The sequence below is a fragment of the Peromyscus maniculatus genome, chromosome 17 (assembly GCF_049852395.1).
Source record: "Peromyscus maniculatus bairdii isolate BWxNUB_F1_BW_parent chromosome 17, HU_Pman_BW_mat_3.1, whole genome shotgun sequence".
Lineage (NCBI taxonomy): Eukaryota > Metazoa > Chordata > Mammalia > Rodentia > Cricetidae > Peromyscus > Peromyscus maniculatus.
The window spans coordinates 52,549,133-52,621,221 of NC_134868.1; the positions used below are offsets into that span (position 1 = coordinate 52,549,133).

General features: G+C 43.1%; 1 long non-coding RNA gene across 2 annotated transcripts; it reads left to right on the forward strand.

Moving 5' to 3' along the window:
• The first annotated feature begins 10,306 nt into the window (after window positions 1–10,306).
• LOC121823460 (uncharacterized) lies at window positions 10,307–25,959 on the forward strand. 2 transcript variants are annotated; one of them, XR_013045414.1, is made up of 6 exons: window positions 10,307–11,374; window positions 17,306–17,434; window positions 19,986–20,101; window positions 21,534–21,806; window positions 25,012–25,180; window positions 25,726–25,959. It is a non-coding gene; the product is annotated as an uncharacterized LOC121823460 (long non-coding RNA). The 2 variants fall into 2 exon arrangements; XR_006064945.2 differs by lacking the exons at window positions 10,307–11,374; window positions 25,726–25,959 and having other exon boundaries at window positions 17,331–17,434; window positions 25,012–25,648.
• Window positions 25,960–72,089: the final 46,130 nt, after the last annotated feature.

Sequence of the window (72,089 nt, forward strand, 5' to 3'; positions counted from 1 at the left end):
CCCATATGACCTCTATACAAGTATCATTTTGGAGCTGCAGCTCTCTCTCCTGTCCACTTGGATTCAAGTCCATGTGACATATTAGAAGTTCAGAGTCTGATACCAAAGACTCCATTCCATGACAACAGCAGAGCTGTTAAGCTATGTAACTGTAATCAGACACCGGTAAAGGATGCCTGGGGCTCATTGGACAGCTAGTCCTTTCTGCTTGGAAAGGTCCAGACTAATGAGAGGGTGTGTCTCAAAGAAGGTTAGTGGAACCCAAGGAATAACAACTGAGATTGTCCTCTGACCTCCATACGGCACATATCCATACACACAAGATGGCAATGAGGGTATAGAGGGATTAGACTTTAAAGAAGAGGGGTATATTACACCTACACATAACCTGCTGACAGCTGTAACATTGTACACCATCATTTCATACACATGGTCTTACAGAGATAGTGACAAACTATAGAGGCCAAGCACAGGACTCGTGAGCTAGAATGCAGGGATTTGAACCTGGACTTTGCTACTTACCCACTGTCTGACTCATCATTTAATCTTTTGTAACTCAGTTTCCTGAAGTCTAGGTGGAAATGACAGTGTGACTTGATGTGTTGAGGCCTGGAGTATTATTCCCCTCAGATAGCCCTTTTCCTGTGTCCACAGCTAGACCAATTTTATAACTTCCCTTTAGTGAGGTATGGCCACATGTTGACTAGTAGTTAATAAATAGATAATAGTCAAAAAAGTAGATATATAATTAAGACTAATAAATAGAAAGTATTTATTCCCTTCTCTCAATCTCTCATGACAATTTGCTTCCAACTCTTATAATGCAAAAAAGTTCAGTGATTTGAAAATCACATTTTGGTAATAGCAGAACCACAATATGGAAAGAACCTGGGTGTCTGAGTCTCCTGAATGAGAACTACCCAACAACGGTTTTGTTTTACCCAGGTTCTTCTGTGCTTGAGCCATTCTATCTTTGGAGGCTTGTTTGTTGCAGCTTTAGTTTAAGCAGTAAATGAGTCAGTGTATGTAGTGTTCAGAGAAGAGCCTAGCAAATAGTATTTGATCACCTAAGGAATGTTTGGAATTATAATTTAGAGGTGTAAAGTTTCTTAGTCAGAAGCAATAATTGACTAGAATAAATATTAAACATGGCATCAATGCACCTATTTGTATGCTATAGATATTACTTCAAGTTTCCCAACAGGGTTTGTAACTTCTTTTAATCAATGAATAATTACAGCAAAAGAAGTTAAAAATATTAACTAATAAGTTATGCCAACCTCTTCTACCCTCTGGACAATAAGATAGTCAGTGTAACCGTAGACACACACTCTGAAGGCAGGTGACCTTGCCTCCAATTGTTACACCTCCTACAAGTGGCATACGCTGTAAATCACTATGAAGTTGCCATCTCTTTCCCCTCCTGTTGTCTCCACAGGGGATGATGATGGCAGCTGCCTCATCAGCCAAATGAGAATAAATTGAACCAGTACTGCAGCAATGATTGGTGCACAGTGAGCGCTACTGCAGTCATTCCCACATACCCCTGTGACTCCTCACCCATGTGACTCCTTGCTCACATTCAAGCTGTCCTTACCTCTGCATGTGCTTCCTCATTCTCCTTCATCCCCACTTTTCATGTTAGTCTTCCTTTTCCTGCCTCTGCCAGCTTCGTCTCTGGAACTTCTGTGAGTCAGATGCGACAGGGCCCCCTCTCTTCTCAGCACATCTTGCTGTGGAAATAGATTTGAGACAGTTAAGGACTTCAGTCCACTTGTTCAATCTTAAAAATCGATGCTCAAGTCTTGACATGTAGTGAAGGCTTATCGTGGTTTTTCACAGCACCACAGGTGTGAAAGTTTAAACAGCGCCACATGAAACATTAACCAAGATCACTGTGATTCTACAGCTGCTTGTCCCTATACACCAGCTCTGCTTCCAAGAGATTCATCGGCACAATTCCCATTTCATTTGGTTTTCTGGAGTGCAATGTGGCCCTGACCTTGGAGACATTCCCCATTGCTGTTTTATTTAGTGGTGAGGCTCTTTGAATATGAGTAGGCATGCATCCTTAGAATCCTGGGAAAGAAAGATTGCTCTCATGTAAAGCTTTGTCTGGTGGCGTGATTACTTTCTTGAACCAGGAGATAGACAGGGTAAAGTGGCAATTGACTAACTCACACCCTATGGGCTGGAAAGTGTCTTTCAATTGTCTCAGATACCAGCTAGTTTCAAAAGTCTTTCCAAAAAATATTTCCCAGTCCTGGCAATGCATTGCACATTTCTTATTTGTTTGCATTTTACTTTAGTGTCACCATTAAATGCATAACAAATGAAAGGTTTATTGTATCTATGAACTGCAATGATTGGAAATGTGTGCTGATGTCTTGAAACTGAAATGCCAATGTGAAGAGATTAAGACATTGGCTTTCAGAGGCATCTAGCTCCTGAGGACTCCACCTCAAGCATGGAGCTTGGCCCTTATAGAGATAGGGTCTTTCACCTCGGTAGTGGTGGCACATGTCTTTAATCCCAGCACTCAGGAGGCAGAGGCAGGTGGATCTCTGTGAGTTCAAGGTCAGCCTGGTCTACAGAGCAAGTTCCAGGACAGCTAAGGCTACACAGAGAAACCCTGTCTTAAAAAACAAACAAACAAACAAACAAACAAACAAACAAACAAACAAACAAACAGAAAAGAGAAAAAAAGGGAGTCTGTCAGCATTTACCCTCTTCTGTCTCCTCTTCTACCCCTTGGTGACTCTGCATTCTTTCCCTCGAGAATGCAGCAAGGAGGCTCCATCTTAGACGTGAGAAAGACACTGACCCTGGTGGTGCCTTGATGGTGAATTGTGGCATCCAGGACCGTGGAAGATGCAGTTCTGTCCTTGACCCAGTTCTAGTAGTTTTGAAACAGCAGCACACAAGCTGAGGCATACATATTGTGCTTTCAGGAAACGAGAGGGAAGTTCTTCAGCTCCTCACGGTTGGCTTTGTAATCTTCAAGTATCCATCGCATGTCACCCACATGCCTCCAGTGCCCCACACCAGTCCCCTCATTTTTGTGAGGTTGTATTGCAGGGACAAGTGGCTTTTTTCACTCTTCCCCGTGGTTCACCACAGTGCCAGGAGAGGACAGGTGCATGGTACCTATCAATGAGGGACAGGATAGACGTGCTTGTCTTCCAACTGAGGCTCAGAAAACTTGGGTTCACAAAATTCTTGAGAGTGGTGGCAATGAAGTATTAGCAAAAGAGGAAATGGTTGATGACAGGAACTCACAAACTAAAATGGATAGTATGACTTTAAAAGGCCAAGTTGTGGTCAGAAGTTATTTTTTATTCTTTTGTATTTCTTGATGTTTCTTATGTTTTTTGACCTTGTGAGAGCTAAGAAGAACAAAGGAGGACTTGAAAATTTTACAAGATTGCTTTTATGTTATGCTAGTAAATTATCAAAGCCTAAAAATACTGAATTATTTTATTTAAATAATTGGCAACTATATCACATAAACCCATACAGCATAAGCAGAATGAATGATTTTGTAATTATTGTTTGATTGAGACATTCTTTAATTATTAAGTCAAGAGAATTCATTCTGTGAGCTTAGTCATTTACTCTTTTTGATTACTGAAGTGGAAAAATAATTATTTTGTTTCCCTGCTCTGATTTGTTTAGTTTTTAAAAGGTGAAAGTAGTGAGTTATGAATGAGAATAAATATTTTAAATGTTTTATTTAAAATATATTTTAGATGGCTTAAAACTGAGAAAAAATCTGACTCAACTTCTGATATCTGCATGTCAGAGTCAGAATCCCTCTTGTGTGATGAAATCAGAATCTGGACGACCCAGATCCGTCTCTGGGTAGCAGTGCCTCATTTGGTGAATGTACTTCCGCATTTCACTGCCACCGTGCATCCCCCATGTTTGGGAGACATGTCACCTCAATTGCCGCATGAAACTCCACTTAAAGATACTTTTTACATTTATTCTTTGAGGGTTTCATATATGCATAAAAGGTATTTTGATCATATCAGCCCCCCATTTCCCACTAACTCTTACCAGACCCTCCACATTTCCCTCTCAACTTCAGGTTCTTTTTTCATTAACCCACTGAGTCTGGTTAGTGCCGCCACTATGTACATGGGTCTAGGGTCGTCTATTGGAACATGAGCAACCTACCAGGAACTCTATCTCTGATGAAAACTGACCTTCCCATACCAAACAGTCACTAGTTGTCAAAGGCTTCTCAGCTATACTTGGCACTTATAAACCACACTCCCCATCCCAACACTGGAATTTTGACCAGCTAGATCTTGTGCAGACTTTGGGCACACAATCATAGTTGCTGTGGAAAACTCTAGGTATTGACCCAAAATTTGCCCAAGAACTCACTGAGGCAAAGGGGCAGGGATAGAAGTTGACACAGCCCTGTCAGATTCTAAAGCTGTTTCCATAACTTTGATGGGAAGTACACAGTGAAGAGTCTGCCCTTCCAGAAGCTTCCTCCATCTGTCTGCCCTTGAGAGTGATTTCTCTTTTATTAATATCTTTCTCTGTCCTTATCATGACTAACTATCAAACTAGACTAGCCTGTTTCCTAACTTCCCCCTAATTTAAATCATTTTCCTACTCTTAAGAAATGTCTCAACATTGTGAATCTTCTTGATGATTCTTCTGTAGGCTGGCTCAGATCCCCTGGCAACTGCTTTTCCTCCCAGGCATGCACAGAGCTACACTACTTGCCCTGGGCCCCTTCTTGGAGTTGTGTTCGATATCCAGATGTCACTTAGAGAGCATGATCAAGCATACAAACTTGGATGCTATGAGCATCACAGTATGCCCCACTTATTCATTCCTCTTTATTGGTAGGTGGAGACTCTGGGACCCACAGGAAGTAACATCTGTGAGCAGGAAGGGGGCATAGCTCTCAGGAACTATGTGGTGATTGAGGTGTATGGAACAGTTGTACACCTCTGCTGGTCTTCATGTGGCAAGAAAAAGATCTGTATTGTGTTACCTTTGAACTCTTCTTTCTAGTCATTTATTTTTCCAAGGCAGTGGATGATTTCATGTTTTTCCCCTATTTTTCATATAATTTTTGTATATATGTTAATTAACACATATGCTTTTTCTCAATCTTTTATATAAATGGTACAGTTAATAAACATTTGCTGTTTATTCCATATGTAGCATACTTCGGCAGATGTTCTAGGGAAGGCGCTTTGGTCTGCTTTGTACAAATGGATTCCAGTTTCACTGTAGTTCATGCAAACATGTGTGGACTTAGCTAGTAATTCTTTACTGATGATGATATTTCAAGAGCCTTTATTTTGAATTAATAACAGGTTATAAAAAGAAAATTCTTAGCCATATGTAAGGAGACATGGTTGACCCACTATTTCTGCACTTAAATTCTTAGAAATCAAAGTTTTGCTTCAATAGATATATCTATTTAATATTGATGTATAAGTAGCCATCACACAACTTGATGGTCTGAAATAAATGCATTTATCTTTCAGAATCTACATTGAAATCTCCAGGTCAGCTATACATTTCTAAAGACTTAAAGGAAAGTTCATTGAAACCAGCTGGGCTTGGTTTTATCTTCAGCTGCTGGCTGGTCTGGCTAGACCAAGATAGTCTCATTCATGTATCTGCTGGTTGGACAACTTTAATCTGGAAAACCTTAAGTAACCAGGTAGTATCCTGTCATCTGCCAGTGTGCTAGTCTGGGCTTGTTCATGGAGAGGATTCACATCTTCACCCTGGGGTGCCATTGGGCATTGTACTGGCAGAGATAGTGTGAGGGTTAATGTCACTTTGGTAGACTCTAGACTCACTCAGGGGGACACATATGGACTTGTTGATGAGGGAGTTTCTAGGTTGGGTGAATTGGGATGGGAGCGCTCAAACTAATTGTAGGTGACTCCATTCCATGGGATGACGTCTTAGACTTGATGAAAAGGAAAGCAAACTTAACAGAAGCGTCCATCTCTCTCTGCTACCTGACGACTGTGGATGCAGTACAACAGACTGCTTCACGCCCTTCTTGCCATGCCTCCTCCACCACAATGGACTGTGCCCACAAACTGTGACCCAGAATTAACTCTTAATCCCCTAAGTTGCTCTTGTCAGGTGTTTTTTTTTTTTTTTTTTTCATAGCAATGAGACAAGTAGCTGCAATAGAAAGTCACATGACCCGTCTAGACTCAAGGGGAAGTGAGGTAGTGTCCACCTTTAATTAGCAGCCCCTATTATCATTGTGTTGTGTATATGCAGTGCCCCTCTTCAGCTCACAGTGACAGGGAATTCTGGGGCATCCTGGGCCATCTTTGCAAGGCACCGTGGAGTCTCGGTCACCCTGAATTATGCCGCTGTCAGTGTTTCCTGGGATTCCTCCTTCACGGCACTTTCAGTATGCTAGAGCATGCTAGCAATTTTTTGCTGAATGGTTAAGGGAAGAAACAAACTTGGTTTAATTTTTAATATTCATTCCCATTATTTTGAGTGGCATTGCTATTGTTTCCTTTTCTGGGAATGATCTGTTCAAACACTTTTATCTCAGAGGGTCCAAGCAGCATGGAGTACAGAGTGAAAGAGGACCATGAAAGGATGGGAACAGGAGGTAAGGCCTCTGAGCACACAGGTAGGATAATGGGGACTTATGCCTGCCAGTGAAGAGGATTTGGGTTTCAGAAAGCAAAGAAGAAACATGGAGTCTTGAAGCTGGAAGAATGGTACAATTTGAGCTGTGCTGTGTTCTAAAAAATATGTGCTGGGGTAAGAAGGGGTGGGCAGTGGCGATGGCCACAGTGGCTTGGGCGTGGGGTCCTTGGGTTTGCAGTGAGCATTGTGAGGTTTGTACCAGGTGAGGGTAAGAATGGAGCAGCCATTATTTCTGAGGTTGAGTGTAGTAAGCGGCTCACTGGGGAAGAGTGAGTGGCTTTTGCATATCCCGGTGTATTTTGTGTGCTTCTGAGCCTCTGCAGGGACACGTCTAGCAGCCTGCTTAATGTTTGAGTGTGCCTCTCAGGATCAAGGTCAGGCCTGGAAATAAAACTTTGAGGGTCGTCTATATAAAGGTGATAAAGTCATCGCAAGTATTCCGTGAATCAAGGGCCCAAGACAGAGACTCAGGAAAGATGTATTTTAAGGGATGGATATATAGCAAGGAGACAATAAAACGGCTGGGAAATAGCAGTCATGACTGCCAAGGTGCTTGGCAGCTGTAAAATCCAGCGATTCTCTAGACACATGAATCCATCAGTCTGTTCCACAGGCGGCTTTCCCATAGACTGCTCTCCTCTGAAGCCAGCCGTCTCTTGTCCCCCAATTCTCTCTCACTGGTCTAGCTAGAGTCCTTCATTCCAGCAGTCAGCTCCAGGGGCGTAGGTTTTGTGTCAGCCATTTATCCCACTTGTATTCAGTGTGGTGGGGAAGCAGCCCCAGGCATCAAATTGCAGCAAAGTGCAGCCCCGTGGCTGCCAGGCTGATTGTCCTCCAGCCCCATGTTGGGGCTGAATTGTCTTTCTATCTGCTATTAAGTTTGGCTCCTGGGGAACTCCGGCAAAATGGTCTGTAAACTGAATACAACATAAGCAACTAGTCCAAGTTCTACAACTCGGGATACATAGATAGTTAGTTTGTCTGATTTCCAGTGCCGAGTGAGCCAAGCCATTCTTGCTGCTTGCCCAGAAGATATGGTTCTCTGCTAGTAAGTTTTTTGATTAATTAATTTTTTTTTCAATCAGCAGCAATAGAGGCCAGATCAATACAGAAACTATCTGCCATACAATACAAACTGCTATCTGCCATAAAAGAATTTAGATTCACAAGTATGCTTTGATTTGGGGACTGGCTCCAAGGTACAATGTATTGATTCACGATGGGACCTGCTTGGTTACTTTCAAAATATTTACAGATAACCACTGGATTAAATCAAACCTTCATTTATAATCCATTAAGAGCTAAATGCTGATTAATAAGTTGGGAAAGAGGATAAAGAGTTAAAAGCATCTCTCTTTTTCTGAAAAAAAATCTTTGTTTTAAAAACAGATAAAATTATGTGTATTTTTCATGTATAATGATGTGATGTTTTGAAATGTGTAATATATTGTGGAATGTTTAAATCTAGCTAATTAACATACACAGTACCTCTAAAGTTGTTCTGTAGTGAGGCTGTGTAAACTTAGCTTTCTCAGCAGTTTTCTGGAGTGTAATGTACTGATAGCTGCAGCTACGATGGCTACCACAAACCTGTTGAATATATTCTTCCCACTTAACTGAGAATTGAAAAGGTGTGTGTGTTTGTGTATGTGTGTGTAGCAGGAATCTTAAATGTTCTTATAATAAAATCAAACCTGAGCCAGGTATTGAGGTGAACTGGAAGATCAAAGAACCAGAACAAGCCACAGCTAGCTCACCTCGCTGGATCCTCAGCTGGTCTTGTTTCCTCAGACTGGAGGCCTCTGAGTCCTCATCCAGAATGGGTCTCAGCTGAACTGTGCTGCTATAAGCCTGAAAGCTTAACCAGCCAAATGCTTAACCAAGCCAAATGCTTCTAGTTTCTGGTCCTCATGCCTTATATACCTTTCTGCTTTCTACCACCACTCCCTGGGAATAAAGGTGTGTGTCACCATGCCTGGCCATTTCCAATGTGGCCTTGAACTCACAGAGATCCAGAGTGATTTCTACCTCTGGAGTGCTGGGATTAAAGGTGTGAGTGCCACCATTTTCTAGCCTTTGTATCTAGTGGTTGTTCTGTCTCTGACCCCAGATAAGTTTATTAGGGTGCACAATATTTTGGGGAACACAATACCACCACATGTGTGTGTATGTGTGTGTATGTGTGTGTGTGTGTGTGTGTGTGTGTGTGTGTGTGTATACGTGCACTCACGTAAGCATGCATACGTGCACTCATGTAAGCATGCATGTGTAGAAGCCAGAGTTCATTCTTAGCATTGATCCTTAGCTTCTACTTTTTGAGACAGGGTCCCTTTTTTGCTACTTGGCGCTGTGTAAGTCAGGGTCCAGGAATCCTATAAGCATCCAGGAATTCTGTTTCTGTCTCCTGTCACACAATAGGAATGCTGGGACTGTAGACATGGAATACTGTACCCAGCTTTATGTAGGTTCTGGGGATTTGAACTCAGATCCTCACACCTGTATAGCAAGTACTTTATCCATGGGACCATCCCTTCAGCCCTTATTTAAAATTCTATACTCTTTAGCCAAAGTCCCCTTTGTGCTGGTTAGTTATAAATGTTAACTGGCCACAACCTTGAGTCATCTGGGAAGAGAGTCTCAGTGGAGGAATTGTTTGGATCAAGATGACCTGTGGGCATATCTGTGGGTGATTGTCTTAATGGTTAATTGGCTCACTCCCCCTGTGGGCAGTACTATTCCCTAGGCTGGACCCTAAATGTATAATAATGAAGAAAGCTAACTGAGTGAGTGAGCATACAACAAGGATGCATTCATTCATCTCTGCTCTTAACTGTGAAAATTGTGAGCCGGTTTTCAAGTTCCTGCATCAGCTTCCTCTCAGTGATAGGCTGCAACCTGAAACTGTAAGTCAATATACCTTTCCTCGTCTTTCTTAACTTTTGTCAGGGTATTTTATCACAGCAATGAAAATGAGACTAGAAAATCCTGTGAGTATTTCCTACTTAAAAACTGAAGTGTATCTTAAATTTTCTCATATGAGCCAAGAAACTGTAAATATAAGATTGAATACGTTGGGGAAAAACTGTGAGTTCTCACATCCAAGGGTTCTGAGTCCTCCACCTCCTCTAGGAAATGGATAAGAGGAAATGTGAATTGAAGAGCATGCATATTGCTCAAGGCTACATCTCAGTTTCCAAATTCTATCCAGTTGGATTCAAGTGAGGATTTTGGAAGAGGTGCAGGTGGGTTGCCTTTGTACTGAGCAGCAGCATAAGCTCTCCAGCTTCAGCCCAGTTCTCACTGCATCAGAACCCTTAGTAGAGAGACCCTGTAAGCCGAATTTCAACCAGGATCAGACAGTTCTGATGCAAACAGGATTTGTACCTCACTGTTGATTGGGATCCTGCTGCCTTCTCCTCTGGCAATGGTCAGACATTGTATTCTTCAGGCTTTAGGCATTATCACATTGTTATAGATTACACATGTGTTCTGAGATGACATCCATATTAACTGAACAATCAGTTCCAATGAAAGTATCTCTTTATACAGTCGTTCAGGTTTTCCTTCCTAGCAGAATGATGGGTCATACCCATTGGCCTGTGACTTGCTTATGTATAAAACACATGCGAGCATTTGTTCTTACTGAGTGAGGCTGGAATGGTGTGGTCAGCCCCAAATTCTTGGCTTCTGCTGAAGTGCTGTGGATATCGTTCTGTATAAATAAAACACTGATTGGCCAGTGGCCAGGCAGGAAGCATAGGTGGGACAAGGAGAGAAGAGAATTCTGGGAAGTGGAAGGCTGAGTCAGAGAGACACTTCCAGCCGCCACCATGACAAGCAGCATGTGAAGATACCGGTAAGCCACAAGTCACGTGGCAAGGTATAGATTTATAGAAATGGATTAATTTAAGATGTAAGAACTAGATAGCTAGAAGCCTGAGCCATTAGGCCAAACAGTTTAAACAATATAAGTCTCTGTGTTTACTTGGTTGGGTCTGAGTGGCTGTGGGACTGGCGGGTGACAGAGATTTGTCCTGACTGTGGGCCAGGCAGGAAAATTAGCTACAGCTGAAGTCCATTTTTGGGTTTCTATAGAAGAGAACATCTTGGTGTCTCACCTTCCTGAAGCCCTAACAGGTGTCCACTTATGCATTTATGATCCATATTTCAGGAGCACATCTGTTAAGTGTCTCCATAAATATATTGAGGAAAATAAATTTTGACAGTGTAACTTTTTATGCATGCTTATTATATATTTACCTGCTAATCATAGAATATATAGTTGGGGTACTTAAAAATCTTCCTGTTTAGCCTAAAAATTACCTAAGCTAGCATTATAATTCCCATGTTTTAGGGTTAGAAAATTTAACATGTAAGTCGCTGTTCTTAATCTAGAAACCATAGTTCCATGGACCAATTACTTATAACTTGTCTCTAAGCTGGCCTCAGATTTGGTGATTTTGGGAATTCACTCATTATATGTGTGTTCTCTAAGCCTGTGTTGGAGACTTGTCTCTTTGTTAAAGGGTCATCAAGATTCACTGAGTGGATCTCCTTTGGTCAGTCTCTAAAGGGATCAAGCTCTGAGACATGGATGGATACATGGAACAACTAGTATAATTCATAGGAAGAGCAATGAGTGAATTCCATCTGGTGGCCCAGGCTTCTCTTCCCACAGTGACCCAGAATCAACTCTGGTCTGAATACAGTAAGTGGAACTCAGTGTACTCAGTGTAAATAAATGTCTCCTGTGTTTTAAGTCACTTTCATTGTAGTATTTGGTTATGATTGGTCATAGTTATTAGTTATCTCTGTTCATCTTTTCCTAGGCCCAGTTGTTCAAACTTTACAGAATGACTTTGTCAGAGATGGGAGTTGAGAACTACAAATCAATTGATTCAATGCCTTTTCCTTGAAATCTAGGGAAATGAGAAAAGATCTTGCCTGGAATTGCCTACTTTTTGCTAATTAATGCCAGATTCCACATTAGACTCTAATGGCTTTAGGGCCTCTAGGTACAATCTTTCTTGCTTGTCCTGGACATTAATTTTAGAAAGCACATGTTCTAGCTTCCTTGAGTGTGGAACATCTCCAGGTATCTGTGTTGGCTTTTGCAGTGATCCAGTTTTGGTGCACACTTAACCCAACACCCCTCAGACTACAGGCAATAGCGCCTTCACTGGTGGGTTTACTTCTTGATTTCTACTTAGCCTTACATGTAGCCATTTGTAAGGTCTAGATTAGATGCTGAACCAAAAGATACTGCTGGGTGCAGTGCATGCCCACAGTAGATGCAGGAAGATGTCAACAGCTGCCAGGGGAAGAAGTCAGGCTACACAGACGATAATAATTGCTCTCATCCTGGTTGTTGCCCTGCAGCTGGGTGGCTGAATGCACTTTCCCCAGTCCAGACAGAAGCAGAGAGAAGGCCGTTAACCTCCTGCATGGAAAAACCTCAGGCTCTTTTAGGAAGTACAGGTTGGAACCCGTTTCAGATAATTTCATCTTAACAGATGTGAAGCATTCACTGTATGCCTAGGGCTGCTCAAAGCCCTGTGGGGAAGAGAAATGAAAATGGTTACATGTCCTGTCTCAGTATCTCAGTAAGGGACTAAACAGGAAGCATGCTGTAATGCAAAGGAAAAATAAGGTCATTTTATTTAGAAACGTTTTTTAAAGTGGCAAAACTTTATAGTGCTATTAATTTCAGAATCAAAATCAATTCAATTTTTGAATTTTCCAATTGCTGTTCATAAGAACTTGAATAATTCCTTCAACATTTCATCTCTTTCTGGCTTTTGAAAACTACCATGATTTAGGTGCATGGTCCCATGAGCTGATTCACTCATAATCCCAACACTCACAGAACTAAGGCAGGAATACTGCAAGTTCGGAGAGTATGGGCTATGCAGCAAAATCCTATCTCATAAAACAAGAAGCCAACAAAACCTACCATAAGGTGATTGTATAAGAGAAAATAACATTGCATATGTAAAAATCCTGTTACAATGCTTAAATTATAGACATGGAAACTGGGATACATGAACACTGGGGGAGATTGGTGTGAGTCACAAAGATACTTGAGTCTTTTCTCCTCAAAAGATGAATGGGGAATGACAAAAATGTATCATCAAAGGAACCACATGACTTCATAAAGCATCTAAAGTATGGTGTGGCTGTGGAGTGTATGTGGTGGGTTAGGATACCCTTGAAGAGCCTTGAAGACTCTCAATGTTACAGAGACAGAGATATGCGGTCTCAGACAGAGTGAGGTAATAGAGAAGAGATGAAAAGATGAAATAATTAATTCATGTGGAGAAAGGGATGGGAGGGCATAAGTTACAGACTTCATTCCTCGATGCTGTGGACCTCAAGAGGAAGGTTCTGATAGAGGAGTCTGCTTATGTCCAGATCACACTTTAAGTGCCTGCTAGTTGGTGTAGAGAAGACAGTGAAGTGCTGGCCCATTGGACTTGTCATTCTCCTATTCAGTGTGCCACTCTGCCAGGATCAGAGATAGTTATATAGCAAGTCATATTCAAGATGGTGAATGAACCAGTTCGTCAGCTGTTTATTCATGAACAGAGGAGCTGCCACAATAAGACTGCCACTCCCCTCAACAGTGTGTTAATGCTGGTTGCTCTGCCTGTCTCTCATCAGCCAGGAGTCATGGTGTACTAGGGGATGTCACATTGATGATGGAAGGAAAGTGGAGTGTGACCGGAGCTCATACCGTACAGTTTCCGATATAAAATGTACATGACTGTTTACTCCTGCCCAGAAGCACAGAGAAGACATGATGGGGTGCTGGTAGGCTGGGAGCCCAAGTTCAGCTCTCCTGACTTCCTTTCCAAGCTTCTTATTACCATAGACCCTCTGGTATCCACTTTATATCACCCAGTTAATTGCTGCATCCTCTAGGAATACCCCACCGACTTTTCTATATAGGGGGAATCACTTGGTCCTTTGTTCTCATAAGACTTTGGATACATCTTGATCATAAAATGCTCTCTGCATGATTTTCTTCCCAACTGGTCTAATTTGTTATTTTCCTAGGCTAGCTTGGAATAAATGCTTATTAAGCAGATGTTCATTAAATAAGTATGCATGCATGAATAAATGAACAAATGGATGAGTGACAGTCACATCATCATGAAAGTCTTAGTGTGGAATCACATTTTAATCCTATCAGTGTCCACAGAATGGTTTTTCCATGTAGCACGTGAAAGGTATTAGTCCAAGATCCATAACACAGGATTGAGTTTTACACTTGAACAGCCTGTAATATTTATGGTGCTGAGGAAATTGTGACATTTTTATTGTTCAGAGGTAATGTTCTATGTAGATGGAAGACTTTTTGACTTTGTAATATGTAATTCTAGGAAGTAACCCTACCTGAACAGAGTTGACTTTGAATAGGAGCTGGGAATTAGTAAGATTTTTTTTTTTTTTTTTTTTTTTTTTTTTTTTTTTTTTTTTTTTAGGAAATAACTTTTCCGCAGAATGACTTTTTATTTACTATGAAATAACGTCACCCTTACCCTAAGGGCCATAAAACATGAGCTGGAGTAAGGGCTATGCAAATTTATCTTGGGACATAGAATAGTAAAGACAGTGATTTCAGGAGACCACGTGAATGTAACAGCAGAGAGGAAGCTTGCTTGAACTAATTACCATGTTCATGCTTTTAAGATCAGGGTTTTTTTTTTCTTTTCTCTTCTTTTTCTTTCTTTCTCACACATTTTAAAGTTTCCTTGATTGAAAGGCACTTTACAAGCAAAATCAAGAGGAAAGCAGCACTCCCAGGCAGAACAGTAAATTTTGATGTCATTGCCACTGAGTAAGCCTGTGGGAATTTACCCGAGTGTAAAAGGGCCTGTTCCTGGGACTTCCACCTCAACTGGTAACACCACAATGACATTGAATTTTAACTTGTTAGGATTCCAGGTTGTCACTTTGAATGACTCAAAAATACATACTTTGATATAGCATTGAATGGAAGTATGGTATGCTTAGAAGAACAACAACAAAATACAGACATTTGGTGCATAACAAGCAAACACTTGGTAGAAAACTGATTCCTTTCATAGCTTATTAGGCAGTGACAAGCAGACCATGTGTGGCTTCTTCTCCCCAAAAGTGTGGCATCCACAACTTTACACAGCATTTTTCATCTTGGACATATGTGATAACGTTTGTCTGTCACTCATCAGACTATGCAATTTAAGGCATTTGAAAATGCCACCTTTTTTCAGACTAGATAATAGGATGCTACAGTCAGTGGAGGCTGGTGTGTCTACTGCAAGGATAATGGAGACTTATCAAGTATCTGTGTGTCAGATATTCCTGCTGACTTTGCAGAGAAACCATGCAATATCTAAGGGTTTGAAGATGAGTAGATGTGATTGACTGAAACGTGATCCCAGTGACATGCAAGTGCTCATTCCTGAGACCTGTGTGTTACCTTTATGGTTATATGGGGAAAGGACCTTTGTAGATGGATTGTTAAGATCTTAAAATGGGGTGCTATTTTGAAATGACCAGACATCCCCAAAATTGACCACATGTGTTACTCTAGAGGGAAATGTGGAGCTTCTAGAACATAAGAAGACATGCTACAGTAGTGCTGACTAAAGTTTCTTGGTCCCACCCAGTCCTGCCCAGGCAGTAGTCTTTTTTTTTTTTTTTAATAAAATAATCACTCAGAGGCTTAATATTAGTTACAAACTGTTTGGTCTATGGCTTGGGCTTATTGCTAGCTAGCTATTACATCTTAAATGAACCCATTTCTATTAATCTGTATTTTGCCATGTGGCCATGGAGTTACCAGTCTGCTGGCATCTTGCTCCTTGGGTGCTGGATGGTGTCTCTGACTCCGCCCTTCTTTTCCCTGTCTCTCTGTTTGGATTTCCCACCTGGCTCTTATCATGTCTTACCATACACCAAAGCAGCTTTACTTATTAACCAATGGGAGCAACATATATTCAGCAGTCCCCCAGCAAGCAGAGGTTGAGGTAAAGGGGCCAGGAGCTAAGGGACAAAATCCTGCAGGTCTGGAGGTTGGTGAAGGTGAGAAACAGATCTCTGATGGAGCCTGTCAAGGGAGCACAGTTCTGCTGACACCGTGATTGGGTTCAGTGGACTCAGCTTTGGACTTTTTAGTTCTAGAACAGAAAGAGAATAAATTTGCGTCACCTTAAGCCGTCTGGGTCACATCATGTGTAACAGCAACAATAGGAAATCCCCCAGTAGTGAAACAGAAAGAAGCACAAATACCTCTACTCCCAGTGCTGGCATGCTGACGTGTAAACCTGATGAAACATAATGAATATCTTCCAATATGTATTAGTTATTATTATTATTATTATTATTATTATTATTATTATTATTACTGCTGTGATAAACACCATGACCAAAAGCAACTTGAGTAAGGAGGAGTTTTTATTTTTCTCTTATTTTCCAGAAAGGTAATTGTGGGGATGGAATGGTAGTCAGAACAGGAAGGTGAGAGATCACATCTCAGCTGTTCACAGGAAGCAGTGAGAGCAAGAGTTGGAAGTGGGCCAAGGCTCTACACTCTCAAAGCCCACCCTCAGTGATGTACTGACTCCAGAAAGGCTGCACCTCCACAGGGTCCATAACTTCCCCCAAACAGCACCACCAACTGGGGACCAAGTATTCAAATCTTGAACCTGTGGGGACGTTTCTCATTTAAACCACCACTCATTGGTATGAGGTGCAAGATGCTTCTTCCGGTGGTATGAGACAGTAAGCATCTTCCCAGAGTATGAGACAGTAAATGTCTTCCAGGGATATGAGGTGTAATGTGCACCTTCCAGGAGTATGAGATGGTGAACGTTTCCTGGGGGTACTCTGGATCTCACTCAATGTGTCCTTTGGCTATGGAGTCAGCTGCTGGAGTTCATGGTCTCCATAGAGGCAGACAGCTAAGGAAATACATGTGGGGGAAGCAGGCACCTAGGTTAGGTGCAGCTTGTCGGGAGTACAGCTCCATCTAGATGGGGTATGGTGTTAAGGACTGGATGCTAGAGCTGGGTTTTGAAAGGCAAAGAGTTTTCCTTCAGAAAATTGGAACAGTGTTGTAGAATATTATTTTAAAGTGTGTTACATTTGTTTATGCTGTGGAGCATTTGTTTAATGATGCAAAGATGTGTTGCATTCTGTTATGCTCCATTTGTTTAACTCTGGGAAGCTGTGTTACTTTGCCTAAACACCTGATTGTCTAATAAAGAGCTGAATGGCCAATAGTGGGGCAGGAGAAAGGATAGGCAGGGCTGACAGACAGAAAGAATAAATAGAAAGAGAGAGATCAAAGATAGAGAAAAGAAGGGGCCAGCCACCCAGCCACATAACTGCACAGCCAGCCACAGAGTAAGAGTGAAAGTAAGATATACAGAAGTAAGAAAAGGAAAAAGCCCAGAGGCAAAAGGTAATAATTTAATGTTAAGAAAACCTGGCGAGAAATAAGCCAAGCTAAGGCCAGGCATTTATAAGTAAAAATAAACCCCCGTGTGTGACTTATATGAGAGCTGTTTGGAGGGCCCCCCAAAAGAACAAAAGACCAAGGAATAAAAACAACAAAAACAGAGCAGTTCTTGACACATACTCTCTCTTTCAGCCTTGGTTCCCCCTGACCTTTGCAGGACCACGTCTTCCTCATCCTGCAGGTGGTAATGGACATCTCTTTGCAGTTCCCAGCCTGCTTACCTCCTCACTACAGCATCCTCAGTTTCCCTCTGAGCCATGGGTAAGATGAGTTAGCATGTAGGCCTGGCCCTTCCACCAGGCAGCGAGCATCCTGGGAGGAAATCTACTAGAACCCAGGAGCACTCCTGGCTGGAAATAGGTGTTTCTACCTACCTGCTGAAGTACCAGAGGTTGCAACTTTAAGGTGTGAATAATGAAAATTCGGTACTTTTATTTTTCCATTCCCTGTAACTATACAGATAACATCAGATACTTATATGCCACATGACCACTGATGACAACAGTTCCTTAGCAGATGCACTAATGCACCTCCATGACTTTCCAGAAGGTGTTGGCAGGTGAAAGTTGCAGGCCTTCCCCTTCCTCTTGAATAGTTAAGTGCTTGAGAAGTGTCCCTTCATGCCAAGGCCAGCAAAAGCCTTCAACAGTTATTTTCTACCTCGCTTGATGAAAATTTTCTCTGCAGGTGTTTAAGCTGCTCTCTACCCTAAGCCCTCCCTTGATGTGAACTTACTTTTCCCATTTTTGCTATGCAACTTACATGTTGGACAGGTTCTGCTGGGCTCTCACCTGCCAGTGCCACGCCTGCCCCTCCTTCATGGATACCCCGCCCCCTTTTATAAGAGACTATGCTTGCTCTTTGACTTAACGAATTTTTGGTAGCATTCTCAGCTCAGCTATTATATCCCAGTCTCCCCAGCTGCAGGGCTTCGGGGGCCCCTGGAAGGCTCTGTGTGTCTCAGGTCTTCAAAAGTGCACCTGTACTGGGCTCACTTGCCCCGCCTGGTTGGTTCTAGTTTTCCTGCCTGCAAGCACAGCTAAAGCATCTGTCAGAGATGAAAGAGGGCAAGAAGCGCCAAACCACCAGCATGGCAGCAGGGCCAGCTCCTCTTACTGTCTGTTCTCTGGGGCTGAGCACAGCATGGTGCTGAATAAATGGGGTTTGATCATCTGGTTTCAAGTGGGGAGACTCTTGTGGAGTTTGTGGAGTAAAAGCCAGAGAGAGTGTCACCATTCACTTTAAGGGGAAAAGTTTTATTTTCCCTCTTTTATATCCAGCCCAGGATATGGAGGGTCACTTTGTCCTTCTCTAGGAGAGAAGAGTTTTAGAAAAGGCACAGATGAGTGATTATAAATAAGGCAAGGACTGACAGAATTCTATCTTAAGTAAGCATGGAAACTCTAGAGGCTCTTAGGGGATGATCAACTAGCCAGTTAACTAACTGTATTCACCCTGTGCGAATCAGGTCCCCACTGGGGACATTGGAGGAAAGGCCTGGACACTGGAGTCTAAGCAGGTGACACTTGTGAGGCTGTTGCATTACTTTACCATCTGAACTGCTCAGGCTTCTGAGTTTCCTTTGTCAGGTTGCATGTCACAGACACAGACACAAACAGACACACAGACACATACTCACAGATACACAGACACACACACACACAGACACACACACACACACACACACACACACACACACACACACACGCACACACGCACGCACGCACACTTACACCAGGCAGATTTTTACTGTGATCACCTTGCTAGCGCAGGGATACATTATGGCCACCAGATGTCACTGCATGAACCAGGGTGGAAACTGGAGCCTCAGTACCTGCCGGTAGCTGTCACTGTACCATTTTCAGATGACCTTTAATGAAAACAGAACTGCCAAAGTAGCCTGACAGCAAATTTTATTAGTAACAGAAAATCCATCATGAGACTCACTATAGAATTGCACCGATTAGTTTTTCTTATCTGAGACGGTCACAGAAAAAGAGCCAAGAAAAGGACTCAAAAGCTTCCCACTTTGTCGGACTCCTGTGGATTGATGGGAAAGGGTCATCTGAAACAGTCGGTCTCGGATCTTGCTATGCAGAAACACCTTGGTAAGGGTGGCTTTTTTCACTCTTTGAGATATTTCTTCTACCGAAAGTAGAAGCAGAGTCTAGCTCTGCAGGCCAAATGCTCTGCCTCAGAGCATAAGGTTCCCTGGGTCAGGGTCAGGCTCACCTAAGAAGTTTTGTGCACAGCTGGGATGATGGTGTCACCTCCCACAGCTGGCATATTTGATGAGCCTTGCAGGTACATCCTTGTGTCAAGGGGAAATTCAACAGGGCGAATCTGCAGCAAAATGACGTGTAGTGTGGTGTGGTGTACACCTGCGGACTCCAGGTCTAGACATCCCATGTGTGGTGGAGCCTGGGCACTTCAGCAGCCTACATTTCAATGAAGTGGCTTCACAATGAATATTTGTGCCTCTCTGGTCAGATACGCTATGCACATGTCTACCGCTTCTTGGAGTTATTAACCCTTCTAGTGTAAGAGTGGATCACTCTTGGAGCTTCATGCTGGACACTACTGAGCCAGGCTTCGGCTTACTGTAGAGAGTTATCAAGATGATCCCGGGAAGACTGAAGACAGAGGCTCTAGGGGTGAGCTGATGTCCCAGGCAGGAGATATGGGGTCTGCAGGTACCAGAGCTCATAGAAACATCATGGCGTGCCTTGTTGCCACCTTCAAGGCTGCTGCCCTCAGCATCACCTTGGCCAGTCCTCTGTTGTCCTGTTAATTCAGCTATCCATTCCTTTAGAATCAGAGTCCTGTGGGAGAGCATCCCATTGCTTGAGGGAGCGCTAGGCTGCTGTTATCTAGCCAGAAGAAGCCTTGATTGGGTTTCCACACAGAGGGCCAGAAGCTTCCAGAAGGGTAAGTCACCAAAGCTGGGAGAGGTGCATGAGGGATGGTCATCTCAAAGCCTCAGGCATCCACACAGACTGAGGTGATGAGAGGTTCACCAAGGACCACTAAGAGGCAGGTTCAGAGAGGGTGAACTTGAGGTGTATGTAGCATGCCAGTGGGTTCTGGCTAAGATGTCTGGGATGGCTGTGCATTTCCTCAGAGCTACAGTGTTAGAGATTGTTTCAAGTATCAGGCCCTGATCCCCGTGCTTATAAATATGCTCTACAGTGCTCACAGACACCTTGGCATTAAATAGACAGGAAGCTATGGGGGGCATATCTGAGTGGAGTAGACGGCCTCCCCCAGTGTGTATATTCTTGTTGGTGTGCTCTTTCCTGCTGGGCTGTGTGCCTGGGCCAACTCCTAGCACATCTGTCCTTCTTCCAGGCTCAGATGCTTGACACCACGCCCAGCATCTTTCACAGGATTCCTGGCACGGTCACCTTTGACAGCTCCAAGGTGCTACCTGCCAGTGAGCTCTTCCATAGCTTGGGCACTCTCCCACCTAATAAATCAGACTCTGGGCCCAGCTTAAACTCCGGAACTTTTACAGAGTCCTGGAGTATTTGCTGAGCTGAGAACTCTGGTGGAGACACCTCAGTGGTGACTGGTGACACGAAGTGATCCAATGCATCCCAGAGCTCTCTTGCCATGCTGAACACAATTCCCACCCGTGATCCTTGGGCAGTGCTGTTTCCTGCATGAGTGCCAGCCTCGCAGGTCTCACCCATCCTCAGCTCTCTGTGCAAATGTAGCCTCTCTTCTGAATCCAAACTCAGTTAGCTCGGCCTGTGTTGGTCCCTTTGGAGACTTTCTGTCATACTTAACTTAATTTTACTGCTAAATCCCATCCATCCTCTTCACTCCACTCACCCTTCACTCTGCATGCGCCAAAGGTGGATGAGACACACACATCTTTGTCCCAAGATGCCCAGAGAAGCCCTTGTCTGTCAGAAGCCTGGAGCATTTATTTATGCTTCATTTCTCAGCAATTGAACTGTAGGATTTTTGAGGCTGGAAACAGTGGTTTATAATCCATGGTGGACTATTTTTTTTATACCCTAGTGCTTAGCTCAATATATACTTAATGATTTTTAAATCATTTATGGTTATGGTCTGCATTGAAGCTCAATGTACTTTTCAACAGAAGCATACCTTTCATAAGACACTTAAAGGAACATGACACTTTTTTGTGGTGCTTGTCAATAAAGGCACAGGTGTTGAATAAAAAAAATAAAATGACAGTATATAGACAGGTGTGTTCAGAGGAAATACAAGGAGTGTTTTATTGCTGTCTGTAAAAATCATAGTGACAATTTTATGATTTCCTTCATGAATTTGGAGAGGTGTGTTATGTACAATGCCCATGTGATCCTCACCAAAGTTTCCCCAACTGTAGATAAAGACAAGAGATAAGCAATGTCAATCAATCATGGAGAAGAATTATTGGCAGAGTTAATTGCCACGTTGCCCTCACCTCTTCGTGTTTCCTGTGTGTATATATGAAGTTTGAATGAATTTCTCTGGATAGAAGTAGTTGAGAACCAAGATTCCAATGTGAGGAGCTGTGTGAAGACAAGGCTACGGGAAGACGGACATGGCAGGGATGAAACCTCTCAAAGCATCTGCAGAAACCAGCCTCTCTTCTGCAGAGGTAGCTGTTTCTGGCAAGGTGAGCGATTGTTCTAAAGCAGGTCCCTGCCTTTGGCTCTTGACTGTTAGCTGTTGCCCTCCATTCCCTCTGCAAGTGAGGTAGACGGGACAGGCACCTGCTCTCTGTGGATGTGTGTGAACGGTTTCCAGTGTCATGCTTATCCACAGGAGAGGGCAGATTGATTCTTACCCAGACCTCTGTGAGGCTGCATCTCCAGGTATCTGTGGGGAAGCTGTCTGGAAACACACATTTTCAAACTCCAGAGAGGGAAGTGAGTGATGGGCACCAAGAGCCTCGCCACTGGCTTGTCTCATCTTTTTTGTCTCATCTCTCAGGGATGCTGTTGGAACAGAAGGGGATAATGGCTCATTTCTGTGCTCCAGTCCAGATAATAACTCCCACTTCTTAATGACTTCCTTCTGGCCACTGAGGGCTCAAATGCAATATGATTTTGCTAGCGAGTGGATGGTGTTTCAGTTAGATGTGAAATGGTTTCATCAAATCAGAGCATAGCCAGCAGCCAAACACAGAGGTGGGCGGGAAATATTCAAAAATAGTATGTAGCATCAGAACATAGGCCTATGCTGGCCATAGGCACCAGAGAACCTTATTTTCCTGTTTCTGTAATTGATTAACATGCCTTGATGCTGGGATGCAGACTTTGTCTCAGAGGCTTATGGGCAGGAACAATGTCATCTTGACTCTAAAGGCTGGTGGAGGGCATGGCTTTGGCCTTAGAGGCTGGTGGAGGGCATGGCTTTGGCCTTAGAGGCTGGTGGAGGGCATGGCCTTGGCCTTAGAGGCTGGTGGAGGGCATGGCCTTGGCCTTAGAGGCTGGTGGTGGGCATGACCTTGTCCTTGTCTCTAGGAATCTGAATTCAGGTCTAGGCCTCTTGTTATCTGGCTGCATAACCTTAAATCCAAGTCTCTTAACTTCTCAGAAAATCAGCTGTTTCTTTGTCAAATCACTTACACAACATCCAAGTGTTTTGCTCTCTAAATCCTAGGCTTTTTCCTTTGCCAGTGACAAATCTAATAGTTGAATAAGCATAAGCTTGGGAAGAAAACCACAAGTCCGAAAGACAGAGCCCAGGTGGCAGAGTTCAGAGGGGCATGATCATGGTAGATAAACTGTTCTGTGGGTGAATTTTAGCTTCAGCTGTTTCCTAACTGAGCCTAGAAATGAGTCCTTGGAGGGAAAATGTTCTTCATTCTGACAGACAGCAGCAGAGTGAGAGCTGGAGTCAGCCATTGGGTCATCCCTAAGAATGTAAAGTCTTTGTCACTGAGTGTAGACTTCTGTTTGTTCCACCCTTCTCAGTCTCTCTTCAGAATATCCCAAAGACAATAGAAAAAACAAACCTCAGTTGTTATCAAACTGTACATATAGAGTTGCTTGAAATAAGGGAAAATGGGAATCAGTTAGGTTTGTCTTTGTACTTGTGATAGGTAATGAATGCACCCATCACGTCCACTCAGGCAGACATTAAACTATTCTGAAAACAGAGAGCAGTTCAACCAAGTTCACATAATAATTACCCACAGTTCTGTGCCTGGAGTTATGAGAACTCAGTTAAATGTGCTCTCGAGTCTGTCTGTATTTTTAATGATCATTTCATTTCCCTCATTAAGCTTTTGGGTTGCTCATTTGAAACCTCTGAATTGATAAAGTTCGTCTCATCTTTGTGTGGGTTTTCACGTCCTCATGAAAAGGTCTCACCGTCACAGCAATGGTTCCAGAACGTTCTAGTCAGCAGGCTACCTGAGTACCCTGGGTCACCTTCCGAATACAGGTGTGACCCTTGCATACTTTAAAGATGTGCCTGTTTGCTTGCACTGACCTCTGAGCTCCCTCCTGAGGAAATTAGAGAAGGAGAATAAAGCCACCAAGTCCCACCTTGCTGACGTGGAAGGGAGGGATGATGTGTGATGGTGGACAGTCTTTCCAAGCTCACGTGTGAAACTTAGGTTGTGACTGTATTGGGCCTTTAAATGAGGGCTAGGGAAATGTCTCAGCCACTAATGTACTTGGCACACAAGCATTAGGACCTGAGACCGAGCCTCTGTCACTGTCACGAAGAGCCATGCATGGTGGCATATGTTTGTAATCCCAGGGCCGGGGAGGTGGAGACAGCAGAACCCAGGGGCTCACTGGCTAGCCAGCCCAGCCTAGTTGGCGATCTCCAGGTCCCAATGAGACACTACTTCAAAAAATGAATTGTGTAGCCCCAGAGGAGCAGCATCTGTGGTTGACCTTTGGCCTCCACATGTATGCAACATGTGCACCCAAATACATACAAGGACACACACACACACACACACACACACACGCACACGCACACGCACACGCACACGCACACGCACATGCAAATGCACGCGCACACACACACGGGGGTAGGGTCAAATGAGATCATATAGGTGGAGCCTGAGACAAGTCTATTTGTTGTCCTTATTAGAAGAGAAGGCCATCCATGGGAAGGAGGATAGGCCATCTGTAACCTAAGGAGAGAGCCCAGGAGAAGGAAGCCTGGCTAGTGGTGTCCATTGACTTCACAGTCTCCTGCTGTGAGAAGCAGTTCAACGTAACCTGCCCAGTCTTCAGCATTTCATCATGAAATAGTGACAGTCCAATCCCAATGGCAGGATATGGCAGAGAACCAACAGAAGGAGTCTTGAAGAGGCTCTGAGAGCCATTTCTCCCTTCAGTAGAGGGTACTTTTATAGACGGATTATAGACTAGTCATTGGATAGAGAATGACTGCATCTTCCCTTCCCTGTAGATCTTACACGCTTGCATGCTAGTTGGGAGCAGGAATGTATAAACCACCCAGATGACCCTATGTATCCCTGACTAGACATCAAGTATCAAGCCACTGGGACCTTCTGAGTAGCTTCTGTGTTCCCTTGACTGTCTGGGAAGCCTGCTCCTCAGCCAAGATGAGGCTGAAGGGAAGCCTTTCCAGGCTCACACATCACCAGTAGATAACAGTCTGCAGCCTCCTTCAGTTTCTGAAAGGCTCGATTTTCTGTTGTGGAACTGTGCAGCCTGGGGGATCAAAGGGAAGTGTTGACCAAGAAAATGTCATCTTTTTATTCTGCAACCTAGACTTGAGGCTAGCTTTGTTTGGTACATGGCAAAAGTGGCTGTATTTGTGCCTTTTGACCTTATTTATGTGGTAAAGTCACAGGCCTGGAAATGCATATCATCTTTCATTCTGCACAGAGCCTCGTGGTCAGCTGATAATGGATGCCCAGACATCTACATCATTGGCAGAGACAGAGTAAGGCCTGCCGAGGGCTTCCCCACTGAGAGAGCAATCCAAGAGTCTCTGGGGATTGAAGGGGAAACAAGAGAAAACAGATGAGGAACGTTGAGAACCGACCATCAGCAAGTAAAGACATCTTACAAGGAGGGAACTCCAACCATTCTGGTACCCAGAGCAAGGATGATGTCTTCATCTCTTATACAGAGGCTGAGATGGGGGTGGGTGGGTGAAGGCAGTGATGAGTGAAGCCCTGTGCTTGACATGTGTGTGGCCTTGTTCCAGAGCCCTCGCTTTGAGACCTTACAATGCTCAATGGATGCTTCAGCCTCATAGCCACCTGGCCTCCTGATCTAACAGGACAAGCCTGGGGTGGGTGGCACAGGTGACGGGATCCAGGCACCTCTGAGTAAGCACTGCACCCCGACTCTGGGCTAGTCATCAACCCTCTGTGCGTTCCTGGTCCCCATTGGAGAGGTTTGGTGCTGTTCTACCATTTCCTAGCTTTGTGGCTTTGGAGGACAGTTCCTCACATCAATCAACACATTAAAGAAACCTTAGAGAAGGCACCAAAATGTGTTGGTGCCATATTAAGGCAAGAAAAAGAGTTACTCCATTTTGTATTACTTTGACCAAGAGGAGCCAACATTTGAGTTCCCTACTTCTCTTTCCAGGTCTTCTGTAGTGTGTGGTTACTAGTCTGTCTGCTGACTGTCTGTGGTGTTCATCCGACATGTCTGTACTCACTGCCCGTGGATTGCCTGTATATATGCACAGCTCTGCATCTGTGCCTGAGGAATCGGTCCCTAACAGAAGACTTTTCTCCGTGTTTTACTGAGTATCACAGAAAACATGGTCTGGGAAAGAAAGGAGGAATTTTTTTTAACAGAAATTGTTAATGGAGTTTTACAAGAGAAGTTATTTTTTGACCACAACTGACCCAGAACAGCATGCAGAACCTCACACAGATGTTATCTATCTGTATCCACCTGTTGTCTCCAGCATTTATGGGACATTTGTTGCTTAAGGTTGCTTTGAGCCTGTTGACTGCTTTCAGTAATAATTACCACCACAGACACACAGACACACACATATTCTGGGTATGGGTTGGAGGCATAGAAGAATACATAATTTAAGATTAAAGCTATGCATTTAGTTTGGGTTTTAAAGCAGACTCAATAGGAAATCCAAGGCACAGTAACCTTGGTTCCATTGTCCCACTAAAGACAGGTTAGAGGCAAACAGGCTGAGCACACAGTAGGACAGCAGGCCGAGTACATAATTTTAAGCAGTCTCAAGGCATATTATTACCTTGGTTGCAAGGTCCAGCCAACCTTCCATCTCTGGTGTTAAGAAATATTTTCAGAAAAATGTATCCCCATTGATACCACTTGCAATCCAGTTGATATGCAAAGATGGGGTGGAACCCTCCACCATCCAGGTTGGTTGTGATGTTAGAAGCTGTGTCATGAGTGACTCAGCTGGTGGCTGTTCCCCTACAGGGGATGCATGCTAGTTTTCCACATATCCGGAGCACAGTGCAGATGCATCCTTGTCCATGTCCTGTGTGTTCCGGCAGCATTCTTCAGGGTCTGTACTACAGTAACGATGATGGAGGGAAGGCATCTGGAGCTTTCTGCATGCTGGCTGTTCCCGAGGGTGCCAGGTGCACTCCACGTGCCACCTGGCTTTCTCTCCTGACTGCCTTTATCCTATGTTAAAGAAACAGAGGGCAAAAGATTGAGTAGCCTGACCAGTGCTGTGGTGTCAGGGACTTGTGGCCTGGCATTTAGAATCATTGCCTGACTCCATAGCTCAACCTCCTGCAACCTACCGTAGTTCCCTGCTCTATAACAGGAAATGGAGATTCTAATTAATTCCTTTCCCCCTCCTCCCAAAGCTGATAATTTAGATAATTGCTTCCAGGTTAATTGTTATCATGATGGCATTTTTTTTTGTTCTAAATTCTTTTCTCCTTCCTTCCCCCTCCCCATTCTTCTTTTCTTGGGACAGGGTCTCACTCTGTAGCTCTGGCTGTCCTGGAGCTTGCTATGTAGATCAGGCTGGCCTCAAACTCAACAGAGATCTACCTACCTCTGCCTCCTGAGTGCTGGGATTAAAGGTGTGACTATTATGTCCAGCCCAAAATTTGTCTCAGTAAGAGTAGACTAGAAGTCTTCATAACCACAGATACGAGGTTTGAAAACTCCAAATGATATGTATTTATATGTGGACCACTTATCTACCAACCATCTATCTACATATCTATATAGGCCATCTATCTATATACCTTCCTATTATATATACATATATATTATCTCTATCATTTATTTACCTAATATCTATCTATATGTTTATGTATCCCTCTAATCTATCTATTTTTTATTATCTTCCTATTTTTCTTCTTACTATCACCTGTCTATCTGCCTTCTATCTATCTACCCAACAACATCTGTCTTACTTTAGGGAGAAGCTTTCTCACTTCTTTCTCTTCCCAACCTGAGGCATGCTGTCCTGCCTCAAGTATGCAGATTGATACGGAGATGGAGGGAGAGATGACGTAAGTTCTAAGGTGGTCCCTCAGTGTGTGAACTGGTTTGGCCATTCTGTGGGGACAACAGGAGATCAGCAAGGAGAGGGCAGAGCCAGTGCTCCACCCTTTTGTTTTCTGATCTTCTTTGAAGCGTAGCTCTGGGACTCAGGAGAGGGATCGTACTAGTACTGGCATGACATGTTGGGACCAATCACCATGATGTTCTCTAGGTACTCACACAGTGAGGAACAAGGACAATTATGTCCTGATATCACAGCAAAGCCTAGGCAAAGAGGACACCATGAGGTATGCACACAAGACTCAGACTTGACATTTTTAGACACCCAGGCTCATGACAGGGCAGCAGCCAGTCATGCCTAAAATTGGGATGAAACCCAGGAGGAAATGCTGTGCACCTGGTACCTGGCAATTCATATTGAGCAGAAGTAAATAAAGTTCTTTTCTTTTTTTCATTCCATTTACATCCCAAAAGTCCTTAAAACCAACCAAAATGCGACCAAATTCTTCTACACAACCTCACGTGGGCAAACACTCACATAATATTACAGAACAAATCATCACAGGTGAGTGAGAAAAGAACCGTGTTTTTCTTCATACTTTTAACATTTAACACAATAATAAAAATTGTTTTAATTTTTTGAATAAAAACTAAAGTATAGGAGTAAATAAAGCTTAAACAAAAAATAAATGAAAGCAGTTTTAATTCCCTGCCAGTGGCAGCTTCTTAACTAGCATTTAAATCTAATTAGCAACCATGAAGGGAAAGAAAAATCTAAACATGGGAACTTGTTCAGAAGAAAACCTATCTGTTGGAAGAAGCGGGTGGCTCCTGGCCCAGTTACACTCCAGGGGCTACACAAGACTGTCACCACAAAGCAGTGGCCGCACTTGGAAGTGAATTCTGATGGGTGCAGAAAACATCTAACTTACAGAGAAGCAGTGTACGGCAGTGCTGCATTTTTAATGCACTGTCCCAGGACGTTCCCAGCCTAGGGGGGCACAAGTTCTTAATGTCCTCATCGCACAGAGTGGGAACCTGTGGGTTCCCACAGTGGGTTGAGATGAGTGGAGGAAGGCACCCTTACTGCTGCTATGATGACCTCCTTTGCTCTGAAATCCATGGAGATGGATGCAAGATAAGGCTGCCAGAGCTTGGAAGTTGAAACTTATTCAGCAGAACTCTGAAGGACAGGTATGTTCAACTAAATGGGTCTTTCTCCAGGAACCCACTCCTAACTCCCCTCTCTTTCTCTCTCATCACACAGGCACACACACACACACACACACACACACACACACACACACACACACACACCACATTTGCACCTCCCCCGCACTCCATTATGTTAACTCACAATTAAAAAGAGCTGTGGATGGTAGCTGTTTAATAAAGCTCACTGCCATGATCCACTGGTTTATGGTAGGAAGTGATTTTGTTTTACTGATGTGTATAGACTCCATAACAATACAACTGGGACATTAACTCAGGTTTGAAAAATAATTGAATAGGAGTGCATAGCTTGATGAAGAGGAGAGATAAGCAACTCACAGAAGTTGAAGTGCAGAAAATGAGAGGCAAAGGCTGGAAAGAAAGGTTGCCATAGCAACTCTGGAAGCCACCTTTTCCCCCTTGGTGACAGTCAAGGTCAGAATGGGCCCCGGTCTCAGTTGGCACTTGTGGAATTGAAGTCAGGGGTTGTGTGCCAGTTCTCTCCCAGAGTGCTGCTGGGGTCTTGTTCTCTTCAGGATGTAGTTCCGTCCTTAGCCTTCTCTTCCTCTCTCAACTCCTCTGTCTCCTCCATCCCTGTGCTGCTTGCTATTCTGCCCCATCTTCTGAGGCAATTTTATTCTTCTGCTCTTCAATGGGACTGAGTTTTTTCACTCTATGACTTAGGAGTCTGTGAACAACGCATGCCTTTTAAAATGACAGCCATCAAACTGAAACCCAAAGGGCTGTAGGGCCATTCAGAAAGTTCCCTGGGGACAAGTTCAGAAGCGGGAAAACCACAATCCCCTGTCTACTCCGAAGTATCTTCCTGCTAGAAAGCAATGAGAATCTAATCATTTCACCAGGGCTCTTGAATCACAAGAGTTTGTGTGTGTGTGTGTGTGTGTGTGTGTGTGTGTGTGTGTGTGTGATATCTCACTTCACACCCAGATCATGAAGAGCTATTTGTCATCAGCAACAGCTTGACTTGGGGCAGCACCTTCTGTAGTTGGGATTGATGAGACTTAGGGCATTAAGACTATTTAGCTCTGTTGGTGGAAAAGGGGCATGGATAGAAAGTGTTTATAGGAAAATAAAGAGCCTCGATTTCTTCATCTGGCCATGTCTTTCATTCCCCTGCCATGATGCTGGAGACATTATAGGCAGGCAGCCGCACACTGGACCTTGCTCACACAGGAGGATGCCGAAATCCCAACCTTTCATCACTTTTCCTGACAAACTTCAAAAGTCCTCATTTCTTGTAAGTGCCAATTCATGTGGGAAACTGACAAGCTAAGTTCCCATCTGTCTGTGCACTTGAAGTCATCTTGCTTGTAAGCCTGCAGCCCACCTTGCCAGTGGGCACAGGCTCCTTGGCAGCCTAGATGAAGAAAGAAACAGGAATATTGTAACCAGGGTACAAGCAGCAACAGAAACAGACCAAGAGGACCTAATGGCAAGTACCCAGGAAAGACAAGTGACTGTTTTCTTTTTATCATTTTTCTGTATGGAAGAGTTCATTCTTCATCTCAGGAATGAGGATTCCTGAAGGACTTCCCATGAATCATTTTAAACTGCTTTATCTCTGGTTCCCATAGCAGTATGTTCTAGAACGGCAACAAGAGACTCCTGCTTATCTTTAATCAGTGTGGAGGTTCTCAAAAAACCGAAGCACATTTTTGCTTGAAAATATATATCTAACACATACCTGTTTTAAAAAATAAAAATAATTCTGAGAACTAAAGCAGGGGCTGGTGGGATAATTCAGTGGAGAAGGCGCTTGCCATGCAACCCGTGGGAAGGTAGGTCTATAGAATTGATGCCATAAGTTGTCCTAACACACACACACACACACACACACAATTAAAATAGAACTACTGACCATATGACCCAGCCTTTACCACTCCTGGATATTTACCTCAAAGACTCCAAACCAACATAACACAAATATGCATACACAGAAGTGTTTATTGCAACACTATTTGCATTTATTACATGGCCTGGAGACAACTTAGCTGTTCATAAATAGAGGAATAAAGAAAATATGGTTTGTATGCACAATGTCATTTTTTTTAAGCCACAAAGAAGATTGGAGTCATGACACCTGTAGAAAAATGGATGCAATTGGAGACTGTAATACTAAATGGATTAAGGCAGTCTCAGAAGGACCATTATCATGTCTTTTCTCTCATACATAGTTCCTATTTTTTTTATAGCTACAAAAAATACATAAGAATCCCTGTGTACACTGATGCAGGAAATCTATTAATTTTTTCTCAAAAATGTAGATTGTGTTAATAATGACTTCTCCATCTTTGTTCTTCCAAACAGACAAAGCCTGATGTCTCACCCTGAGCCCATAGGTCACTGGGTCATGGAGTCCTAACTATTCTTCAAGGGCATAGTTTAGGTATGGTGAGGATTGTCAATATATCATTACATCATTTACGCAGAGGATCACTTTGAGGGCTTTTATTTTATTATTTCATTAAAGAGCATAGTTTATTGGGTGCCTCAGCATAAAGGACTGAGAAAAACTTGTTTTATTCCAGTATTTTCTATTTGGTTTTATTCCCTGTTTGACTTCATATGTTCTCAAGTGTTTTCAGTATGCAAATCTCATCACATTGATAATATTTATTACTCTCAAGGCTGATCTGATTTTCAAATCACATGAAAAGTCTTTTCTGGCTGGCCCCTTGTGCTCCCCGACATGAGAACTTTAAATGACTACGTATCTTCCATCTTTCATCATGAAGGGAAGGTTCCTGAAATACCCTCTGCCCAGGGTGACTTCTCAGCCCAGCTGGCCTTTAACACAGGAGGAGTAACCTTTTCAAGGCTCACAGAATTGTGGTCTATAGTCATGGGGAAATTGAGGCTAAAGGGTTTTGCTGAAGATTGGGAGCTGACACTGTGCTTATAAATCTGATGCAATCCTGAGAGGAAGCAGTCCAGCTCCCCATGTTCATGAGGGCTGAGATGGTTCTGGACCCCCGCCACAGGTTACCATCAAGATGAGCCACAGCTTTTGTTCCAAGTTCATGACTTAATCACGGTGATACATTTAACTGATTTACTACTGAAGACAGCTCTCTGAAGGCGATTCCAGTGTGATCACATCTTCTCTCAGCTGTTGGGAATCTTCTGCGTCTTGCTGGTGGGGTCAGCACTTGAACATTATTCTAATTAGGTGCTTGCTTTTTACCAAGGATTGTTATACATCATTGGTAATAATAAAATGATCTCTGTTCAGTAGACAATCAGACATGCACAATGGCATCCAAGGTAGCCTGCATCTTAATACATTCACACGAGAGGTGGGTGAGGGTGTAGCTGCAGGAAAATCAGGGAGTCAACTTGATAGGATTATAATAACCATGGAAACAAATATCTGGATGTGTCTATGAGAAATTGTATAGATTAGGCTAATTGAGGCAGGGAGATCCACTCTACACATGGGCAGCGTATTTCCAAAACTGGGTTCCTGTACTGAATGAGGAATGATAAATGTGAACACCAGAATTTATAGGTCTCTTCTTCACTGTTACCTTTTTCAGTTATTTTGTGGTATCTGTGGCATAAATCACTGACACATCTTCTGTCCCTGAACTCTCTCTAACTTAGCTTCATTCAAAGACATGCCTTTGGATATATAATTGAGTTTGATTATCTTTTAAATGTTTTATGCAACAGTTATTCTGAACTTGACCCAGAAGGGATGCGTGTGACAGGTTCACATTTCCTATAATTATTTTTGAAATGTCCATTTGATTGGCATTAGAAGGGAAGTAGGAGAGATATTGAAAGGTTTAGCATATGCACACAGTCCAGCAGCTGAAGGCAGATTCCTCTGTTGTTTGTAGTGGCAAACACAGGTAACTTGTCACAGTTGTGTGTAAATTCATACATATGATGTGACTTATTATTATTATTATTGTTTTTTTTTTTTTTTTTTTTTTTTTTGGTTTTTCGAGACAGGGTTTCTCTGTGTAGCTTTGCGCCTGTCCTGGAACTCGCTTTGGAGACCAGGCTGGCCTCGAACTCACAGAGATCTGCCTGACTCTGCCTCCCGAGTGCTGGGATTAAAGGCATGCGCCGCCACCACCGCCCGGCTGTGACTTATTTTTTATCTGTATATAAAATCCCATGATATAATTCTCCATCTTTTTCACATCCTTGCATTAGTTTTGTTTTAATTAAAGAGTAAGTTTGGCCCAGACAAGCTCCAAACTTACTCATTAATGCTGGATGGCATTATTTTGAGGTAATCCTCCTGTCTCATCTTCTTGAGTGCTGATTGTAGGTGTGAACTACCATGCATGGCTTACTTTGATTTACTTTGTTTTTGTTTTGTTTCCTTTATTTCTTTTTTAAAACTATTTTTCTTCTTTATTTTGCTCTTGTTTACTTCAATTTCATCTGTATTTGCTACTTTCTTACTTATAACTTTTCAGATTCAAGTAAGCATGAATTCATTAAAAATAAGCACTAACCCAAATCTAGTGCACCTGAGTTAATAGATAAGACTGGTTTCCCTTACACTTTCATTTATCCCTACCTCTTAAATGTAGCTGGAGTTTTCTCTCTGGGTCCCACCAAACCCCGGCAATCCCTTAGTCCACTTATAAAATAAACATACAGACGCGCCGGGCGGTGGTGGCCCACGCCTTTAATCCCAGCACTTGGGAGGCAGAGCCAGGCGGATCTCTGTGAGTTCGAGGCCAGCCTGGGCTACCAAGTGAGCTCCAGGAAAGGCGCAAAGCTACGCAGAGAAACCCTGTCTCAAAAAACCAAAAAAAAAAAAAAACATACAGACGCTTATATTATTTAAACTGCTTGGCCACTAGTTCAGGCCTATCATTGTCTAGCTCTTACTCTTATATTTAGCCCATTTTTATTAATCTATACTTTGCCATGTGGCTCATGACTTACTGGTACCTTACATTTTCCTTGTCCTGCCAGTGGCTCCAGCAGTCTCCCCCCTCTGCCTTCCTGTTCCCTCAATTCTCCTCTCTGTTAGTCCCTCCTACACTTCCTGTCTGGCTACTGGCCAACCAGTGTTTATTTATACAGAGTGATATCCACAGCACTTAAATGTCAGCCATAAAGTCACACCCCAAAATAAATGAATTTAAAACCACAATTGATGCATGATGACCTTTGTACATGGATGCCATAAAGTAAAACATTTCTCCATTTGATGACTGTGCCTTAGTTGTGTAGATGATCACAAAGGTAATTTCTCGTTTTCCTGCTGTAGATTATAGTAAGTAAGCAGCCAGAGCTTGCTTTAATTAACTGAAATCCATACACGGCATTAGCTGGGATAACACTGCAACAGTAATAGTAATTACAATTAAGCATTTGCTCTTCTGTGTGAGACAACAGTTTAGGTATAGGTATGTTTGTTTATTTTTCTTCCTTTTTTTTTTTTTTCTTGAGACAAGGTTTCTCTGTGTAGCCCTGGCTGTCCTGGAACTCACTCTGTAGACTAGACTGGCCTCAAACTCAGAGAACTGTCTGCTTTTGCCTCCCAAGTGCTGTGATTAAAGGCATGTGCCACTATGCCTAGACTAGGTATGTTTATTAATTTAACCCTTTATAAAGAACCTGGAAGGACAGTCACTAAGACATTATGCAAATGCTACTAGCTGATGAGGCTAACAAGGCTGCAGGGTGTTGTCATGGAGATGGCCACAGGTAGAGGTGACCAGCCCTCAGGTGTAACCATCCCACCAACTTTGACTTGCCTCCTCTGAGTAAACAGTCTAGAAACAGAACATCCTTGTGAACTGACAGGTAGGTGGTTGTAGGAGATTGTGTGTGTGTGTGTGTGTGTGTGTGTGTGTGTGTGTGTGTGTGTGTGTCTTGGGGAGGTGGCCAATGTTGCTGGAGGGCTTTTCTCCAGGTTCCCCAAGCCCCGCAGTCCCACAATCCACTTCTAAAATAATCACTCAGATGCTTATATCACTTATAAACTGTATGGCCGTGGCAGGCTTCTTGCTATCTGTTCTTTTATCTTAAATTAACCCATTTTTATAAATCTATACCTTGCCACGTGGCTGGTGGCTTACCAGAGTCTTTACATGCTGCTTGTCCTGGCGGTGGCTGCCGTGTCTCCCCCTCAGCCTTCCGCTTCCCAGAATTCTCCTCTCTCCTTGATCCACCTACTTCCTGCCTGGCAACCTACTTCCTGCCTGGTCACTGGCCATCGGTGTTTTATTTATATAGAGTAATATCCACAGCAGGCCAATATGTAGGAAACAAGTAACTAACGCAGATTAGGAAAGCCTTGCTCCAAAGAAAGCTACAATAGACAAGTGTCCCAGTGAGCAGGTGGACCCGGGCAGTGGTTCACAGAAGAAGCAGTGCTCAGGGCACATCTGTGTGGTTTTAATACTGGATTCAATAATTGTGGGTCTCGCTTCTGCTTTGGTGGGATTGTGTTCTGTCCCGTCTCTGCCTGTCATTGAAGAAATATGTGACATTGCACTAGCCTTGGTCAATGAAGTTGAACTTGCATTAAGAGAAAGAGAATGTATGTAAACACCCCCACCTCTCCATCATTATCTTTCAATTTAGAACCTGATGAAGTTTCAAAGGGCATTTTCTCCTTCAGCCTGTGTCTAAGAATGAGGACGAGGGGTGGGAAACACCCCCAGCACAAGTTCTTGCCTACAATGGATGAATGAGGAGTAGGAGCCAAGAAAACTTTTTCTATATATACTCACAGGGTTTGGAATTATTTTTCTCTGATCACAGCTTATCTCATCCTGACTGGCACACAGCCCACTGTCCTCTGAAAGGGAAACATCAGACCTGGGGTACAAGGAAGGGCGACTGGAGGTTCTTATGTATGATGCTGAAGCCCATGTTCCTATGTGAAGGCAAAGTTGAAATCAAAGGTTCTTGATCCTGATGCAGCCCATTCAGATTCCATCAGTGGTTCAACTCTCTGGAACCCACAGAAGCCAACAGTAAGAATGATGTGTTACATAGAGTTACCCAACAAGGAACCGGGACCTGTCATGTGAGATGGCTCAAGAACACTTTGCTTAGCAGGGTTTTGTCTACATTCTCAACCTTTGGGGTGAGAGATTTGCTGGATTTTCCTATCCCTGAAGGAAGACAGATGTTGCCTTATGATGCACTGAGGAGTGGGCTGAATCCTGTTCATCAGGCTGAGTCCTGTGCCACTCATAGGGCCACAGCGGGCTCTGTCAGTCTCCTGTGGGGTAGGTATTGCGTGGGATCCACTTGGAAAGTCCTGGCAGGCCAGGTCTTCAGACAACCTAACTACAAATGTGTTTCTGGGTTTCTGATGCTTAGGTCTGGCTCCTCCTGTCAACCCAGGTTAACTTCCAATGTTCCCATTGGCTACAGTGTAGGGTCTGCCTGAGGCTCTTCAAGATGGACACAAACGATTTATTTGGAGGAACATTAAATTTTTTTGTGTCACCTCCCAACCAGGTTACAGTTACCTGGAGTTGTGTGTGAGTGGCAGCCGGTAGTTACCTGAGACAAAATTACACTCAAGACTGTATGCTCACCCCCTTGTTCCATTTTACAGTCATTAATCTGACACAGAGGCCATGGAGAGAGACAGAAAGCAGGAATCCAGGGATGGTTGAAAGATGGCGAAAACAGAGGTGTCTTACCTGGAAGGTACATGGCTTTTGCCTGTTGGTGGCCATAAGAGGAAAGGAGAAGGCCAGTATCTTGACCTGCCAGGGGCAGGTCTCTTATTTGAGTGACCAACGGGGTGGACAGGTCACTGATAGAAGCAGATGGGTTAGAGGGAAGAAACTTTGCATGTCAGCTCTGGAGACCAAAGCAGCTCATTGTATTCATTCTAACAATGAGCTTCCTCCTTCCCGACCAGCAAAGGTTGACCCTCGATGTTGGTTAAGTGTTTTTCTGCAAATGCATGAGCGGATACTTGAACAAGCGATGTTGTGTGGTTCCGTGCTGCTGACTCAGAAAGAGGAATCTTAGCTTTAGTTGGAGGTCCTGGTTGGAAAGAACATTGGGGTTCCCAGGGAGACAAATGGCAGGAGCTGATGAGAGCGTAGCGGCTGGCAGCAGGGTGTGCACAGACATTCATTCAGGCTCTGCAAAGGGGAAGCCAGCCTTTCAGTCGAGTGCGCCGGCTGCTCTTTGCTACAGCTGATGGAAGTACTCGATCGCTTGATTTTAAAACATCACTTAGTTTTTGATTCGTTGCCTGATCACCCTCCGAGGCAGAAACTTGAAATTGTAAATACAGATTCAACCCTTGATTTTTACCTAGTTTTCAGGCAAGAAGAATAATGACCACTTAAGGGGTGTAACTATGATTGCCTGAAATTGAAGTGGCTGTTTATTTTCCAGACTCCCATCATTTCATCAGGCAGTTTTTACTTCCTTCTAATGCCTGTTTTTCTCCTGTAGAGAGTCTGAGGGAATAATACATCTCACTGGGGTACAATGCTGCTACATTTCTCTCCCATTGAAAGCTTTTGCTGTGCATATTTGAAAATCAGCTCAGACGGACACTGTAATTTGCTAGGATCAATATAATTAGAGAAAAAAATTGATGTACCAAGAAGACAATGTAAAGACTATTGGGCATGACCAAAATGTCAGTGGGAGAGGCATCCTCCATCAGGTGGGTCAGGCATCCATCGTCAGAGACTGGGATGGAGCCAGAGTGAGGCCTAGGCTCTGGCAAAAGAAATTCTACTGTACAGTCATCTCTTTAAAGTGAGATAGTAGCTACCAGAGGCTATAGGAATTGGTGTGTGTGTGTGTGTGTGTGTGTGTGTGTCTGTCTGTCTGTCTCTCTCTCTCTCTCTCTCTCTCTCTCTCTCTCTCTGTGTGTGTGTGTGTGTGTGTGTGTGTGTGTGTGTGTGTGTGTGTGTGTGTGTGTGCAGTCAGTAGAGAAGGATAAGTTCTGGTGGGCCATATACATTGTGGTAATTAGAGATAATGATATCATACCTTGTCACATAAAAAGAGGCTAAAAGAAAGGATTTTATTTTCCCCACGAAGACATGGTAAATATTTGAAAGGTGGGTGTGTCTTTCTTGATTTAAACCATGTACACAGCAAAGAGGAATAGAAATACCCAACAATTTTACACAACAGTCCACCAGCAACTCTGCTCTTCCAACATTCTCCTACAGACTGATGCTCCAGGAACTCTGGGTTGGGAGCCATGTCCCCTCTGCTACATGGTCTACACTGAGCACATGGACACACAATTTCTTCCTATGATTAATGTCCACCTCAGTGGTTAATGCCAAATGTAAAGCTCTTCAGCCTGTAGAGGACCTGTCTGTCCTCTCAGTGGCTGGATTTTTCTAAAATATCTTTGATTCTTCATTGTAGTATTGGCTGCTTCCTGTCTTAGGCTGGAGCTTGGACTGCGGCCCTGGGTATGTGGTTTATTGGAAACTTGGGTTTCTTCACCTGGAAACAAATTGTACATTCAAGATTAGAGTGTTATTTACCATATGGTATCTAGCTGTAGACACCTGTGCCTGGCTGGCAGTCAGGATTTAGGCTTTAGGTGTCAACAGAAGCCTCTTGTTCATGGTGCCCACCATCAACAGCAAGGAGCAGAAATTTACAAGCAATGGGCTCCACAGCCATGTAGAGGTGACGTTATCTATGGCTCCTCAGGACTCCACAGAATAAAGAGGTCACACATGGTTGAGCCAGAACATCCAAAGAAAGAAACCCTCTCAAGGAGAAACAACAGCTACAGAGATGGAGAGAGTCTGGAGACTGGGGTTTTGCTTTTTCCATTTATTTATCTTATTGGTCTGTGTGCATTGTATGTATTGTTAAGTTAAATGTAGACAATTTCAAGTATGTGGTGGACCTTGTGTTCACTCTCCTCATTCCCCTCTTTATTCCCCCTTTCCTTTCTCTCCTGGTATTCTTCCTCCTTCTCCTCATCTCCCTCTGCTTCCATGTTTTCTAGATACACATTAACGGTTGTGTGTATCTATAGAAAACTGCAGATCTCCTAAATGAGAGAAAACCTGCATTATTTACCTTTTTGTACCTGACTTACTTTACTCAGTATAATTATCTCTGGTTGCATCCATTTTCCAGCAAATGACATAATTTCAGTCTTCTTTAAAGCTGAAAATTTCCTTTACATAGTGGCTCACCTGTTGATGGACAGTGAGGCTGATCCCGTAAATTGGCAGCTGTGAATACTTTCTGCAGGGTGCATGGGCTTGCGGGTAGCTGTGGTGCACTGCTTCAGATTGCCTTAGGCTTGTACTCAGATGTGAAACACATGAGGGAGGAAATGCCATTTCCTTTAGTTTGGGGATTCTCAGCTTTAGCACTTGTGGCTGTTTGGTTCAGATCAGTCTGTGATGAGGACAGTCCTGTGTGGAAGGTTCATTGCAGCATCCCTAGCCTCTAATTTCTGGGTACCAATGTGTGCTGGCTAGTGTTATGTCAACTTCACACAAGCTAAAGTCATCTGAGAAGAGGGAAACTCAATTAAGAAAATACCTCCATAAGATCTGGATGTAGGAAAGCCTCTAGGGCATTTTTTAAATTAAATAATTGATGAGAGAGGCCCTAAATCCCATTGTGGGTGTTGCCATCTCTGGGCTGGTGATCCTGGGTTCTATAAGAAGTCAGAATGAGCAAACTATGAGGAACAAGCCAGCAAGCAGCACTCCTCTATGGCCTCTGCCCTGTTTGAGTTCCTTCAGTGATGAACAGTAATGTGGAAGTGTAAGCCAAATAAACTCTTTCCTCCCCAACTAGCTTTTGGTCACGGTGTTTCATCACAGCAGTAGTAATCCTAACTAAGACATCCACCTTGTGATGTGTGATAGTCAAGACTGTACTGAGACTCCGCACATGTCCTCCAGGGAGCAGCCTTGCATCTGTGAGAACCACTGGTGGATGTGCAAGGCTGGCAGTTGGGAGGATTGTGGGTGAACTAGTATGGTTGATCTTCCACCCAGCTCTCCTGGCTCTCTTGGCAATGAATGGTTGTGTTTGGGCAGCCAACAATCTCCACAACCACCCTGCAGGATCCCCGTGTTCCTGTGCTCTGGCTGAATCTTCCACTGACTTTTTCTCAGATGTCTCCAAATCCTGAAGACAAGCATGTCCTTTGTCTGGTTTGTTTACTTTTGTTTGTAAGCAAACAGATGCCCTGTCTTCTTATCCTTGCACTTACACAGAGCATCAGAGACTTCAAAGTGTCTTAATGCCTATGTGAGAAGGAACAGCTGCCCTCCCCCCTTTGAAGTATTAAGTGTATGAAAGCAGCTTTCCAAGCATCTCACCTGTCCACCCATGGAGTCTCTTCTTACAAGGACCTCCTTCTTTCCTCTGAACTTTGGGTTTGGATGAATCACATCTCAGATATCACCAAGCACACTGGCTTCCTTACAGGCGTCTGGCACCATTCTCTTTACCAGGACCATTTAATCTTTGACAAGTGATAAAGCTGAGACATAGCACAGCCATTCTCACCACCGGAAGAGAATCAAATTAGAGCACGCAAGGCAAGAAACACATAAAAGGGTGTTTGCTAATTAATAGAAAATCATATTTGTTTTTGCATGGTGTGTCTCTAATGATCAGGGCTTGTAGTCTGTAAACTCTCAAAAAAGTATCATTAGTGATATAAAGTCAAAATAAAACAAAAACAATTTTGTAAGACATGGTGATTTTTGTAATTGTTGTATGCTACTGACCAGGTTGGATGAAGCTTGTCTCCTTGCAAAATTTGTAGGCAGGCTTCCAGGTTCCAGGCAGGCTTTCCAGAAAAGTCTGAGATTGTATGAGTGTCCACTATCTTACTTTTCATTACATGGACTGAAAACACTGTGCCTACAATTTCTGGTTGGTTTTGAAGTTCTTGTCAACCATGACCTAAGGGTTACAGAGAATTTTCCCAGTCGAACAAAATTTGTGACATAGAGGACTATGGATGTGAACAGGTCAGAAACCTGGTGAGCACCTCCATTCTGGAAGCTGCAAGCTGGGTCCTACTGTATGCCAGGCATACTTTCTTTGTGGGTTCAGTTGTAGCGCGGGATGTTGGGGAAGATACCTTGTGCTGAGCCATGATGTCTGCTCCAGCAAAAGCAGAAAGCAGAAAAACAAACTCTGTCATTCCTAGCCACAGTAGGTTCCTTTCTGTACCAGTCTGACCCTTCTTAAATCCAGAGTCCTTCCTTGCTCTCTGTATGGCAGGGTGTGTTCCTTTCTTTCTTTCTTTCTTTCTTTCTTTCTTTCTTTCTTTCTTTCTTTCTTTCTTTCTTTCTTTCTTTCTTTCTTCCTTCCTTCCTTCCTTCCTTCCTTCCTTCCTTCCTTCCTTCCTTCCTTCCTTCCTTCCTTCCTTCTTTCTTTTAATTTTATAATTTAATTTTACATATCAGCCATGGATTCCCTTGTTTTCCCCCTCCCCCCCATCCCCGCCTGCCTCCCCCTCCCCAGCCCACTCCCCACTCCCATGTCCTCCAGGGCAAAGACTCCCCTGGGGATTGAGTTCAACCTGGTAGATTCAGTCCAGGCAGGTCCAGTCCCCTCCTCCCAGGCTGAGCCAAGTGTCCCTGCATAAGCCCTAGGTTCCAAACATCCAGCTCATGCACTGAGGACAGGTCCTGGTCCCACTGTCTGGATGCCTCCCAAACAGTTCAAGCTAATCAACTGTCTCACTTATCCAGAGGGCCTGGTCCAGTTGGGGGCTCCTCAGCTATTGGTTAATAGTTCATGTGTTTCCATTCGTTTGGCTAATTGTCCTTGTGCTTTTTCCAATCTTGGTCTCAACAATTCTCGCTCATACAAACCCTCCTCTTTCTCGCCAATTGGACTCCTGGAGCTCCACCTGGGGCCTGGCCATGCATCTCTGCATCCAGTTCCCTCAGTCATTGGATGAGGTTTCTAGCATGACAATTAGGGTGTTTGGCTATCCTATCACAAGAATAGGTCAATTCGGGCTTTCTCTCGACCATTGCCAGTAGTCTATTGTGGAGGTGTCTTGGTGGATTTCTGCGGACCTCTCTAGCACTTTGCTTCTTCCTATTCTCATGTGGTCTTTATTTATCATGGTCTCTAATTCCTTGTTCTCCCTCTCTGTTCTTGATCCAGCTAGGATCTCCTGCTCCCCTAAGCTCTCTTTCCCTCAGCCCTTACCCTTCATTACCCCCACTCACATCCAGGTTGTTCATGTAGATCTCATCCATTTCTCTGTCATTGGGCAATCCCTGTGTCTTTCTTGGGGTCCTGTTTTCTAGGTAGCCTCCCTGGAGTTGTGAGTAGCAGTCTAGTCATCTTTGTTTTACATCTAGTATCCTCCTATGAGTGAGTACATACCATGTTTGTCTTTCTGAGTCTGGATTACCTCACTCAGGATGATTTTTTCTAGATCCATCCATTTGCCCACAAACCTCATGATGTCATTGTTTTTCTCTGCTGAGTAATACTCCATTGTCTATATGTACCACATTTTATTTATCCATTCTTCAGTTGAAGGGCATCTAGGTTGTTTCCAGGTTTTGGCTATTACAAACAATGCTGATATGAACATAGCTGAGCAAGTGCCCTTGTGGTATGATTGAGCATTCCTTGGGTATACACCCAAGAGTGGTATAGCTGGATCTTGAGGGAGATTGATTCCCAATTTTCTAAGAAAGCACTGTATTGTTTTCCAAAGTGGCTGTCCAAGCTTGCATTCCAACTGGCAGTGGAGGAGAGTTCCCCTAGTTCCACATTCTTATTCTGAAGTCTCTCCTCTGGGGTCACCTTCTCCATGGAAGCCATTGTGAACCACTTCTTGGGGCTTTAGCCATTCTCTGGGCCTCGTGGCTTTCTCTCTAAGACTCTTGCAGTCTGGGAGTGGCCTTGCTTATTTGTGTGACTATAGTGTTCCTACTAGAAAGTGAAACCCATAGGCGAGTGGTGGGCTGTGGGTACCTGGAACACAGTAGGTCTTCAATGTCATCCTAAATGATTTGTTCCCGCACCCTAGAAAATATCTTATTAATCTATAAGTATATTTAGATTTTGGTCTCTTCTCAGCCTTCTTTAGGTGAGAAACTAATTTTGGATGAAGAATATTAATTTTTACTTCTCTCTGGAAAAAATATCAGGCAGTTTTTTTTAGGTAGTGCACTATACTGTCTTTCAAAATTTTGTAAGATGGCTGTATTATATTCTTTAAAACATTTTTCATACCTTTTAACATATGGTCTGAGGATAAATGGACAATCCATTTGTTAAAAGTTCAGTTTTCACATAATTGATATGTTGTTTATAATAAATTACACTTTGGGTGAAATGATCTCAACCCACGTTATTTCAGATTCCATATTCCCATGGAAGTTGTGTTTATAGTGTCTCCCAAATCCATATGCTGAAACCTTTTAAAAACATTTATTAAATTGAATGTGCATGCGTGCATGCCTGAGTATGTCTGTGCTCCACAAGCATGCAAGAGTGAGTTCAGAAGAAGGGTCAGATCGCCTGGAACTGGAGCTACAGAGGATGGTAAGCTGCCACGTGGATGCGAGGCATTGATTCCCTATCTGCAAGAGCAGTAAGTGCTGTTAAGTACTCAGTCATCTCTCCAGCCCCTTGTCTGTTGACAGCTTTAGTCCTGATGTGACTCAACGTCACACGTTTAAGGGCTGCTTGTGACTTGATGTGTGCCTAGGGTACGAGTTGTAAGCACACTCCCTGATGTAACAGTGTTTCGAGGCAGGGGCTCTTAAGTCAAGATTAGTTCAGGAGTGTACGTTCACAAATTAGGATATGTTCACACATCTTGAGCTGTTGTCCTGGAGTGATGTGTTATCTTGAGAGTGGGTTTGTTGTGAAAGTCTGTCTGTCTGTCTCTATCTTCACCTCTTCTCTCTTTTCCCCCCTTTTCTCCCCCATCTCCTGTCAGCCCCTCTTTTCGCCTTTCTTCTCTGCTGCTCTTGTCCTGGATTACATATAAGAAGACCTTTGTCCACTATGAACCTTTCTTAGATTTTTCTACCTCCAGAACCACAGCAGATAAATCTGTTCCTGTTAAGTTATCCAGCTTATGAATTCCGTGATGCAGCCACCATATGCCAGCCAAGGAAAAAGGCCTCACAGGATCCAATCTTGATGATACCTTGATCTTGGACTATTGGCATCCGGAATTATGAGAGGATAAGTGCCAGTCACCTAAGCTGCCCAACTGTGGAATATCTTGTTAGTACCACCCAAGCAGATCAACACAGCAATGCAAATGTCTTTTGAACTTCAGGGTTCAGCTCACTATTTTCTCAATCTTTCTTTGCTTGATTTCAGTGAAGGAACTATGAGTCGCCCATCTTCCTTAATCTGGAGACAGTGCATAAAAAGATTAAGCATCAAAAATAAACCATAACAGCTAATTGGACAAGATGCATTGTATGTTGTCAACAAGAATGAAGCTGATTCAGACAGCAAATGTATAACCTTCAGGAAGGCAACAATTACGAAGTTGACAGGGGACTTTTGTGAAAACTGTAATTAATGCAGTACCCAGAGCTCCTGACATGTGTACAAGAGATTATTTCATTGCTTTCCCCAATGAAATGGAATTCAGTTTAATTGACAGCATCTGAAGGGGTCAACATTGTCAGAGCCTCCTTGACGTTAGTGTGTTTTGAAGGCACAGCCTCCTGTGGTGGAGTGTCCCCTGGGACGTTTCATCTCCACGTGGATAGAAAAATCTCCAGCTTCACTGTTGTAAGACATGAGGGTAAAAAGAATTTTCTGAGTGGCTTCTACTGCCCAAGGTACTACAGTCATTACCCTCTGCAGCAAGAGCCTTCTCTGGCCTGGCTGTGCTGGACTTAGGGTTGGTAAGGGCCAGCAGGATCTGAGAGAGCAGCTTGGCCAGTGCTTTCTGGGAGAGCAACATGGCTGGTCACCCACAAGTGAGATACATAAGGAACCACACTTGTGAGACTCACCCCCATCTTCTTCTGACCTTCTGACACGGAAGAGAAGTTCACATTTGCGTTGTGTTAAATGGTTACATTATTTTTATTTTATTTTCAGGATATGCTGCGGTAGCAACAGGAAATTAATTAGAGAAGAGACATAGGGAAAATGAGACCAGGGAGTTCACAGTCCTCCTAGGCTCCTGCCTTGGGTGGCTCCTACAGCTGGCATCTCTTATATCTTGTCTCTTCGGTTTCTAGTGACTTCTTCCTCCTCCCTACTGGGATCAAGTTGGGGAAGAAGGCGTTCAATGCTTGTCCAACCCATGGACAACTAAAGCTTTTCTCTGATAAAGGATATAGAATTTGCCACTTGTCTGCTGTTGACCTGAAGCCTGATTTTAAGATGAAGAGCCTGAAAGTGGGACAGGGTGTCAGTGGTAAGGTGCCTTGTGGTGATGTCATCTGCTCTGGCCATCATCTGCCTGCATTACAGAATTCCCTTTGGACCCTGATGGGAACCAACCACATCCCATTGTAGGTGACCCCAGGCTTCATGGAACTTGCTCTGGCTGTTTCAGACTATCAGTGCCCTTTTCAGGGTGGGTGGGGAATCTGTCTTCAGCTTCAGTTGTTTGTTAGTTGGGTGTCATGGCTAATCTTGGTTGTCAACTTGACACAGCTGGGCAGAGGGGTCCTCAGTTGAGGAACTGAGTCTACCACACTGGTTGGTAGCTATATCTGGGTTATGTATTGATATAAGAGGGTCCAGCCCACTGGGGGTGGTTCCATCCCTTAGGCAGACGTGCCTGGGCTGTATAAGGGAAGTAGCTGAAGGTGACTCTGGGATGAAGCCAGCAAGCAGTGTTCCTCCACAGCACCTGCTTCGGTTCCTACCTCCAGGTTCCTGCCTCTTCCCCAACTTCCCTCAAATATGGACCATGGCCTGAAAGTGTAAGAGGAGATAAACCCTTTTTTCCCTCAAGTTGCTGTTGATCAGGAGGTTTCTCACAGTAAAACAAAAGCAAACTAAGACAGTGGGAAGATGTCAGAAGCAGAAACCACTGAGCGTGACCTTGAGGCACTGCTGATGGGAATGGGTGTTACTCTGTGTCTTAGGGGGCTTAAGAAAACAACATTTTCTTTCATCTTTTAAAAACAATTCTTAGAGCAGGGCTAAGAACTCTTGAAGTATTGTTTTTTTTGTAGACGTTTGGAACTAGCACCCTCAGCCTCTGGAGAACAGGAAAACCTTCCTACTACCATTGCCTGGGACACAGTAGAGGAGAGAGGGCCTTTTCCTCATCCATTGGCATTTTGTGGCTATGAACCACTCTGATGCTGAGTGGAAAAGAAGTCCTCAGCTGCGATTTAATGGTGATTTAAAGTTTCACGCTAAATTTTCTGGTAGTGTTCAAAAAATATATTACTGACCTTTAGAGCATTTTAAGTGGAAGAACCATATCATTTTATTTTCTTTTTTATTTTTTAGCCTTGAGGAAGAAGTTTCTTCACTCTGTATTTGAAACTGAACTATCTCTGTTGTTGTTCTGAATATGGAGAATAAAGGAGGCCGCCCTGGAGGATTCGGGGGCAGGCTGCAAGTAATTGCGGATCTGAAGTGGCTACCCTGTCTGTGGGACAGAGATCTAAAGCAGGTGTCTGCCGTTCTGTCGTGGATCTTGGTCTATTGATGCACATGCATATGTGGGGGGACAGTGGCAAACTCTGGTGGAGGCCAGAGAGGACAGCTCTAGCTATTGTTCCCCACCTGCCTGGTATTTTAAGACAAGGTCTTTTTTTTTGGTCTGGAGCTCACCAAATAGGTAGACCCGCTGGTCAGTGAGCCCCAGAGTTCTTTCTGCCTGTCTCCCCAGTATGAGAAGTATAAGCATGTGGTGCCATGCCTGGCTTTTTTAGGTAAGATCTAGGGAAGGGACCTCAGATCCTTATGTTGGCAAGGGCAGCATTTTATCGACTGGTCCATTGCTCCAGCCTCTGGTTCACCATGTTAAGTTACACCAAAGGGTGAGAAGGGGCGGTCGGGAAGTCACCTCCTACCTAGGCTCTGATATGCTGCCCTGTAGCTTTCCAGCATCCTTTCTGTCATTTAGCCCAGGAGAAGCATCCATGCTGCCGTTTACTTTTGAAGATGCTATCTTATTAGTATTTTATGACTTTGTGGTGTTAAAATACTTTCAAGGAATGGTGAGAAGAGAAGCTTGCATTGTGCTTATGAACCAGGGCTGCTTTGTCCCTCCTCTCATTTCCAGCTGAACACACAGCAGCCCAGAATTCTGCACTGGAATTGGAAGAGCCCGTGAGCAGCACACAGAAATCTGCCAACCTGTGCAGTAAGGTAGGAAGGAGTAGAGTGAGCAGAATGAACATGACTCTGGATGACTGCCTGCCTGCCTCCACCTGACTTGGGATGGAAAATGGAACTGGATTCTCTCTGCATGTTAGCTGCTGTAGGTAGGCCTGCGACCTCCAGGGATGACAGCAGGACTGTGTCATTTGCACTCCCCAGGCCCTTGTCACCATGGTATCTGTGACCACCGCAGGTGAGCATGAGGCAGGCCAGGTTCCCGACAGAAGAGGGACATCTTCAAAGGGTTGGCTGCTGTGTCATCTTGGCAAGGGGTGTGCACGGGATGTGACTTTGTAATTACTTCTGCAAGAGGAGATTTATCTGTAAAATAGCACATCTTCATCTCTCTTTGCCTCTGTCTCATCCTCTCTGCATAACACACAACACCGTTACTTATCCCTGTCTCTTCAAATTGGCATTGTTATTTTTACTTGCATTGTTGCCCCATACATTGTATTTGTACATACTGGAAATTTTGTTTTGTTATCTTAATAAACACAATCATCCCCTTGAAAGACGGAGGTAATGTCTGCATTAGTGTTTTTTATAGTATTTAGCAAAGTATGTGGCTAGCTCTTAGTTTGTTTTGGAATGTCCAAGACTCTGACCATCTTAGATAAATAGCAGTTGCCTGGCCCCTTAATAAGTGGGCTCTTTCCTCCTGCTCCTTGCTGGCTGAGTCTCTTGATCTTGTGTATGACTACTGCACTTTCTTCATCATTTTGCTTTGCGATGTTGCTTTCAAAATACTGGTGCAGGCCCCTGAAGTTCCCCAGATGGAATGTGTACGGAGGTCTTGCATCACTCTTCCCTGGACTGGGTCTCTGTGGATGGTTTCTTACTCTTGACACCATGCCTAGGACTTCAAAATCATTTCTGGAAACTCCCATTCTACTGAAAACTTCTTTCTCTTGTGATGTTGCCAAGCACAGAGAGGCCATTCGAAGTATCTTTCCCCTCCCCACAGAAAATCCCAACAGTCACAAAAAAGAAACGTGGACTGCTATAAAAATTTTGTTTATTTATCTGTTTATTTTTAAGTTTCAGACAAGTATGTATTGTACCTTAGGCGTTTTTCTTTCTGTAAATCTCTGCCATCCCCTTTCTTCTCGTCCATTTAGTCCTTTGTCCCTGGACAGTTTCACTTCTCGTAAGTCACACATGTACTTTTGATTATATATAGTTATATATCATCATATCCCATATAGGAACCACATATGAAAGGAAACATGTGCTGTTTGTCTGTCTGAGACTGGCTTAGCCCACTTAATATGGAAGTCTCCCACAGGTTCCTTTTACCTGCAAACCACATATTGGGTTTGTCTTCTTTGAGACAATTTTTTTAGTAGATATAAAAAGCATATGCAAACAAAAATATAGATTCTAGCATAAAAGCAGAAATCTGAGGAGCAATCATAAAGCAAGGCTATGTTCCCCCAAGATTAATACGTTGCTGACCTTAGCATCTCATGGAGCCACTAGACAGACAATACAATTTCATCTTTTTAGCTCACATGTGGACATTTGGGAAGGGATTAGTCTTGAAGCTTGGGCAGCAGCATAAAATTGCTATCATTTTAAGCAGTGCCATTGATTTCCCATCTGAGACCCCATTTAGGTAGCGAAAATATTGCCATGTTCACCTGCTGATGACTGCAGAAGTATTTTTCATATGCAGACCCCTGAAAAATGCAATTACAGGAGAAGCCAACAGGTGTGACTTTTTTTTCCTTTCTAAACTCTGACTTAAACATAAGAGCACAGTCTCCAAAGTGACCACAGTATGCCATTCATTTGCACTGTCATGGATCTTTAATGGTACCAGGATTTGTACTATGTAAGAACTATGGCATGCAAATTCTATGGTGTCCACAGTACAGCATATGGGCATGCATGACAGCAAAAGAGCAGAGCATGCCCTTTTGGATGGCACAGTATATACACACACATACACCACACACACACACACCACACACACATATATACACACACAACACATATACATACACACCATACACACATACATGCACACACATCATACACACACACCATACACATACATCATACATACACACCACACATGCACACACACCACACATGCACACACACCATATACACACACACATCATACACACACATATACACACACCACACATATATACACACACAGCACATATACATACACACCATACACACATACATGCACACACATCATACACACACACCATATACATACCATACACATACACCATGCACACACATATACACACACCACACATGCACACACACCATACACACATACACATATACACACACACCATACATGCACACACACACACCATACACACACACACCATACATACACACACCATACACACACACACCATACACACACACACACACACACACACACACCACACATGCACCCCCCCACACATGCACCACCTCCCAATACACACACACACATGAGAGCTGGAACTGAATGGTCTCAACAAGCAACGAATGAAGGGTCTGGTCAAGGAAAACAGAGTCTTCCTTGTTCTCTTTGCAGTAATTGTAGATTTACTACTGGATGCATGATAGAAGGCTTTCTTTCTAATACCTAATTTGTGTAGTTACTGATCTGTAGACATCTCCCCCCCCATACCAGAGCTGGATCTCTTCAACTTCTAAGTGCTGCACCCCTTGGGAGAAGCACCTCTTGGAGGTGATGGTGTCAGGGGTCTTGAGATAGGGGATGGATCATTCTGGATTATCCAAGTGAGCTCCCAGTGGCATGAGGAATGACTTGAGGGATGGGCAGCAAGAGCAGTCCCAGGCACACAGGAACATGGTGGTGGGTGATGGGCTACAGAGACGAGACTGCTAACATGGAGGCTGGAGAGACTGGCCACAAGCTAGAGAATTTGGTGGTCACTAGAACTGGCAAGTGGTGAGGGATGGCTTTTGCCTTGAGCATACAGGGTGAGCATAGCACTTTGTGACCTTGACTTTCTCCCTTTGGTAACCTTGACCTTAGCTCAGTGATGCTGACTTTGGGTCTCTATTCCCTCAGTAATAGTCACATAAGAGAACGCACCTCTGCCATTTTGAGTCACTGCATTCCTGGCAATTTGTTACAGCAACTATAGAGAAGTTAATACAAGCATCCATTATACTGTCTGCTTCTGCCTTTGAGGTCTTAAACATGCCTAAGGTGGGAGATTTGAGGCCCTAGTTTCTACTTTGTTGCTAATGCTTATCTTTTATATCCCTCCAATGATCTATTTCACATAAGAGAACTGAGATCCAGACAACTTAAAGATCTTGCCACAATTCTTTTTATAGGCAGATTCTTTTCTTCCCTTCCTGCCTTCTTCCCTCCCTCTCTCCTTTTCCCTCCTCTCTTAGGAAAAAAAGAGAATATTTGTTCTTAATTGTTCTCTAGGTATTGCCTTACAGGTATTATTGCTGAAAAATTCCATAGTCTTACTTAAAAAAAAACATCATTATGGTGGTGCGGTATTTCTATCCTCCAACTTTAGTTCTGTCCATCTGCAAGGGATGCATGGTCTACAGAGACCTGGGAAAATAACCACTGGAGTTAAATTACCATGTGGCATTGCCTTGATCTTTCTTTACAAAGACCCAGAATAAAAGTGCAGTTGGAGTTGTTGGAGCACCCTGTAGAGGGAAGCACCCTGGCTTGGGTGGAAGGCACTGGCCTAGTTCACAGTTTAGAGCAGCTTTGTTTCCAAAGGGAAAAATATTGCTTTCTTAGAAGAAGAGGAGGCCGGGGTTGTAGCTCAATGGTGATATGCTTGCCTAGTACGGCAGACCCTCAGAACTACAAAAATAAAAATAGAACGTGCAGTGCACAGAGGTTAAATACAGTTAAGAAACCTGCATCCTTACTTAAAATAGACGACAGCAGTGTTGTGGCATCGAGCCCTTTAAGTCTTATGCTTTCTTATTGATCCCTCAGCATTGTCTTGTGTGGTCGTTCAGGAGAGGCTGTAAAGACATTTCCTGTCCTGACAACTGGAATCATTTTGTTTTTATGGCACCATAGATAACGATAAAAGAGAAGTGATAACAATTTTGAAAACAGTAGGTAGATTTGGAGAACTCTAGGTGGAAAGGTGCCATTCCTACATATTGGCAATTGACAACAAGGAAAATACTTGTGATGGGCTGGTGTGCTGCATGAGTCAGCTTAGAGTTGGTTCTATGTAAACTTCCTTTCGACTCAGGCACTCCAAAGGGCAAGAGTGAAGCTCCCATGTGTTATGTGGATTTGGTCCATTTGGCCTGCTTGCTGGGGTCCTGTTGTGGTTGGGACATATATTTCAGTTACTATGGAAATGACTTTACTTTTTAATAATGACTTCATATTAGATCAAGGATAACTTTAAATCTCCTATTAAGAACATTTGAAAGAAAATCATCAAAAGAAAGATAGCATACTTTTATTAAATAATAAGGAGTGCTACCACAGTGGAAGGCGCATTGGTAGGCAGGTCTATTTTTCAGAATCTGTGCCTAAAAGTGAATTAGTATATACTGTCTGGAGAAATATGATTTCCCATCACACTCCACTGCTACACCTAACATAGTAACATTGAGTCATTACAGATTGAATGAGAAATATCTCTTCCTTGAGCTCAGGTATTGAACTCATCTCTAGCTCATGGGGCTGTTTGAAAGTGAAAGACACTTGAGGTGGTGTCCTGTTGGACTCCCCAGGGTTGGGATATACCAAGTTCTCAACCTCTCCCTTCTCTCTGCTTCCAGTCTACCTTGAACTGTAGATTTCCCTATGTGCCACTGCTCCAGCGCTCTGCTGTTCTGACCAAATGCAGGCAGCGAAGAAGCAAATTGACTGAGCTCTGGAGTCAAAAGAGATCTTCCCTCCCATCAAACAGATGAACACATTAATGAAATAGGTTTAGTCTCCTTTCTGGTAGGGTGTCATGATGTTAACTTTGGTTTCCATTTCATCATTATGAATTTGTTTTGAAATGGTCAAGTTTTTTTAAGGATTAAAATCTTACACTTCCATTTTTGAATACTCTAAAATGGACAGCCACTCCGCCTTTCTGAGTGTTTATAAGTTTGAGTCCTTCATTTAATTAGTGCTTAATTAATAACTGCCTGGTTTTATCACATGATCCATTCATTGAACTTTGACCACCATCTTGAATTTTGGGTTGTTTTATAGTCCACTCCTTCTTAAGTTTTCCTCACTATATATTATCTTCATCAAAGTCCTTATATATGCAAAACACACAGCAAGTCATTTATAAACAATGGAAGGCACTAAAAACTGATGAAGTCTCTCAATGTTACCATTTAGATTTCTGTTTGAGTTACTTTGTGAAGATTTTCTAACAGATGATGCATCTCCAAAGCTCTTGGTCATGAAGTCATACATATATGCATGAGCTCCTCATCAGATGATCTCCAGGCTCAGATGTTAGGCCAGTGTTTAGATTTCCATTTCGTATGTTGATGGATGCCATATGCTCTTGCAGCAATATTACCCCATCTATCAAGAAGGACTGCGCTGCTGATAGAGAATCATTTGCTAGTTAATCAAACTGTAGTATTGGATAAAGTTTTCTCCAACAATGTTTCTCTCTTAATACTTGTATCAGCAATGTTTGGCAAAGCAAACATTTCAATGAAAATGGCATGGGATGGTAGTTCAAAGTAAACATGAAAGTTAAAAATTAAATTCCTTGAAAAAATAATCAAGATGAAATTGTCCTTCTGGGAATTGCAAGGAAATCACCTCATATCTTTAGAATAAATTACTCTTTTCAGAGTCAGAGAAATGACATGTTCTTAGAAAAGAAAGAACAGGGATATGGCCAAAATATATAGATTTTAGAAGCCTGTTTAAAGATGAAACTAAATGAGAGTTTGGTGCCATCATCAAATAAATATATAACCAGCCACTTCTCAGGTCTTCTGAGTTGCCTTAGTTTTTATGAGACAACAGCAATGGATGATTTCCAAGTTAACAGAAAGGAATTAACTGAGGGTATAATATATCTCAGGGTTTCATTGTTATCTGGCTTTGGATAGAGATTGTAGTGTATTAAATTAGTTTCACTGCCTTACTGATTCTGATGGATATGTGGCTACAGAGTCCCATTAATGTGTGTGGCTAACAGATGTGACTCAAGCTGTCTGTGGTATAGGCACAGATGGGCTTGATATGTGGTCTGACAATGAGACAATAGATGGATTTTTGTCTTGAAGACTCTATTCTCATTGACTGGAGAAGTACAATCAGCCAACATTTGCCTGGAAATATCTAACAGGGAAGGCTGAAGGTCAAGTGGGATGATGAACTTGCTTAAGAAATATTCCTGAACACCTGTGAAGGGACTGACACTGTGTGGGGCATTAAGGGGCCCTGAAGGAGTTATAGGACTATATGTGAATGTGTGCGTGACTATAGAGCAACTCAGAATAAACGCCTCCCCCTACCCCACAAAGATAAGGAGAAGGAGTCCAACTAGTAGAGCGGGCTTTACAGAGGGAAATGATCTGAGTGGGTCTGTGTTGGGATGCATACAAGAACACCTAAGGGGTTCCACTCTAGATGCTAGTGGATGGAGAATTCTAGGTGAGGCAGATCTGTTTTGATCAACTATGTGCATCCATGAATCTCCATAGCTTGGATTATGAGCCTGCACCATCATTCCAAGCTTTTTAGAAATTTAAGGAGGGTTTTGGGGATTGAACTCAGGTCCTTGTACTCTCAAGGCATCTCCTCAGCCTCCTAGAAACATTTTTTATAACCGAGTATCTTGATGCTAAGTTCTCAGGCAATTACTTGGCCAGGGACAAGTGTAACCATCTCCTTTTTATAGTTGATGTTTCAGTCAGATATTTTATTACAATCATTTTCATTGACATTGGAACTGAAAGATCTTACCAAGTCATCATCTGAAGGATTATGAGAATTGAAATAATGGCACAGAAAAAAGAAAAATAAATAATTGAGGAATTTTGTGCGTTCCTTTCTCATATACCTTTTGTAGCAGGTTTATGATTTGAACTTAAAATCAAAGATGGATAGTGCTGTAGGGTGTTTATTGAATTTTTGAGGGAGAAAATATGATTCCCAAAGGCATCATGCAATGACACCTAATTTCCCACCCACCAGCCTGTGTTGATTGAATAGTCATGAATGTTCAGCTGCAAACTCTTGAGAGTAAAGCAGGAGAGGAGATGTAAATACTCAAGGCTCATTGTTGGGAGGCAACTCAGAGAAAAAAAAAAACAAGCCTGTTTTTCAGGTAACATTTAACTTAGAGAAGTTTTGATGAAATCCTGAAAATTCCAGAAGCACGAACCCAGTAGGTAAGATTAGAATCTAGAGTGCTGTGTCCCATGCAGAACCTGGAGTAGGGGCTGTGAAGGAATACAGAAAGGACCAATACAGACACATGCACAGAAAAGCTGGGGCAAAGCAGGCTGTGTATGAACTATGCAACAACCCAGAGATTCGGTGCATTTAATATATACAGTACGGGGGTGGGAAGGGGCTAGCTAGTCTGGGTAGAACATCTCTGTAGGTGACCAGTTTCAGTCTATAAACTTACAGGAGGAAGAAGTAGCAGCTGCTAGTTTTTTGCACACACTGTTCCCGGAGGAAGGTTTTCAAAATCCCTCTAAGCCTCACCCCGGGGAGGCTTTGCCACACCCATGGTGTTAAAGCATTGAGGCCCTTGACATGGCTGTGACCATGTCAACAACCCACATTTACACAGGATCTCACTCACTCAGGGTGTCACTTGTTCCCTATCTTAGAGGAGCTGTATTTCAGAAATGTTTGGCTGTGTCAGTGTGACACAGAGAGAGTCATCTGAGAACGGAGTCTCAATTGAGGGACTGCCCAGATCACGTCTATGGGGGGTTGTCTTAATTGTTAATTGATGTAGAAGAGCAAACCCCATTGTGAGTACCACCATCCCTGGTGGACAGTTCTGAGCCTTACATGAAAACTAGTTCAACATGAGCCAGATAATGAGCCAGCAAGCAGCATTTCTTCATGGTTTCTGCTGCAAGTTCCCGTCCCAATTTCCCTCAGTGATGGACTGTGACTTGGAGGTATTAGCCAGATGAATCTTTCTTCTCCTAAGTTGCTTTTGATTGCTGTGTTTGTCACAGCAATAGGATGGAAAGTAGAAGGCCAGCCAAGAAACAAAATGACAGTACTTTCTTTTAATAATGACATAGTGACTTGAGAACCCTCTGCTGGGCTCTTCTCCAAGCCTGAGTGGCAGTAGAATTTCTTGTCTCGTGTCATCACAGGTTGTCTGGAAAGGTTGCTTACAAATGTGTCATGGGTTTATTCTTCCTTACACTTGCTTTGCTGCCAACTTCCATTCTTCTGGATGATTCTTCAGGATAAAATGTCTACACTAGCGTGCATGATGCTGCATCCCCTCTCTTGAACCCCTAAAGGTATCCAATCTAGAATCATTTCTTAATGTCTCCGGAATCAGTGTACACCCCACTCTGTCTGTCTAGCTTGATTTTCTGCACACATCAGGAGTACGGTCCCTCATCTCCTTGAAAACCCTCTGCCTGGGCCACCTTCTGTCCCTCCTGCCCTGAGGGCTCTGTTATCTTCATCTGTCACTGTGTTCTGCTTCCTTGCTCATAAATTAGCTTAGTTGTCATTAACAAACCAAAGTCAGCTCAAATATTTCTCTTGCTCCAAATAGTATCTTTGAAGACTCTGCCTTGCTGGCAGGTGCAGAGACCCACAGTCCCTGTCATCTTGTTGGGATTCTGAGTTTTCTGGTTGATAATCAATGTCTACGTCTATCAAAGGTCTTGGGCTAGCAGGACAGGGTAGCTGGTGTCTTATCTTCAGGAAGGTTTTGGGATGAAATGTAATCAGTTATTGGAAGTGACAGTTCGACCCAGAAGTTTACAAAGTTAAAATAAAAAAAAAGGAAAGGTGATGTGGTGTGGTGGATAGTTTCCTTCATCAACTGGACATACTCTTGAATCACCTGAGAATGGAGTCTCAGCGAGGGGTAATTTAGATGGGGATGTCCTGTGGACATGTCTGTGGGGGATTATTTTGATTGTAAGGCCTACCTGTCCACTGTGGATGGCAGTGTTCCCTGGGAAGTACATCCTGGATTGTGCAATAGTAGTGAAAGTAGGCTGGGCATTAGCATTCACTCACTCACTCACTCACTCACTCACTCACTCACTCACTCACTCACTCATGTATTCCTTCATTGTTCTCTGCTCTTGACTGGGATGTAATGTGACCAACTACTTTAAGTTCCTGCCACCCTGACTTCCTCACAGTGTTGGACTATGACCTGGAACTATAAGCCCGATAAATACTTTCTTAAATTGCTTTTCCAAGATGTTTTATCATAGCAACAGGAAATGAGACTGAGACACTTAGTATTCAGCCCTCTGAATCATTGGTAAGAGATAATGAAAACAATCAGGGGAATGTCTGGAAGGCCTCTGTTCAGACCCTTCTGAAGACTTGTCAAGGTCCTGGAACGTGAACTTTTTTTAAAGTTTTTTTCTTTTATTGAAAATAGATTTTGTTCATACAATATATTCTGAGTACAGTTTCCCCTTCCTCATCTCCTCTAAGGTTCTTCCCACCTTCCCTCTCATCTGAACCCACACCCTGTTTCTTTTAGGACAACGAACAGGCATAATAAAGAATAATAATCAAATAAAATTAAAACAAACAAACCAGAATAGGAAAACACACACACACACACACACACACACACACACACACACACACACAAATGGAAGAAAAAGTGCCAAAGAAATATCATGAGAAATACATGTAGAGGCAGAGACACACATATCTACATACAGAGAAACTTCCTAGAAACACAAAATGAGAAGCCATGATGTATAGACAAAAAACTTGTAAAGTTAAACAAAAATGCCCTGGCAAAATGTTTGCTCTGGATGCCTGTAGCTGGAGAGAACTCCTCTGCCTCTTTGAGGCCCCACAAGGCATAAACCACTAGAGAGACAGCAAGGGGTAGCAGGTACTCCATGAAGGAGAAGGACTCTGGGAGTGTGGTAGCAGGGGTTGTACTCACAACTACCTAGAAATACAGTAAACCAAAGGAAACAGCAGCATCCAAGGATCCATGAAGCCTCCAGTTACACTGAACAGGAAGGAGACACTCTCTCTCTCTCTCTCTCTCTCTCTCTCTCTCTCTCTCTCTCTCTCTCTCTCTCTCTGTGTGTGTGTGTGTGTGTGTGTGTGTGTGTGTGTGTGTGTGTGTGTGTGTGTGTGTGTGTATGGGGCAGGAAGGGCACAGAGGGAGGGAGAGGGGATGGAAAGCCAGCAGCCAAAGGCTGAGACATCAGGCCCTGCTCTGGAGTAATGAAGACAGCAGTTTTATCTTCCAGAAAGAAAAACAAAGGCTGACAACCCCCTTTGCTTCTTGCCTCATCTACAACTTTATATAATCAGTTTGTGCTCCAGAGGCCACTGGTACATCTTCCATCTCACATTTATTAAGAGATCTCAGGTTAGCCAGGCCCTCAGCATCTCCATGGGCTTCATCATCTCTCTCCTGGGCCATTATGCTTTTCTTCCTGGGTGAGGATTTTCCTTGTGGGCATTTCCCAAACTCTAAATGCATCTCTGCTCTCTAGCAACAAAATAAAAAGTGTGCATTGGTGTCTGCAAGTAATGGAAGTTTGGAGTTGCCTCTGGGCACTTTAAATATCAAAGATGATACATTTCTGTCTTTGCTCTGCCGTCTTGAGAAGCACCCTATTAGCTGTGCAGGCAGATTCCAGATAGGTCTAAGTGTGGGTGGAGAGATGGGAACACAGTGAGGATAGATGTTCATGAAGGGCTACTGTGAAACCAAATAACTTTGGCTTTAGTGTCAGATGTGATGCACATGGCTATGAGGTCTCCTGGCTGTGTACCACCATTTCAGCCACAAACCGTAGCACATGGTAGATAGATGGCCAGCTGCACACAGATTCCTCTGGGCCTTTATGAGAATCAAAATAGAATGGAGTCATTGGATGCAGGATGAATCATAAAGCAACTTATAAATACAGAATGTTGGTCAGATTATATGGCCCTTAAGATAATTGCAGAATGTCTAGATGTCTAGACAACCATAATACTTTTCCTCAAATGTGGTGTAGTGTAAAAGGGCTTTATCTGGGATGCAGAATTTTAAAAGTACAGTGAGTCTCGTGGTTTTTAAAAATTAAAATATTGGGGATGGAGAGATGGCTCAGCATCTAAGAACAGTTGTTACTCTTATATAGAACCTAGGTTTGGTTCTCAGCACCTACCTGACAGTTCACAGCTGTTTGTAACTCCAGTTCTGGGGGATCCAACCCCCTCTCCTGACCTCTGTGGGCACCAAACACACACAGACATACATGCAGACACATAAAATGAATAGAAAAGTTTTAAAGTTAAGATACTTTCAATAAGAATGTTCTCCAAAGGAAGATAACTATGGAATGCCTGTTCATGGGTGTGAGTGTGCATGTTGTGCGTGCGCGCACACACACACACACATACACACAGAGAGAGACACTTTTCTTCCTGGGTGAGGGGAATTTACTAGAGTGGCTCATGGCATGTAGTCTAGGTGCATCAATGACTGCCTCACACTCAAGGGGCCAGGAATCCAGTTGCTCCAGCTCAGTCCACAAGGCTGATGTCTCCCCAGATCCAATCGGGTGCCAAAGGCCTGGAGGACTTCCAGTGAGCTGCTGGTCTTCAGTCTCTGTTAGAATCCTGAAGAAGCTCATGAAGGAATACTGCAGCAACAGGCAAGATGGGCTCACGCATGAGAATGAGGGCAAGCAGGCCAAGAGCAGAATGTCCTTCTTCCCTGTCCTTCCATCTAGGCTGCTACCAGACTGTGCTGCCCACAGTTGGAGTGGCTCTTCCTGTTTCAGAATCTCTGATGGTGAAAGCCCCTCACAGAGGTGCCCAGCAGCTTGCATTTTTTTTGTTGATTCCTGATGCATTCACATTGACGACCAAGATTAGCATCAAAGAAAGTCTTACTATTTCTCCAGAATGTTAGCTATACTACCTTCAGTAATCTAAATGTAGAAAGAAAAAAAATGGGAAAAGCCTGTTATGTCATAGAGAAAACACATGGACTTTTCCAGCATGACAGGACAGTGGGGTGATTGCCCACCTCTCCCTGTATCATATGTTATAATTCTTCAGAGGAAAATATCAAAATGGAAAGGTCCCTAACGGCTAGCACTCTGCTACCCACTTTTCACAGATTAGCTCCTTTCTTGTGATGCAACGTGTCCTTGTCTCTGTCCCCGTGTCTCTAAAGCTTCACCTGTGTCCCACCATGCTAGAGATGCTGTATCTTTCCCAAATATCTGAAACATCAGGGCCGTGGAGCATGGGGTGCAGCTGCTGGACTCTGTGAGCACTTTCTGTGTGACAGGAAAGGGCTCTGGTATCGCCACACTGGTGATCACAGGCAGCTTCCTATGTGATCATTCATAGTAAGGTGACATACTTGTTAAGAAGGGTCTCATGTAGCCCAGGCTGTCCTCAGACTTATTAAGTATTGTGTGTGACCATGAACTCCTGAAAGGAGAGCCGGAATTATAGTAGTATATGGCTATGCCCTGTTTATGCAGTACTGGGAATAGAACTTAGGGTTCTGTGTGTGCTGGGCAAGCACCCCACCATCTGAGCTGCAGCCCCAGACCCTCTGACTCAACTGCTCCCACTCCAGCTCCTTCCTTGGCATAAGCACAAACTGGTATCATGACCAGGCATCTAGGCTATGCTCTGATGGTTTGTTTCATCCAGGAGACCGCTAAATGAGTGGGCGTTTGGGGGTTAGTGGTTCATCTTCTGTGGGACTCCCATCTTCTCCCTCAGCGGCAGCCCCTGAGAGGGTGGGCCCAAGGTCTTTTCAAAGTTTTGAAAGCCATAACTCTGCCCACATACTCTTCTAGCCATTTCTCTTTCTTCGTTTGCATTTTCTTTCTTGAAATATAGAAACAAACTTTTTATTCCTTTCTAAAATGATCCTTATCACTGACTCATTTTGCATAAACTGGTGTGGCAGATGTGTCTTGTACAGCTGCCCTCCTAGTCTGGAGTGTCCTTCTTGTGGTGATTTCTATCAACCTGGATCCTGTCCAAGCCAGAAACAGAAGAAAAATGGGCAAAAATAGATCTGGCTGGTAGAAGACCATACTAGCTCACGGAGTGACTGTTTCTCTTGCATCTTTGAGGGTTGGAGCAAGGTGAGGGCACAGGTCACTGAGAAATCTGAACACTCAGAGCTGAATGAAATCAGTGCTCACGAGAACCTTAACCCATTGCACGCCAGGCACTGTAAATCCAAAGCAGGCACACACTTTGTGTGGAAGAATCATTTTAAAAACAAATCCTATGGAAAAATACAAGCCATTTCACTGTGCCTCTTGCATGCTTAGGAGAGGCACAGCATTGCATGTACGTTGTAGGCATCAGGGCCATGGTGCTGTCAGGTCCTGCAAACAGGGTGAGTTACAGCCTTGCAGGCCCCCGCTGTAGTGGGTGGTAGTTACTTCCTGGCAACTGCACCTCCGGGGACTTTCTAAATTGAGAGCCTTTCATTATTATCTGTTTTTCATGTGTCCAGCCAAGTTAGGAAGCTTTATGAAGCTAGGTGACTTTTTTCCTGTCTCTGCAAAGTATGCTCTCTACTGAGAGGGTTGGATGGCTTCCTAGCAAGAGGCCAACCAGAGAGGCCACCTCAGGTTCCTTATTGTATCTCCCAGTGAAAATGCCCACTGAGTTCCAGGCCATTAAGCCCCTTCAGTTAGCTTTGGATCCTGTTTATGGCATACTATCAAATGCCCATCTGATGATTTTAATCATAGCTAGCATTCAATTTCCACTGGGATTAGCCAAGTCTCAGAGTAATTGAAAGGTAGCACCTGTCCAGAGCAGAGCCCCTGGATCTTACCCTCAGTTCTGTATGTTCATTTTATTCAATCTCTGTTTCCAACAGTGTTCAGCCACTTTCCTCTTATTTCTTCCTTTTCTATGGGATATCTGAATGGAAAGGATTCACAGGATAAATAATAACTTCTTCAGTATACTTGGAACTATGAAAGTATAGCAAATTCAAAGTTGTGTAAATATTTCCCCATGTGGTTTCACATTTTTAATTTAATGATGAGGCTTATAAGGATATATTTCATTTTATCTTGATTTTGATAAATATTTTCTCAATTACTGTAATTTTAGAAGTGTTTTAAATTGTGTGTGTGTGTGTGTGTGTGTGTGTGTGTGTCTGTCTGTCTGTCTGTCTGTCTGTCTGTCTTTGGTATGTAGGGTTGTACATGTGAATGCAGTACTGGGAGATGCCAAAAGAGGGTGCTAGATTCTCTGGAGTGGAAACACTTTCTGTGTAAGAGGAAAAGGAGAGAGGGAGAGCTGTTTCTGTTACTTCTCTATTGATGGCTACAGACAGCCTCCTATGTGATAATTCATATTAAGGCAATATAACTATTTCATTTTGAGACTGGCTTGTGTAGCCTAGATTAGCCTCAAACTCATTATGCAGCTTGAACCTCCTGAAGTAGGTGCTGGGAACTGATCTGGAGTCCTGTATAAGATCAATATGCATATGCAACCATGGAGCCATCAATTCAGCCCTATGATTGCAATTTTATTTAGTGTCTTGCTGAAGCATTCTGTTCTTACCTTGACACCATCAGGGCATTTTCCAGTTTCACTCTAAAGAAAATAAAAGGTTCTTACTTTTACAGCTTCATGACCTCCAAGTTACATTGTATGTGGTATACAGAGGAGCTCTGTATGAATGCGAGGTTCTTTAACAAACTACTCCCCAGATCTTACAGGTCTCCTTTAAGACTTAGCTCAGCATCCCAGGCCCCTTCCACATTGAAGCTCTGTTACCTCCTAATGGCTATAGTATTATCAGGGGGAGAAGGAGAGGGAGAGGGAGAGGGAGAGGGAGAGGGAGAGGGAGAGGGAGAGGGAGAGGGAGAGGGAGAGGGAGAGGGAGAGAGAGAGAGAGAGAGAGAGAGAGAGAGAGAGAGAGAGAGAGAATGAATATACCTGGATAGCAAGTTCTTAGTCAGGCCTGGGACTGGGGACACTGATCACTGATTACACCTCACCTTCTGAACCTCAGGTATGTGGCTATGCCAGGAACACTGAGGAAGTAATTTTGGCCACATGCTCATCATAATGATATAATAAATTTGATGAACAGTTGGTCCATACCTACCACAGACTTAATTAATTTTATTTTTATCAATAAAGGTAGTGTCCTAGATTGCTTCTCTATTACTGTGATAAAAACACTGACCAAGATCAACTTGAGGAGGAAAGGATTATTTTCAGCTTATACATTATAGTCCATCATGAAGGGCTGTCTAGGCAGGAGCTAGAATCAGGAGGCAGTGACTGAGGTAGAGAGCATGGAAGAAAGCTGCTTCCTGGACTGCTCTCTGTGGTTTGCTCAGCTTGCTTTTTTAAAACATTCCCAAATACCTGCTCAGGGATGGCACAGCTGACAGCAAGCGGGCTGGAACCCCCATATCTATCATTCATCAAGAAAGCACCCCACACACAAGCCTGCAGGCTGATCTGATGGAAGCATTTCCTCAACTGAGGTCCCCTCTTCCCAGAGGGCTCTTGTTTGTGTCAAGTTGACAAAACCTAGCCAGCACAGGTAACAACTATTCCTGGGCCCATTTAGGAAGTAAACCTTCTGGATTGTTTGTCATATATCAAGTTCACAAGCATATGACATCCTGGTTCCACTTGTCTACTTTCCCTTTCTTGTTAGTATAGCTTTCTGGTTAGTTTACATTATCTCAGAAGATAAATCTCAGCCTACTTGGTCCATCCAGAGAAGGGTAAGGATGACTTACAATTCAGAGATAATATACTCACACTGTGTTGTTTCTTTGTATAATCTGTTTTGCACAGTCTGCCTGTCGTAGCTCTGTCATAGGCAAGGGTATTCATCGCAAAAATTAACGTCACCTCATGGCTAATGACTATCCTCTCTTTGTCCAGTTTCAAGAGGTGTGGATGTAGCCTTGAGCCCTGTTTTGTTATTGTCTTTTACTCTAGACAGAGTGCCTTACATCTTTTGGAAAGCAAATGGTTTTTTAGGGACCGAACTAGACCCTCTGAAAATGGGTGAAAGTTGCATGGCTGGATGTGTTTGTGGATCCCTTGGTAATGGGACCAGGACTTACCCTGGGTACACAAACTGGCTTTTTAGAGCCCATTCCCTAGGGTGCAATGCCTTACTTGGCCTTGATGCAGGAGGGAGGGTCTAGGTCTGGCCCTAACATGGTACAACAGCCTGTGTTGATTACCCAAGGGAGGGAGGCCTTACTCTCTATGAGGAGGGGATGGGGTTAGGTGGGGGGAGCAGGAGAAGAGGAGGGAGGTGAACAAGGGTTGGTATGTAAAAGGAAAGAAATTTTTTCTTGATAAAAAATTATATAAAAAACAACAACAAAAAAGTAAGTTATAGATTCCTGCTTCCTAGATTCCTTAACGAGTGGAATGTGAGCCGAGGGCAAATGAAACCATGGTGCCTTGCCTTCAGATGCATTTACAGACTCAACTGTGCGTATCCAGGAGCTTAAATCAGCTCAGTGCAAAGTGTGTCCTGATTTTCTTCTCTGGGTTAAAATAGAAGACTAAACAATTTCTTGGTTATGAAAACTTAAGGTATGTGAACTGTGGAGAAGCAGAGTTTCCCAGCACTCAAGACCCAGTGAAAGTCCAGCTCCAGATCTGACTCTGACACCCTCTTCTGAACTCAGTAGATACCTGCGTTCATGAGCATACCTGCACACCTGCGCGCGCGCGCGCACACACACACACACACACACACACACACACACACACACACACACACCCGGGGTGGGGTGGGGTGGTGACAAAACAATAAATCTTAAAGAAAACCAGAGTCAATATTTGCTCAGCACATCGTGAATGACCTGGTTTCCTGCCTTGATTGCAGCTCTTCTGCGTGTTTTTTCTCTCCGTGGATCCTGCCTTCAAGATTTTGTTGGATCCCCCAATCTCATACATATGCTACCCAGCTGTGGTTTGAGGCAGCAGCACTGCACTGTGGAGCCCAGAGCCCCTGAGGATGGGAAGACTCCCAAACCACGGCACTCCACGGAGCAGCCATGCTCGACCCGTGGCGGCAGCTATGGCTCTCTGCTTAGGAAGCCTGTTGCCACAGGAGGACTCAGGGTTTGGAGAGTTACATCGTTACGGAACACATATGGATGTTTTCCTTGTGAAAATTTCCCTAGGTGATGTAATATAGCAACTTCTGACACAGCTTTCACATTGCACTTGGTGTAAATAATCTAGAGATGACTAAAGCCTATGAGAGGATACACTTATCTGTGTAAATACTATTAATCTTTAAATGAGGGACTTGGGCACCTATCACTGGTAGGCCCAAGGAACACTGCCTTCCAGTTGCTTACACGTTAATGAGGCAACACAAATACCCAGTTTTGACAATTTGACAAATTTCATTAAACATAAACTTGAATGCAAGAGGTTAGTATATGCTGGTGGTTCAATGTTAAGTGTTCAGGTTTGAATAAAACCCAGGTGGTTCCTGATCTGGTGGAACTCATGACTTAGTGAGTAGATTAATCCAGGCATGCGCCAGCACGCACCAACGCCCACCCTGCAGTAACTATGAAAGGAAAGAACATGTGTTTGGGTTATACCCATCAGGGATTAACCCGAGCCTCCAATACTGCATCTGTGTCACATTAAGGAAAGAAAGAAAAGCACTTGCCATTGGAGTCATTTAACCAAGAGCAAGTCCAGGTTTGAATTCTCTACTTCATGCTCCCTGTGTCTTTCACCTTCTGCTTGTGTGTTTGTGAGTCTAACATGCACCTGTATCTGTGTCCATGTGTGACCATCTGTGTGTCTGTGTATGCTTTGTGTGTTTCCCTAACAAAGGGCTTCATTCTGTATTTATTGAATGGCACAAAAAGCATTGCACGGGGAAGGAATGGTTACTTTATAGAAATTTTTAACAGAGTCACTGGCTTCAACTGATTCCAATGGACCCAGATAACAAACATCATTGATTTTCAACCAATATCCACAAATTGTTGCTTTCAGTTTTTATGGTAGATTTTAGGAAACTGCCTTCAACTTCTGTGTTTGTTGCTTTCAACAAATGATACACATACATTATCTGGGCTAGGGGCATGGAATAATACATAACTTAAAATTATAGCTATGTATTAGCTGAGGTTGTAAAAGTTGATGATATAGGAAGTCCAAGGCAAATAAAGTTGGCTGTTAAACTGTTCTCTTCAACCAGTTTAAACAGTTTGAGTACATAGTAGGCTAGCACTCTAAAGTCTTAAGTGATTTCAAGGTGTATGCTCTACTCAGGCTGTAGGGTCCAGCAAAAGTTAAACTCTCTTAGAATGTCAGAAAAATTTCCCCCTAGATTATTGCATTGACACAAACAAGGTCATGGGTCCAGAGAGAAACTCTTAGGGAAGGTTCCACATGGACTGAGCTTGGGGTAAAGCAAAGACTGGGATGAAGTGAATAAGCACAGAGGAGTTGAGTAACTGAAAATCACGTACAAGAACAGCAGGTTCAATGGGAGAGGAGTCAAAGAATCTGGCCCCCAAGGGAGGCTGGGTAAATTGATGCATGGTGATGGTGGCGTGGCTAGAGGAAGTGGGGACTACACAGAGCAGAGAGATTGATGTGCGTGTTAGAGCTACTCAGGATCTCAGGAAATGGCAGGAGATGAAACAGGGATCCTTCAGAATGACCCGAGGGAGAAACATGCTTGTACAACAGCGCAAAAGAGTAAAAATAAGAGTCTAGTTAGTTAGGGCTTTAAAGATGAAAACTGTTCATGGCACAGAAGCTACCTTATCAAAGAATAATGACTTTCTTCTTAAAGTCAGAAAATGGAAAACAACTCTTTTTTTTAACTGAAATTTGGTGAAGCAGAAATGTTTTCACAGATTGCAGAGAGATACAAAGAAAGCTGAGCCTGTCCTGATGCCTCCAACAACGACACAGTCTATTCTCTGCTGCCATTTCTATTTTGGGATGTAATTAATTATAAACATAGGTGCTAGATTGAACCTATGTAGGCAGCTTAAGAAATAAAATATGACAGGCAGAATAGGACATTACAATTATGATCTCCCTCAAAGCACTCAGCGAACAAGAGTCAAGGCACTCAGAGATTTTTGTTCCAGGAGCTTTGAAAAATCCAACTTCAAGCAAGCCATTCAGAGATCTCTATCTTAACTAATCATAAGATAGAGAAATAATCAGAATATTTATTCCCATGATTCAAAATATGTAGAACAGTCATATAAGGATATAGGTTTGTATAGAATGTATACAGAATTTGGAAAAGTACACACAACAGCATGCATAAATACCAAATTGAGATCAGCAGTTGCCTCTGAGCAGAGAGCATGTCATAGGCTCTGTCTTCACTTTCCTAATTTGTAATACAAACCATAGGTGAGACTTGTTGATTCAAACATCAGCAACTGGTAAATCTAAGATTTTAAGAACATAAGATAGCACCCCTTTTTACTGTTTTCAACATCTATTTACCTTTGTATATCTTATGTTTAAATGTTTACAACTATAAAGATAGGATTTTTCCCACTCGTGATACAATGTCTCACGCCTTGGAAAAGCCAGAAATCCTTTCAGACCTTGTTATCTAACATATGGTTTTCATGATAGTGTTTTAGTCTTTGTCTTGACATTCCCATTCACCAACAATGTATGGAAGCTAAAGAATTCGAATTCTTTGAAATTCATGCTGTTTTCACTTGAATGAAAAACTTTCAGAGAAGGTGATGAGTGATAAGATCAAGCCACAGAACTTGATATCCAGAGGTTGTCTCTGGTATAATCAGGTGGACATTGGTGGAGTATTGTATGGAAGGAGAATATCTGGAGTTTAAAGTGCAAAGCTTAGTGACAGTTTCCTCTCTAATACTAAATAGTTACATTAATGTAGCAAATCAAATCATTTACATTGGGCTTATTTTCTCTTAGTCATTAAAAAGACTAAAAGCACATATGCTCTATGTTATGTTCTGCCCTTTTCTTTCCAGGACCACAGTATGTATGGTAGCTTCTAGCACATATTGGTTACTTGCTAACTGAGTTTTCTTAAAATTTCAAGTACAACGCAACACAACAGTTCTTGTTGTTGTTTTGACAATTTTATACATGAATAAAAATGAGCACTTTCTCCCCAATCCTCTGCTATCTCCTGCCCATTCCTATTAACTCCTTCCCACCCCCAGCTCATTCCTCCCATCCTTTGACTGGATACATGACTTTTGGTTTTGTTCTCTGACCTACTTAATTTAACCAGTGCCTTCTGGCTCTTGCATTCTTTCTGAGTGTTCTTCTTCTGAAATATTCTTCAAGCTGCACAGAGGTGGTATAAATGTCTTATCAGAGCAGAGCCCTATCTGCTGCTCATTCTCAGCATCTAATGCAGCTGTGAGTCTACATTCACCACTGTCTCCTGGAAAGAGGGGCTTCTCGGATTGAGACTGAGACAAGTATCTGCACATCACAGCTCTTTCTCTACAGTGTGAAAACAAATCTCAGAGAGGTGGGGTGAGAACCCTCCAGTGATGCACGATGCAACAGCGAAAGATGTCATCAAGCTCAGGATATTGCAAAGGCTGGTAACCACTTTAGAAAGTCACTCCTGAAGGGAAGTGATGGCAGACCAGTGGAACACAGAGGTTCTCTCTAGTCCAAGCCACACCCTTTCCTCAGCAGATTCACCACACTGTGTGTGGTCAGAGGAGCTCATGAGTCTGTCTGGTCAGTCAGTTCTGATACTGATTTGCTTTCTGTAAATCAGTGAATTTACACACAACCTTGAGGCATATTCTTTGTCTTTTCCTGGGAACACTCTTTAGCAGAGAGGAGAAGGTTTAATTGGCAGCTTTTCGAAGTTTAAAGGTCAAGCTAACATTGAATGTAAGACTCAAGGCAATTTCCTTAAGGAAAAAGAGAAAGATAGGCTCAAAGGAAGCTTTATTGACAGTTTCCTTTTCACATAGAAATATTTCAGTGACCTCCTTGGGTCTTTCCCGTTCTATTTTCTTGTATAGAAAAGCAGTTGCAGTTACAACTATCCTGAGTGAGATGAAATCATTTTATTCTTATTTTTGCTTTTTTTTATGAGCTTGCTATATCAAATTAGGTAAAGGACATCACAGCTAATGGTATGCATATATGATCTGACTCAGTTTTCTTTACACTTCTTGGGGTCTTGTGGGTTTTTTTTCTACCAATCTCCACTGAGTTTTTTTCTTTTTTTTTAGAGACAGGGTTTCTCTGTGTAGTTTTGGTGCCTGTCCTGGACCTTGCTCTGTAGACCGGGCTGGTCTCAAACTCACAGAGATCCACCTGGCTCTGCATCCCAAATGCTGGGATTAAAGGCAAGAAAAAACATCAAGTCTGAATCTAACTATAAAATACTCCACAGATCTTGATTGTGATTTGTGCAAACTTTTAGCTTTGTGTGCATGTGGTTGGATTTCTCACAATCTAGGAGCTACTTCGATAGCTGTTTACCGAATCTCTGGTGAGAACAGAGTGGTCTGCATTTTTACTGACTGTTACGGTTTGAGTGAAAAATGCACCCCTTTGCATAGGCTCATGAATTTGAACACTTGGTCTTCAGTAGGTGGAAGCGTTTGGGGAGGATATGGAGCCTCTGGGAAGTAGAATCTTGTCTTGCTGGAGAAGGAGGAAGTATGTTACTGGGAGTTTGAGAGTTTATAGCCTTGCCCACATCCTGTTTGCTCTTCTGCCTCTTGTGTGTGAATGCAATGTGATCACCTAGCTCCCTGCTCCTGCCACCATGTCATGCCTTCCTGGCAGGAGGACCATATCTCTTTGCAATAGTGAACTAAATAAAACCTTTCTTCCTTTGGAGACTTCTGACTGTGTTCTATCACAGCAGAAAAGAAACCAATACATTGGCTGAACACCAGTGTAGAGCAATCTGATGGTTTTATGGTTGTGGAAAGGGTCTCTTTTATGTAGTGAGGCCCACTTGATTTCTGCTTAACAGACAACACGGTTTCTATTTTGCCCACTGTCTTTATGTCATAGGTAGTGCTGAAGATGCTTCAGAATTTTTCTGCTCTTCCTGGGCTATCACTGAGATTTTGTGAGGGTTGAGACATTGTGTTGAGTTGTCTGAGGATGAAGGCCCAGGGCAAATCCATGGCATCCCAGCTTCTTGAGGCAATGGGGATTGTGGGAGGCTGTGGGAGAGTCTGTAGTCAACACTTTTTTGAACTTTACCTTTGTACTCTAAGTACCTGCCAAGTGCATCGTAATTAGTAGGTGCTCAATAGAAACTTATTGAACAAGTGTGTGAAGGTTCATGGAAAGATAATTGCATCATTATATTGAAGAATTTAATATACAGCTGTTATTTTGTGCAGTTGAAAAGCAGGGATTTGTTAGACATAATTTGTGTCTTGGGTTGTTTGTTGCTTTTGCAAGCAATTACTTCCCAGAAATCCCAAGGTGTACTTTATGAGATCCAAGAGACAGAATTCTTTCATTTCTAGATGCCCTGTGAATGCATGTTTTGCTTCGCATATATTAAAATTCCTTTTAGCTCTCCAATATAATAAAAATTTACATAATGAAAGTTCCATGGGAATGAAAATTTATTTTGATAATTTTAAATGTGAATTGCTATTAAGACTATTTCATGGCTTTTAAAAATGCCAATTATATATATTTTTATTCAGTTTGCATATCGAATTCATTGAAAAGCTGGAGTTGTTAAAATCTTAGAGTAGAAGCTAGAAAGCACTTAGGAAGTCCCTCCTCCATCCTCATGTGGTTAACAGAGGTTGATAATTTTTGCTTTTCATTAATTAGTTCTTTAGGTACTATTTCCTACTACTCTAAAAATATTCATTCATTTACTTACTGTTTTCCTTGTCTGGTGCAAATTTAAGTCTCTTTTGCATCCTCCAAGTGCAAACCTTCCCATGCCAGGACTGCACCACGTTCTATGAAATGATAACCAGCATTTCAGTAATGTTCATTTGAGCAAAGTAAACCAGTTCTGACCTGTTTTTGTTTATCTGTCAATAAAGAGTTGCTTCCCCATGATATAGACCATTGTCTTTTCCTCTCTCCTTCTAGCTCTGCTGGAAGACGCAGTATACAGCATCTCTTCCAAGAGCATGTGTTTAGCTCTAGCGCATCCCACGCATCCTCCACCTCCGATGTGTCAAACGTAAGCATCTGGTTAGATGGTATGGGGCTTAACTCCCACTTCTAAGGTTCAGAGTTGGGCACCAGCCCAGTTTCTAGTTCTGAGCCTCCCCCTTGAACTAACTACTCTTGACTCCTAGCTCCTCAGATCTCTTCAGAAATACATCTCAGGGAATGGATCCAGTGTGTTCCACTGAGAAAACACTGGAAGACCCTCTTCTATGCTTTCTTCCCTCCCATCATCTGTGGCATTAGACGTGGCTACTTTAAAATCATTGTCTGAAACTGACCCAGTGGGAGCAGGATTTCTCTCTGGCACAAGGGAAGCAGCAGTGCATACCTCATTAGCTGAAGATGGAAGAAGACAGTTAAGCACAGTGCCTGGAACTGAGCAGACACTCAATAAATGTCTGTAATTCAGGGTCTCAGTCCCACAGGCTAGAAGGGGGAAGGAGAAGAGAGGCGCTTGCCCTCTCCTCCTGCATGTTCTGCCCTCTGCTTGCAGTTCCCCAGAGCACTTGTCTCTTCCAGACGGAAGAGTGTGCATGGAGGGTCAGCAGTTTCACGACTTGTCAGAAGGAGAATTCACTGCGCAATTTACTCCTGGCAATAACGCCATTCTTGACTGAGTTAAGGAACCCCAGCCCGCAAGCAATTCAGAGGGCTGAGGACTTTCAGAAATTTCTTTCCTTTTTGTTTACAGTCTGTGAACATATGGCCAGAGGCAATTTGTTCAGTTGGCTAAATCACCATGCTAATGAGGCGGAGAGCCCTGGATGAGTTATTTAGCTTGTAGCAGGAAAAGCACTGTTTTCCTTCCATAAATGACACTCCTGAAGGTGGAAAGCAGCACCCGTGCGTAGTTGGATGGAGGCTGCTAGCTTCTGCCAGCTTAAGGCTAGTGTGGGGCCCGAAAGAGGGACCCTTAGCTAATGAGGACAAGAAGGTAGTGAGTGCCTCCTCAGGGGAGCACCCAGAACTGATTCCTGGATCCCCTCCAAGCCTGTTCCCAAGTCCAGGACTGCAGTAGTGTGACACTGAACTGGCTGCGTGTCACAGTGTGCATGTGCAGGCCTTGCCATCCCTTGACTTTGCAGGCAGCAGAGACTCTTTGGAGAGAGTAGCTGCAGTAAAAGCTGCCAGTTAACACACCAAAGATAACCCTGGAGATTCCAAAAATAAATATTTCATTCCAAAATAAGGTATGAATATGAAATATGTTCTCTTGTATTACTTCGAGCAAGAGTGATCCCAAATTTGAGTTCTCCACCTTTTCCCCCGGGCCTTCCATCTGTCTATAGTTTGTGATTTCTGACCTGTCTGCAGTCTGTCTTCTGTATCTGTCTGAGGCCCGACTGTGACTCTGGGCCTGTCCTGTGTCTGCCTCTAACAAAGGGCTTTCCTTTGTCTTTATTGAACAGAAAACATTGTGTTGGAAGGGACAGGAGAGTCTTTACAGAAAAACCTTTAAGGAAGTTTTACAAGAAAGATACCATCTCACCTACTCCAACTGACCCAGAAGCACTCAGTACTGCAAACATATGTTGTCAAGCCATATCCACAGGTTGATTCCAGTGTCTATGGTGGATATTTGTCATATAAAATTTCTTCCAACCTGTTGGCTGCTTTCAGCAAATGATTA